The following is a 72,089-nucleotide window of genomic DNA, read 5'->3' as shown; positions in this document are numbered from 1 at the left end:
CCCGGTCATATGCCTAGAGCATCCACTATCCATGTACCACATATTTTCCTTTTTCTTGGATGCTAGGCAAACCTACAAAATAAACTCAAGTGACCTTAGGTATCCAAATTTTTTTGGATCCTTTCACGTTAAACCATCTCTTATGTCCCAAATCATTGTAATCAAAAACAACTTTGTAAACTTTGTCACCAATCATTCTTTCACCAAAGAAGCATTGAACTGGAAAATGACCACTTCGGTTGCACATTCTACAAAATCTTGGAGTTGCAGTTTTGTTAAAGTGAGTTGGGTTTTGATATGTTATATCATTTGAAGATGAGGCAATATTTTCAAAATGTGATTTTCCAGATTTATAAAATTCCAACCCAGCTTTATCATAAAGAGGTTTTTGACTAGCCAAGATTTGATTCAAATTTTCAGAACCTTGAGTGAATTTGGCTAAGTCATCTTTAAGTCTTTTAACCTCTTTGAGCAACTCTTCATTTTGCTTAAAACAGTTCACATAGGCAAGAACAGAATGATCACTTTCACAGCTTTTAACTTGGGCTTTTAACTGCTTGTTTTCTTCCACAAGATCACAAGCATTTTCGGCCTCTCTTAATTTTTCTTTGAGGAAATCATTTTCAGCTTTAAGAATGAAATTTTGCTGTTCAAGATTTTGATTTTCAGTTAGGAAACATCTTATTTTTTCAGAAAGATGATCTATCATGAGATGAAGGTTTTCAGTGTTAGAGTCTTGAAATGATACCTGATCTATCTCATTTGCCATGAGACAGTGCTGTGATTTAGTCTCAGACTCTTCATCATTATCATCTGAGTCATTTTCCAAATCTTCCCATGTGGCCATCAGTCCCTTCTTCTTCACCTTTTTTGGCTTTTCTTCCTTTTTCAACTTGGGACAATCAGATTTGAAATGACCCATTTCCTTGCAATTGTAACAAGTTACTTTGCTAAGGTCTTTCTTTATCCTCCTTGAGCTGCTACCTTTGCCTTTGAGCTTTGCCAATTTCCTGAACTTTTTTGCAAACAACACAAATTCATTTTCAGAAGAGTTATCACTGGATTCACCATCCAGAGGGTTAGTCACAGAAGAAAAAGCAATTCCTTTTTTCTTTGAATTTTTTTTCAAATAGGAGTTTTCAAAAGCAAGAAGATTTCCTCTCAAATCATCAAGTGTCATGGAATCTAAATTACTACTCTCAGAAATAATTAAAGCTTTTGTTTCCCACTCTTTTGTGAGACATCTCAACACTCTTCTCACTAGCACATATTCTGAATGTGTGATTCCAAGAGCATCTAAGCCAACAGTGATGATATTGAACCGTTCGAACAGTTCATCAATGGACTCTCCTTCCTTCATTGCAAACATCTCATATTCCCTATTTAACATGTCTGTCCGAGACTTCTTCACAATGGTAGTTCCTTCATGAGTGATTTGCAACTTGTCCCAGATTTCCTTTGCCGTTGTGCATCGTGATACTCGTCGGTATTCCTCAAAGCTGATAGCACAGTTGAGCAGATTGGTTGCCTTGGCATTTAACTCCACCGTCTTCCTATCTTCCTCGGTCCAGCTTGCTTCTGGTTTAAGAGAAACTACTCCTTGAGCATCTGTGGTAGTTGGAAATTTAGGACCTTCCAAGATGATCTTCCAAAGTCTATAATCCACGGCTTGTACAAATATCTTCATCCTCTCCTTCCAATAGGTATAATTTTTCCCATTGAAGAGGGGAGGTCTGTTGCTTGATTGACCTTCAGCCAAATTGTATGATAACACATTTGTGCCACTGTTTTCCGCCATGAGGATCTTTACTCCAAGCTGCAAAGCTTGATCTCTTTGAAACCAAGCTCTGATACCAATTGATGGTTTCAGTGGCTAAGAGAAGGGGGGGTTGAATCTTAGCCCCTTTTTCGAAAGCTAACACTTGCTGATTCTTGGAAGAGACTTTTATGTTTTTGCTCGTCACTTGACACGAGCAACTCTGTTTTGTCTCGTCCCTTGCCACGAGACTTTTTGTTTTGTCTCGTCACTCGGCACGAGAAAATTCTATCTTTTGCTCGTGTGTGATAGAAAACAGAAATGGAGTAGAAAGAGAAGAAGATTGCACCCAGATATATCCTGGTTCGGCTGCTAAGTGCAGTGCAGCCTACATCCAGTCTCCATCACAAATATGATGGAATTTCACTATGACTAATCTGATTACAATTTGTAAAGTGCTAACCCAACTTACAAGGGGATTCCCACAGAATCATGATACACAACAAAGATGTACAAAGGAACTCTAAGACATCAATGGCTTTTCTTTTAATTTTGCACTCTCTGCCTTTTTCCGCTCTATGGCTTTTTCATTACAAACCTCACTTGTTTGCCTTTTACCATGAGACTCAAGACATGACAAAATTAAACAGAAAAATATAAAACAGAGAACATTGAAGGAGAAGAGAAATCTGTTAGCTCAGGTAGCTCTGAGAACTCTGTGCCTTGCACTCTCAAACTTTCTCCTTGCTTCAAACTGTGATTGTTTCCCCTTTTTAAAGAAACAGGAAAGCCTCCACACTTGAAGCCAAAACCGAACCAACTTTCTTCCTCCTTCAACAAACCGGTTCGGCCACACAAAGAGAGAAGAGATAACCATGCATTAACCAACATGCAATTACCTCTAGTCCTTTCTTGATCATCAACCTACATCAATCCGGGCTCTCCATCCTTGGCTTCCTCTCCAAGATGGATTTCTGGCCCTTGATGCCTCATGATGATGATGACTTCATCTGCTTCAAACTCTGCCTCCAACCATCACTTCGCCACTCTAGCTACTCCCTGTGGTGGTTGGTCAGATTCGAAGACAAGCCATGCTTCAAGAATCTCCCTTCTGGCCGAATCTTCTTCTTCCATTTTTGAGCATGAAAGGCTCAAGATAGCTTCACCAAATCTAACCACATTTGGTAAGTATCTTAGCCACAGCTCATCTTTCTTTTGGTATGTTTTCTTGCCATCATTAGCTTGATGGTCTTGATGCATGCTTCTCTTTCCTTTTCTTCGTTGTAGAGCACGGCCTCCATTGTTTCCTGGACAAGGACCGAATAGAGAAGAAGAAAGAGATGAGAGAGAATTAAAGAATCTGAAAGAAAAGCAACACAAAGTGTTTGATCAAATTAATTAGTTTTGGCTTGCTTTTACTTCCCTATTGAGTGGCGTGTAAGACATCATAGCTATCAATCACTTCAGCTGAATTTTTCTCTCTCATGTTCCCCATGCATTAATTAACAATGTAATAGATTTTGAAATCCATCACATGGTTAAAGACTTGGTTCCGTTGGAAGCACTATGCTTTCCTTTTTCCTTTGTTTCGGACCAAGCATGAAAACATTCATCATTTGTGAGACTTGGGCTTGTAGTGTTGAAATTAAAAGCTGGCCCAATTAGTAAGCATTTGCTTTCCTGATAAGTTGTGTAGCGGATCAAGCATAGGAAGCAAACAAGAAAACATTTGTTTGGGCTTGCAACATTAACATTTATTCTGGCCCAATTATATAAAATTTCAGCCTCATTATAAAACATGTAACAAGGCTAATTGTTGGGCTTAAGTCAGAAACTTATTCCTCGGCCCATCATGAAACCTGCAACAAAATTATTAATCAAAATATGTTAAATGAAAATCAGATTAATAATTTTGTAATTATTTATTTTAATAATGTTTAGTCATCACAAGTATTATTTTAGAGTTTTCCAAACTCATCAACCTATAGTTAGATCCTATTTTGGCTAAAATGAATATTTAAAAGTTATTTACATCTTATGCATAAATATATCATATAAAATAGTAATATCTACATAGGTTGTTTCGAGAATCTTCTATGTTTATGTTGATAAAAATGCATAGGATTAATTAATGTAACTCCTATGCCCCATTACATTGATAATTTGATATTGAAAGAAGTTTCAATAAATTGTAGTAAAGTTTTCATCTTGTTACTTCTTCTTTCTTTTTCCCTAAGTTGCTTAACTTATGATGATATTCACCATTACATATGATTAAGATTGTTGTAATAATATAAAATATTCCATCAAGGATATCCTTTGAAATTAGAATGTGCCGCTAATACCTTCATTTTATATATTTTTCTTCAACCTTATTTAAGAAAATAAGACTATATAAAGCCAAGAGTCATTTTCTTCAATTTTTTATTCAATTCATAATTCTATCATTGCATTTATACATCAACCTATCATGAAACTTTTTTTTTTTAATCTTGGGTGTGGTTTAGATTCACGTAGTAATTAAAATTTGTGACCATTTTTAAATTTCCATTTGTATAATAATTACAAATTAACAGAACACTAAATAATTATTAATGATAATTTAACTATTTATGAGTGCCTTTTTCTCAACAAAGAGTGTGCCCGTATAACTTTATCGAGCACGTAAAACACATATATAAAATGGACATAAAATACATGAAGGTATGAGGTGAATTAATTAGCTCATTCATTAGTTTATCTATGCATATAATATAATAATAATAATAATATACGAAATGAGGGGCACAAAAGTAAAGAATCCGAGGCCATATTACTAGTATTAGTATTAGTTTCCATTGTTCACAGAATTACAAGCCCAGAAAAATACCAACAAGCTCTGATGCCAGTATGAAAGAGCCTAGCAGCGGAAACGACACAAATGTCCAACACAAGAACAATATGGAAGCAAGCACTTACAATACAATATGGCAGCAACTATAACAAGCAAATATAGCAAGTAAAACAATAATAAGAACACACCGAGATTTTAACGTGGAAAACCCTCTCAACGTGAGAGGTAAAAATCATGAGTCGTCCAAACCAATGAAATAGCTCCACTATAATCAAATGAGGTACAAGAGAGTCTCAAACAAAGCACAAAAATGTGCAAATAACCAGCCAAAACATCAATGCACCAAAGCTTACAAGTAATAGGCAAGAAGATGAAATATACCCAAAAAATAGAGCTGATGTCGAAACCAATTTCTCTCTCTGCAGACCTCCAATTGACATCTTCACCGTTCATAATGAAGAACAAGATGTGAAGAATCTACAGTTTAAATTTCACGTCGATCTAACGGTGAAAGAATGAGAAACTGCCGTTCCAAGATTTCTGCTCTGTGTAAAAACGAGAAACCCAATTTCTCTTTTGCGAAACAAATTTCTCCTACTGAAAACCTCTAATCAACATCTCCACCGACCAGAATGAATAACAAGATGATAGAAACATGCAGTTTAAATTTCAAGCCGATCCAACGGTGAACAACGGAGAAACTGCCATTTGAAATTTACTGCTTTGGGCAAAAACGAGAATTCTGTTTTTCCCTCTTCGCTCTCACTTGGTGGCTATTCTCTCTCTCTCAAAAAACCTCAAAAAACTGAACTAAGGTTGTGACACTAGGGTGCAAGAATACACCCCCAAAATGTTGGGCTTGGGTCTCATAAAGGAGAGAAAAAAACCCAACAAATCTCCCCTTCTCGACTAGGTGGAGGCCCTCGCCGTTCCGGCGATCAAACAACATGTTTCAAACTTTTCTCTTGACAATGCTTTTGTCATCATATCAGCACCATTGTCATCAGTGTGAACTTTCTCAAGTTCCAAGAATTTGGAATCTAACACATCCCCGTATCCAGTGATACCTAACATCAATGTGTTTAGATCTTGGATGAAAAGTAGAATTCTTGGCAAGATGAATAGCACTTTGGCTATCACACAACAACACATAACGATCTTGCTTGAAACCAAGTGATGCAAGAAACTTCTTCATCCACAACAACTCTTTACATGCTTCAGTTGCTGTAATAAACTATGCCTCTGTGGTAGAAAGTGCAACACACTTTTGTAGCCTTGACTGCCATGAAATTGCTCCCCCTGCAAACTTGACCAAATAACCTGAAGTTGACTTTCAAGAATCAATATCTCCTGCCATGTCTGCATCAGTAAAGCCAACTAGCAAAGGTTTCTCACCACCAAAACTCAAACTCAAGTTATTTGTACCTTTGAAATATCTCATAATCCATTTAACAGCATTCCAATATTCTTTACCTGGATTAGAGAGAAAACGACTCACAGTACCAACCGCATGAGCAATGTTTGGTCTAGTACACACCATAGCATACATCAAACTTTCAACAGCTGAGGCATAAGGAATTTCATCCATTGCTTGTTTCTCCTCATCAGTGATTGGACACTGCTTGGTGCTCAACTTAAAATGAGGAGCAAAAAAACTAGCAACACATTTGGCATCATTCATGCCAAACCTTTGAAGCACCTTCTTTATGTACTTTTCCTGTGACAAATAAAGCTTCTTGGAATCTCTATAACGAGTAATAGTCATGCCCAAAATCTGTTTGGCAGGACCCAAGTCCTTCATAGCAAAGAACTTGCTCAACTGTTTCTTCAACCCATTAATCCTCAAAGCATTCTTGCCCACAATCAAAATATCATCCACATAAAGCAAAAGAATGATAAAATCATCATCAGAAAATTTTTGCACAAATACACAATGATCTGAAGTTGTCTTACGGTAACCATGCTTCCACATAACAGATTCAAACTTCTTGTACCACTGTCTTGGAGCTTGCTTCAACCCATAAAGACTCTTCTTAAGCTTGCACACAAAATCTTCCTTTCCTTTAACAACAAAGCCCTCCGGTTGCTCCATGTAGATCTCCTTATCTAATCACCATGAAGAAAAGCTGTCTTCACATCCATTTGCTCAATCTCCAAATCAAGAGACGCTGCTAATCCAAGCACAGCACGAATGGATGACATCCTCACAACAGGAGAAAATATCTCCTCATAATCAACACCTTTTCTCTGGCTAAAACCTCTAACAACCAATCTAGCCTTATACCGAGGCTTAGAATTGTGTTCTTCATTCTTGATTCTGAATACCCATTTGTTCTTCAAAACTCGCATACCCTTCGGTAGCTTCACCAACTCATAGGTATTATTCTCAAGTAAGGAATTCATTTCTTCTTGCATAGCTTCAAACCATTGAGCTTTGCTATCATCTTCAATAGCCTCTCCAAAGCATTCAGGTTCTCCCCCATCAGTCAACAAAACAAACTCATGTGGAGAATACCTTGATGAAGGCTTCCTCTCTCTTGTAGACCTTCTGAGTGCATTTGTAGGAATTTCCAAAGCTGGTTCTTCATCTTGATCATCATCACCAACTTCATCAAGTATCGGATCAACTGTTTCATCTTCACCTGCACTTGTATCATGCTCATTATTTTGAGCTTCAACTCTACCATCTTCTACCAAAGGCATAGAGGGAGTAATATCCATCTCAGAAAAATCATCACTAGGCTGAACCATTGGCTTCTCTGCATGATCAACATCCTTCAATGTTTGGTCTTCAACAAAGACAACATCTCTACTTCGAATCACCTTCTTGTTAACAAGATCATAAAACCTGTAACCAAACTCATCCATGCCATAGCCAATAAAAATACACTGCCTAGTCTTTACAACAAGTTTAGATCTCTCATCTTTAGGAATATGAACAAAAGCTTTACATCCAAAGACTCTTAAATGATCATAAGAAACATCATTACTTGACCATACCTTCTCTGGCACTTCAAATTGCAAGGGAACACACGGTGTCTGGTTCAAGACATGAACAACAGTGCTCAAAGCTTCACCCCAAAAGGATTTTGCCAATCCAGATTGTGACAACAAGCACCTAACTCTTTCAACCAGTGTTCTGTTCATCCTTTCAGCCAAGCCATTCAACTGAGGAGTCTTTGGAGGAGTCTTCTGATGTCTTATACCATGCTCTTTACAATAAGCATCAAATGGACCTGAGTATTTACCACCATTGTCAGTACGAATGCATTTCAACTTCTCACCAGTTTCTCTTTCAACAGAAGCTTGAAATTGCTTGAACACATTCAAAACTTGATCTTTGGTCTTCAAAGTGTAAACCCATAATTTTCTAGAATGATCATCAATAAAGGTTACAAAATAGATAGACCCTCCAAGTGTTCTTGTCTTCATCGGCCCACATACATCAGAATGCACCAAGTCAAGTATCTCCGGCTTCCTTGAAGGTGGATGGCTCTTAAAAGAGACCCTGTTTTATTTTCCAGCAAAACAATGATTGCACTTTTGCAAAGCAACCTTACAACCAGATAAAAGATTCCTCTTGGATAACATATTCATGCCTTTCTCACTCATATGACATAATCTCTTATGCCATAAATCAGTTTTATCAACAAACTCAGCCGCATTAACAACATCTTTCACAATCTTTGCTTGAGTTAAATAAAGAGTAGAGTGTCTTGTACCTCTAGCAACAACCATGGAACCCTTGGTGAGCTTCCAGCTATCACGAGAAAATGAGCTATCCAAGTCTTCATCACACAACTTACCAACAGAAAGTAAGTTCAACCGAATATCTGGAACATGCTTCACACGCTTCAAAGTCAACTTGGTACCGTTGGAGGTTTCTAAACAAACCTGTCCAACACCAGTACATTTTGCAACACCTTGATGAGACATTTTCACATCACCAAAATTACCAGGAGTATATGACGTAAACAAATCCCTTCTAGATGTAACATGAATAGAAGCACCGCTATCAATCACCCAACTAGTGCTATTATCAATAAGGTTAACAGATTCAAACTCCTCAACAACAAGAAAATCATCATGAGTTACATTAACCTTGTCTTCCTTGTTACCATCATCTTTATTTGTGCTCTTGTCTTTACTTGCCTTGGCTTTCTCCTTCTTTAGCTGCCAACAAAATCTCTTCACATGTCTCTTTTGACCACAATGATGACACTCAATATTCTTATACTTTCCTCGAGACTTGCTTCTGCTTTGATCTCTACCTTTAGGACCTCGACTTTTGTTTCTCCCCCTAGACTCAGAAACAAGAACATCTGAATGTGTAGTCGATGTACCTTGTGACTTTCTTCTCATCTCTTCATTCAAAACACTGCTCTTGGCAAGATCCATAGAGATTACACCATCAGGAGCAGAATTGGACAATGACATTCTGAGAATTTTCCACGAGTCTGGTAAGGAGTCAAGAAGTAACAATCCTTGAACCTCTTCATCAAACTTGATACCCATGGAAGATAACTGATTCATAATTCCTTGAAAATTGTTCAAGTGATCTGTCATTGATGTCCCATCTGTATACTTCAAAGCCAACAACTGCTTGATCAAAAACATCTTGTTATTCCCAGTTTTCCGAGCATACAATTGTTCAAGTTTAATCCAAAGGGTCCGAGCATGTGTCTCTCCAATAATATGGTTCAACACATTATCGTCAACCCACTGCCAAATATATCCACAGACTTGTCTATGCAACAAAGTCCAATCATCATCAGACTTATCATTAGGCTTCTCTGTACCAAAAACTGGTTGATAAAAATTTTTGACATAAAGCAAATCTTCCATCTTTAACTTCCACAAATCATAATTAGGACCATTAAGAGTGATCATCCTACTAGTATTAGTATTAGCTTCCATTGTTCACAGAATTACAAGCCCAGAAAAATATCAACAAGCTCTGATGCTAGTATGAAAGAGCCTAGCAGCAGAAACGACACAAATGTCCAACACAAGAACAATATGGAAGTACTCACAATACAATATGGCAGCAACTATAATAAGCAAATATAGCAAGTAAAGCAATAATAAGAACACATCGAGATTTTAACGTGGAAAACCCCCTCAACGTGAGAGGTAAAAACCACGGGTCGTCCAGACCAATGAAATAGCTCCACTATAATCAAATGAGGTACAAGAGAGTCTCAAACAAAGCACAAAAATGTGCAAATAACCAGCCAAAACATCAATGCACCAAAGCTTACAAGTAATAGGCAAGAAGATGAAATATACCCAAAAAATAGAGCTGATGTCGAAGCCAATTTCTCTCTCTACAGATCTCCAATTAAAATCTCCACCGTTCAGAATAAAGAACAAGATGTGAAGCATCTACAGTTCAAATTTCACGTCGATCCAACGGTGAAAGAATGAGAAACTACCGTTCCAAGATTTCTGCTCTGTATAAAAATGGGAAACCTAATTTCTCTCTTGCGAAACCAATTTCTCCTACTGAAAACCTCCAATCAACATCTCCACCAACCAGAATGAAGAACAAGATGATAGGAACATGTAGTTTAAATTTCAAGCCGATCCAACGGTGAACATTTGAGAAACTGCCATTTGAAATTTACTGCTTTGGGCAAAAACGAGAATTCTGTTTTTTCCTCTTCTCTCTCACTTGGTGGCTATTCTCTCTCTCTCAAAAAACCTCAAAAAACTGAATTAGGGTTGTGACACTAGGGTGTAAGAATACACCCCCAAAATGTTGGACTTGGGCTTCATAAAGAAGAGAAAAAAAACCCAACACATATCCACCAAACATAGTAATATGTGAACTTTTTTTTCGTGATGGTTATGGTATTTAAATTTGTGTCTAATTTATTAAAAATTAATATTTAATTTAAATTATATAAAAATAGCAGTTTATTGTAAAATTATTTTTCTTACAATAAACTAGCAATATAATTTGAATTTAAAATCTCTTACCTACTATCTAAAATTTATTATCTTTTATGAAGTTTATGGTAGTTGTACACTTGTAGGTAACTAGTTATCTTCATTGGCACAAAAAAATTCTTTTTTATAATGACTTGGTAAGAATAATTTTTTCATGTTTGAGTGGTTAGTAATATTAAATTAGTCTTCTGGACATTTTCATCTATCGGCCCCCCAAAAAGAGACTTAAAAAAGCCTCTATGATATTCGTTATAACTTATAAGTTTATTACTCTTTACTCTATTTTTAGGTCTCACCTGTTGCCCTCTTCTCCAAAGGCCACAAGATAGCGCCCTGCTGCCACCATCATCACCCCGATCCCTCTATGCTATTGTGGAAACGAGTCCATTTCCACAATGCTTTCGGACTGCTCACAAGGTTCCTCCCTCGCCGATCGCAGCACCACTCTTCCGCTGACGCAGACGCCGTCGTCGTCACGCGAGATCTCTCTAATCGTAACCGCCGACTCCCCCTCTATTTCTGCGTGTGGGTCGCGCTCAAGTTCGAGAGCCTCGTGGATCAGCATTCCTGTAACGAGGTAAGTTGCACTTTCGCCACTAAGGAGTGGTGCTCCCTTTACTGGGAGGCGCTCCAGCTTCGAAAGAAATCTGGGATTTTCATAAGTTCTGAATCTGTTAGAGCCCTTATAAGGACCTATTCCTATATGGGTCTTGCTGAAGAATCCATTCAGTGTTTTGATAGAATGTCTGAGTTCGATTGTGAGCCTGATGCTCACACCTATAACACTATCTTGAAGGTTGTGCTCAAGAAAGACTTGTTTGTGTTGGCTTTTCGCTCTATAATATTATGCTTAGGTCTAATTCTTTTTCAGATGACCACACATACACTCTCTTGATTGGTGGATTCTGTAAGATTGGAAACTTCAATGCTGCCCTCGAGATGCTCGATGATATGAGCAAGAGGGGTGCTGCCTGATGTTAAGACGTATACGGCTATTATTTATGGCCTCTGTCAGTGGAAGAAGGTTGATGAGGCGTTTAGGTTGTTTAACACTATGAAAGAAAATGGGTACTTGCCTACTTTGCGCTGTTATAATGTCTTGATTGATGGGTTTTGCAAGAACGGGAGGACAGATGAAGCGCTTTCTTTGCTGTCTTTGTTAAGGATAGATGGTTTTGTTCTTAATCTGCAAAGTTACTGTTCTCTGATAAATAACTTCATTCACGCCAAGAGATATAGTGAGTCATATGTATGGTTCACCAAGATGTTTAAGAGGGAAATTGTGCCGGATGTTACTTTATATGCTATCATGATACGTGGTTTGTCCGAAGAGGGTAGGGTTGGTGAAGCTGCAAAAATGTTAGATGAGATGATTGGGATGGGTTTAGTACCAGACGCCTATTGTTACAATGCATTAATCAAAGGTTTTTGTGACATAGGTCGTTTGGACCAAGCTAGATCTCTTCAGCTTGAGGTTTCCAAGGATGAACAATTTCATAATGCTTACACCTACACCATTCTCATCTGTGGCGTGTGTAGGAATGGAATGGTTGGAGAGGCACGAGAGATATTTAATCAGATGGAAAAACTTGGATGTCTCCCTTCAGTTGTGACCTTCAGTGCTCTGATACATGGCCTTTGCAAGGCTCGCAGAATTGAGGAAGCACACCTTTTACTGCACGAGATGGAGATTGGGAGAAGCCCATCTTTGTTTTTCTGGCTTTCTCAGGGTTTTGACAGGGTTTTTGATAGTGTTAGTCTTTAGAAAATGGTGGAGCAAATGTGCAAGGCTGGTGAAGTTTTGAATGCTTACAAGCTTCTCAAACAACTTGCTGGGAGTGGGGTTGTGCCTAACATTATCACATACAATATTTTAATCAATGATTTTTCTAAAACTGGTAATATCAACGCTGCTATCAAGCATTTCAAGGAGCTGCAACTAAAGGGGATCTCACCTGATTCTATTACTTATGGGACACTTGTTGATGGACTTTATAGGCTAACAGAGAAGATGACGCATTTAAGATCCGTGAACATATGTTGAAGCATGGTTGTCAACCTGGATTATCAAATTCTAATGCCCATATGAGCTGGTTAAACAAAAAGGGGAAGGTCTCGATGGCCTTCAATCTTTACTTTGAATATCTGAAAAGCCTTCCGAGGTGGGATAATGATTCAATCAACGTGTTAGAGAACCATTTTATCAGAGAAAATGTGAAAGAAGTAATTCGAGGCTTACTGGAAATGGACTTCAAATGTAGAGATTTTAATTTAGCTCCATACATAATTCTAATTACTGGGTTCTGTATGGTAAAAAAGGTAGATGAAGTATTAGCTATATTTTCTGTTCTTGGTGAGTTCAATATTAATATCAATCCTACAAGTTGGGTACATTTGATTGATATTCTCTGTGAGGAAGGGAAGCTGGATGATGCAGTAAACATATTCCTCTACACCCTAGAAAAAAGTTTCATGTTGAGGCCAAGAATTTGTAACAAGCTCCTCAAATGTCTCCTTCTTTCGATAGATAAAAGGATTATGTTATTGATCTTCTTGACAGGATGCAGTCCCATGGATACTGTTTGAATTCACATCAGTATGACAAAGCAATGTACGTTATTCGATGGCTAAGGAGAAGGAGGAGCAATAAAATGCAGTATTTTGAATGATTGAATAACTCCGACTATTCAAGATTGATATTATTCTTTATTTCGCTCCTCATTGATACCCTGTTAAGGGAGAATGGTTATGAATTGGGTGGCTTGCTACACTTTCAAGATGAACCAAAGGTACTGTATAGTACTTATGTATATGCTGAAAGTTGTCTTATCTTTCCAGAGTTATGGTGGAATAATTTTAGGGATCATTTGTCTCTTCATCCTAAGAGATTTATTTGTCTTATCATTTGGAATTTTAATTTGACATGGCTTTCATTACGAAGTCGAGCACTCAATCTAGTGGCAGTTCCTAGTTGTACAACGGGAGTAGCAGGGAATGTAGACCACCTTAATTCATTAGACAAATGAACCGGGCCACCTTGGGCAACAATCTTGTCACCGTATGCAACTAATGTTGGATCCATCTGTGAGATCATCCCATGCACCTAACAAATGTAAAGAGGAGAAAAAAAGAAGCAAGGTGAGTCCACAACTGAACATTTATAGACACTGGTCACCAGCACAAAAGCTCCAGCTCAAAACTAATCATAAAAGGAAGTTCATTTATATCACATCACGGAGCTGACAAGCTCTACTCACAATCCGATCACCGTTGTAATCCTCTCCATTGTAAACCTGCGGAGAAAATAAAAAGGATCAATTTTAGATAATAAAGCACTCTCAATCATTTTCAACTATGTCACATCACAAGAATGGACATTGGATAGGAACCAGCCAAGTTAAAGGCCACAGGATGCATACCTTTGCATTGGAAATAATAAGATCAATGTCTTGCAGGAATGCAGAACGTGTAATATACTAGCCATTATCAACACGCTGTAACATGGTTACCATGTCCATTGAGTTCTGGATAATTGAGTGATAGTTAGGAGCATCTTCGTCTGAGACTGGATAATGGAAGAGATTATATCGCTTGTCATATAATATCCTGCCACAGAAACAGAAGAGACAAAATTAGAGCGCCAGAGAGAGAAGCTTTATGTGTTTAATTAAATATGACAATGGCCCAAGTGAAGCCAAGAATTCATGAATTTAGAACATATTAGTTGCACTTGTCTTACTTGCAATGCTTATTCGTCACATACTCACATCAGTTATATCAATTTAAAACAATTTATAGATATTTTGGTTGGTATATTTTAGATAGCATTCAGAGCTTGGTTACTAAAACAAAACCCATTAAGGACTTTAGGATCATTATGCAACAATGTCATTAGAAGTTTAAGACATCAATCAGACCAAGAATAGGCTAAAAACTTAAGAAAAAAATATTTTGAGAATTGCATAGACCTAGTAACAAATCTGGCATACTGAAGCATCCACAAGTACGTTAACCTAAGAATCGTTTAGGAGTCATGTAATTTGTTTACTTAAAGGAATCACACAAGCTAGTGTTAACCAAAACTTCACCAATCATGTTCTTGTCACTGCTTTTCAAGACATAAGCATGAGCCCACAAATTCAAAGACAAAGCACCCAATCCAGCACAGGAACTAATCACACTTTGCATGGTGTAACCGTCAGGATCATGAATCCTCTGCATCTCACAGAATATTCTCAATGCAGTGTCATACTCACCAGCACTTGCATAAGAGTCAATCATGATGTTTTATGAAATCTCACTTCTTTCGGACATTTTCTCGAACACCTTGTGTGCCAAGTCTAGAAACCCACAAGTTGCATAAAAATGAATCAAACTGTTACAAATATGAGTATCCAATTCAAACCCAAGTTTCAATACATGAGCATTCACCTGTTTCCCTTCAGAAAGAGAGAACAAGTAAGCACATGCCTTTAATACAAAAGGGTATGTGTAATTATCAGGAATAACCGCTGCACTTTGTTGTTCTCGTTCCATCATTAATATTGCTTTGTAAAGTTTCATGGACTTGTGTTTTTGGTCTGCGGTTCTAGCATAGGCTCTTATGAGTGTGTTCCACGTGAAGAAAAAAGGAACATAGATAGCGCCAGCGACGATGGAACAGAGCTGCGGCGACGGAAAAAGAAGGCGAGCCCGGCGACGATGGAACCGAGCTGCACGACGGTGCTTTCAAAGCTGAAACAGTAGCTGCATGATGGTGGAACAGAACTGCACGGTGACTTCGAAGCTCGTTTCGGCGACGGCGGCGGGAGATGAACGGAGGTGAGGGAGTGAGATCGATGACGGAGAGAAGAAGGAGGAGCTCGAGGGTGATGGGAGGGATGGGTTCGCGTTTAGCCGTTGTGTGGAGCTAAGGTTGCTGGGTTGGGTAATTGGCTAGGGCATCCCAGCAGATAGGAAGAGGAGAGAAGAAGATGAAGAAGACGAAAACTTTCAGAAGCGTGAACGAGAAGGTTTCTGAACCTAGATGAAGAACAATTTTAATTATTTATTTTTTTAACATGATTAACACAGATGAAGAACAATTTTGATTTTTTGTTTTTTTAATATGTTTTTGTTTTATTGTTTCAATTATTTGAAATTATAAACTTAGGATTAATTAAATTTTAAAATAGTCACACAAAAAATAAGTCATCAAAAAAAAATTAAATTTTAAAAGTTGATTAATTTAAAAGGATAATTTTATCTAATCAAATAAAAAAAATATTTAAGTCTTTTTATAAAATTAAATAAATAAATATTTTTTATTTTTATTTAATTAAAAAGGTGTTTTAGTAAAAGTGGTGATAATATTATATATTTAAAAAAATTTAAATGCTAACATGAAAAATAAATTTCGCATATCTTATTGTTATTTGTCTATATTTTAAACGTATTGGTACGTATAAATTTATCATCGTAATGTAGCAAACACCGAAAAATTATATAATACAAAGTGTTGATATGCGGCAGGTCATTAGGTATTTTATGATGACGTGGTGGGACCTAATCCGCTGCTCAAAATTGACTGCAGTAATAAGATATACCATTGGTTACATTACCACACCAACGTCATATTTGAAACGTGTATTAATTTAATTTAATCGAAAAGAGAGACACAAATTCATAAATTATTTTTAATATAGAAATATAAATAAAATTTTAGTTGAATATTAATATTTAAAATATATAATAATATTGTAAATATGTAAAAGATATGTTTTGTCTATTCGTCAAAATATTAATACGTGTCTAACATGTATTTTGTATGTTATCATAATAATAACACATGTCTAATATATATTTTATATGTTGTCAAAATGTTAATACGTGTCTAACACGTATTTTATGTATTGACTCTTCACATATAAAATTTATCCACATATAATTATATTAAATAATTTTATTTTTGACAAAATCATCGATATTTTTTTCATATAAAAAATAAATTAGCTACAGAAATTTATCTTTATTTTTATCTTTTAAATTTAGTGTAATTAAATATTAAGTTTATTTTTAAATTTTAGTTTAACATATAAAAATAGTTTTTTTTATTTTAGATTGAGATTTAATTTTTTTATTATCTATGAATATCGTATAATTTTTCTTTGAATGAAATGCTATCTTTCATAAAAAAAATTAAATCTTTGTAATTTAAAAATTTATAATTAAGTTTTTATATGAGTTTAAAATTTTTAATTAATTTTATTTTAACTATTTTTTTGTTAAAAACACATTCATTATTTTTTTTTATTTTTTGTTTTTTTGTTTGATATATAATAAATTATCAAATATTTTTTAGAGTTAATATTTTAGGATTATTATATTTTTATTTATGAAACATAATCATTAATAAGGATTTAGTTATAAATTTTTATTTAATATAAAAATCTAATTATAAATTTTTAAAATATAAAGATTTAATTAAAAATTTGATAAAATTATAAATATTAACAGAATAACTAAATGACTTAATCAGTAAATGTAAAAGAGTAAGCTATCAAAATAAAATCCCAAAATTTACATCGCTAATAAAAATAACCTCAAAATATGTTAACGACAAATAAGTCATCGCATAATTTAAAAATGTGACAAATAGAACAAGATATTAAATATATATTGAAAAAAACCTTTAGAGATTATGATGAAATTTCTTACAAATATCACTAGAAAAATAAATTTTTTATTTTTAAAATTTTGTAATTTTACGTCAACTGATTTTTTAAAATTTTTTAGAAATATAAAAAAGAAAAATTTAGAGATTAAATTTTGCTCTAAATTTTGTTACACCTTTTAAAAAATATTTATTCAAATAATAGCACAAAAAATTGAATTAAATGAATAAGTCGTTTATTAAATATGAAAATTTTTTTGTCACTTATAAAAAAAATTATGTTATTTTTTTCATATTTTTAAATTATTTAAAAATTGTTTTGTCAATAACATCTTTTAAAAAAAATTATCAATGTCTAAATTTTTTAGGTACTAAATTGCTATTTAACACTTTCTATAAAATACAAAGAATACTACTTAAAATTAAAAAATATACATCAAATTTAGTCTTAATTTTTTTTAAGATAAAGACGCCTGAATGCATGATCATCAATCTATGAAGGTAAGCTTTTTGTAAATGGGGCTTTTTTCACCAACTAGCTTTTGTGATTTGTACTAATTCTTGCAAACTTTTGACCATCTTTATTGACAATCAACTTATATACAAGTACAGTACAATAATTAATGAAAAAATAATCAACTTATTTTAAATTGTAGTTAATTTATTACTCTATTTAAATAAATATTAAAAATTTAAATTTTATTTTATATATGCAGTAATTTATTAATGAATAACAAAATTTTAAATAATACTAAAAAAAAGAAAGAAGAAATTGCAAACTATTTTCCGCCCAACTAATGAGTGATTACTGATGACAAACTATGTAATTTCATCCTTCTTGTTATTTGAAATTATTTTTAAGGTTGGATGCCATAGAAAAATATAAATAATTAAAAAAAAGAAAAAAAACAAGCGATAAGAAAGTGAAAATAAAATTTTAGAGTAGACAATTTGTTTAATAAAATTAAAAAAAAATCAGCATATACACAAAATAAGTTCGAATGGCAATTTTCTCACCTTTACTATCATGTTAAGGAAACATTATTCTAAATTAAAGTAATGGTAGCAATAGTCATGCATGCATATAGGAAAGGTGATAAAAAGCATATGGAGCACATATAATATAATGACACTTTATCTTTCAAAAAGAAAAAAAAATTCGTAAAAGAGACTTATGCTAATTTAATTTGTGTATGCGTATACGCGCTTTGTGGGTTTTTAATTAGAAAATTTTATATATATATATATATATATATATATATATATTTTATCAATTAATATTTTTTATACCAAAAATAAAATATTTAAAAATACTCAAAAAAAGTATATATAAGATTTTTTTTATATAATTAAGGTGTCGTTTTCAATTTCACGTATAGTTACCTAAAATTCTACTTATTGTGCTTGGTTATGATTTTTGAACTTATGACATTGATATTGATCGGTCCATGACAACAGTGACACACTGACACGTATATAAGAATTTTGGTCTCGTTATGAAATGTCTTAAAGATCCTTTTTAAGTATATTATTATAAATAAACAAAAATATTTAAATAGTAAATATAATTTTTTTAATATTTAATTTTGATATATTAATTTATAAAATATTTTATACAATCATCTAATTACTTTTGCTTTTTGAATACTATTTATATAATTAATATAAAAGTTATTATTTTTATTAAAATAATATTATAAAATTATATATATTTTACATTGATAATATATTAAAATTAAATTCTTATAATAATTAAAGAGTAAAGTATTATTTTTGTCTCCAAAGTTGTTCCTAACGTTTAAATCATCTTATTTAAGTCCCTAATGTTTTAAAATTGGCTCAATGTTGTCCTGCCGTTAGAAATCTGTTAACAGAATTGACAGAGGAACAAAATTGAAACGATTTTGAAACGTTGGGGTCGTAAATAGGACGAAAACATTAGCGACAAAAAAGATACATAGAAATAAATTTTGATTTTATCCTTCAATAATCTCAATATTTTACGGTACATGTAACACCCCAACTTTTGACACGTCATTACCAATGCCAAATGTTTAGGTGTTACTCGTCGTGAGAGCCTACTTAGCTCTAGACTCAAATTTGAAACAAATTTTAATAAAAGCCTTTATCGGTTTAATCGTGAATAAACTATTATTCGTGGATTAGCGTTAGTTGCTCGCAAGGTTAGTTTCTTTAAAGTTATGATGTAGGAAAACACAAAATAATAGATAATAACATATATAAATATATATACAAATATACAAATATACACATGAGTTAAGTTTAACGATACGTGCCATCTATCAAAAGTCGAGTATCACACCATGTTATATGTACAGATACAAAAGAAGAAGTCAGTCCCAACCCTCAAACGAGTTTCCTAAACTGGAACCGAACTACTAAGATGTCCTACCCCTCTAAAAGTACTACAAAAGCGAGGGAAAAGTAATACTAAGATCACTAAAAATAGTAAAAAATTCAGCTAGATCGATCTCCGGAATGGTCTTCAACTAAAGTGAATACGTACGACATGCCGGGGTCGAAACATGGGCGATGTACCGAAACCCGAAACTCAACTGACCCGTCCGCTGAACCCATCTGGGGAAGGCGGAAAAGAAAGGAAAGAAGGGTGAGAACCTAGAGTTCACAACAAAAAAAAAGGAGAACATAGGGTCTTTGACTCTAAATTGTCGTGAAACAGAAAAAGAACAAGCACAGAGACTCAAGGCACAAATATATATATAACAAGTAGATAGCATAGATAAGCAGGAAATAGCAATGATTAATTCACAAGAAATATATATGCGCAAACAAGATGATGCATGCCTGTTCTTAGTGCCAGCCATGAACTCATGCGTCGGTTGTCCACCCGCAACCCGACGTTATCCGGAGTGAACCCTGACGATTGGATTTTTGACGGTTTAGAATTTCACTAATGAAATCTCGTTGTAAAGTATAGCTTCTAAACCAAACAATAATCCTTTCATACAAAAAGTTGTTTGTCACTAGTACAAACCCCTAAAATTTATAAACCGAAGTATTGGACCTCGGGTCGTTCTCCCTAGGATTTACAATAAAGTATTTTGTTATTGGTTGTGAGTTATATTTGGGGTTTTAGATGAGAAACATGAATAGTAAATGGTAAGAAAACTTTATTAACAAAATGGTCTTGGCAAGATTTGGTTGTCAAGGGTCTTCATCATTATCACTAGCCACAAGTATGGTAGTTGCAAGGATTAATCTCACTTAGTCATCCTTAAATCGATTAACAAAGGAAAGTCAAGTGAGTTATATCAATCCTAGTCCATAAGTCCTAGTTTTCCACTAATTGGATTAATGAAGGCTAGAGTTAATGGCTATCAACTAGTAATCAATTGGACACTAGTGACTCAAGAAATCCTAAGTTACCTTCTCAAGCCAAGAATCATAAAATCCTACTCTAACATCCTCTCAAGCATTTCATCAAACACTTGGAGGGTAATGAAAGAAAGCATTTTTATTTGTAAGAATAAAAGGAATCAACAACCAACAATTACAAAGAATTAACAAAACAACAATCAACAACATCACAATCTCATGAATTATCTCAAATTGCATTATTAAAAGAAAATAAAAGAACAAGAATATCTCAATTACAAAACCTAGAAACAAAATAAGAGAAATTACAACAAGAGGATAGGGATAGAAAGAAGAACCAAAGTGTAGCAATCACCACTTGAAGGTAGAAGTAGAAGCAGACTTGAATTAAACCTAGAACTATGAGATCCTAATCTAACCCTAATTCCTAATCCTAGAGAGAAGTGAGAGCTTCTCTCTCTAAAACTAACTATAACTCCTAAAACTAAGCTAATGATCAAAAGTATCTAAAGTATGTTGATTCCTCTTCAATACTTGACTTAAATAGCATCAGAAATGAGTTGGATTGGGCCCACATGGCTCCTAAAACCGCTGGGGACGATTTCATTAAAGTGGGCCACAGACAGAATCGGCGCGCGCGCGCAAAGTGCGCGTGCGCGCCCCTGAACGCGAAGCAACATATGGCAAAATTTATATCATTTTGAAGCCCCGGATGTTAGCTTTCCAACCCAACTGGAACCGCATCATTTGGACCTCTGTAGCTCAAGTTATGGTCAATTAAGTGCGAAGAGGTCGGCTTGACAGCTTTCCGGTTCTTTCATTTCTTCATGAGTTCTCCAACTTTGCATGCCTTTTCTTCATTCCCTTGATCCAATCTTTGCCTCCTAAATCTGAAATCACTTAACAAACATATCAAGGCATCTAATGGAATCAAGGTAAATTACATTTGGCTATTTTAAGACCTAAAAAGCATGTTTTCACTCTTAAGCACAATTAAAGGAGAATATACAAAACCATGCTATTTCATTGAATAAATGTGGGTGAAAGGTGATAAAATCCCCAAAAATCAATACAAGATAAACCCTACAAATGGGGTTTGTCAAACCCCGAATATGGTCCCTTTACTGTGTCAATTAAACACCTTGGCATTACAATTACCCGTGTCAATTAGGCCTCATTATAATAAGAGTTCAATGTGTATCACAATAAAGAACAGTGCTATCAATTAGGCGAACATTCCCGCATTAACAATCTCAAGCTATCCATTAGGCGGGCACTTTAGCATTAGCAGTTCGGCACAAGGCCCATTCAATATAATTCTTAACTTTTATTTTGTTCCTTGTTCCTCATTCTTCTTTTTTTTCTTTATATCTCAATATCATTGTTTTTAACTTTAACCCTTCCTAGGGAAACTCACATCCTTTTTCACTTCCTAAGCATGTTCAATCTATAACCTTCTTGTGTTGTAAATACTTATGCACGACCTATTTTTCTTGATAAGGTAACTCTAGAGATCCTGATCTTCAATTTAAGTTAGGTTTTGGATTAGAATTGAATTTTTTTACAAGATTTAGAATTCTGCTACTGTATTTACAAAATTTCAGAAAAACAAACAATAGTAGTATTTTTTATAAATTTCACAATAATTCCAATTCTAATCCGTTGCTTCTATATTTTGGTGGGATTATAGTCAACATTCCCAATTTTAAAAACCCACTTCATTTGAGTAATTAATTATCAATTGGAAGAGGTGTCCTGTGTTTATGAATCAGTTCAGAATTTCTAGCAAACAACCCATCTTCCAAATAACTTATCTAAGTCTACAAAATATTTATGGACCTGAAACTTGTTCTCACTTAAAATAGACTAATAAATCTTTAAAACTCTTTAGGGAGCAACTCAAAATTCTATTTAAATCAAAAGTTATAGCGTTTGAAAGTCGGTATTGTAGAACCAGAAAACCAAAAAATTCTATAGCAAACACTAAACTTCAAAAATTCATATCTTCCAAACCGCTTGGCCAAATTTTCTAAAATTTTTATGGCATATTCAAAACATACTAAAGTTTTACAGAAATTTTGCACAATGTATTTTCAACAACCTCATATACCAAATCTCATATTCAAGCCTAGAATTCATCTAAAACCATACTTTTACCTTTCTTTTGACTAACTAAAGTTGCTAATATGGTCAGCATAACTCTAAGAGGTTACACTCATTAATTTACCCCATTTTACAAATACACATTCATAACCCAAATTCATTTTTCTGTATTTTTATCAAACATACAATTTGTATAACCTAACCATCATTCTAACACATACTAGAGCCTCATTTATCATCAATCAAGCATATAATAGTTTATCTACTCTCATCACAGGTACAACCACAAAAATAGTAGTCTAGTTGTCCTAATCCTTACTTGGTGATGTTGAAAATTGATATGTCTTGCTCCTAAGCTCACTTTCTCAGCTACAACACCTCCTTAAACTGGGCGGTTTGGTAGTTCAGAGAGGTTAGAAAAAATGCCATTGAGCTACACAAATTGAAAGAAAAGATAAGGTTGGACTGTTGGGTAATGGTGAAAACCAAATTGAACAGAGGAAAAAGAACCGAAGCTAGCTTACCTATTGAAGAGTTTCAAAACTGCAAGGATTGATAGAGAAATGTGAGAGCTACCTTGTTTCAAGCTCCTAGGGAAGTCGAAAGGGTTGGAGAAGGTTGCATGCAAACCGTGCTCTCTGTTGGGGTTGCCTTCGGTCTTCTCTCCTTCTCCCTACTTTGAATCAGATTACTTGTGTTGTGAGCAATTGAATAAGGGAAGGATGGAATAGGTGTAAGCTGATATTAAAGGTGGTAAAACGGATCGAGCCCGTCGGACTGATCCGCTAAACCCACTAAAAAGGTAGGTCGGGCTAGGATTTGGAGTCCGCCAAATTAAAAAAACAGCCAAATTGGCGGGTTTTGGCGGGTCGGATCGGGCCGATCCGACGGGCCGAAATTTTTTATTTTTTATTTTTTTATTAAATAAAAAAGTTATTACTATTATAAAATTAATAATTATAGAATTTTAAACTTTTTCATTTTTTGTTTTTTATTATTCTTTTAGTTATTAACTTTATTTATTTTAGTTTACAATTTCGTATATATTCTCAAATTATGCGACTTATTTTTTTAAATAAAGATGATTCTATTGACAAATATTATTTTGAACAACGTTATTGAAGTTAAAAATTAAAAAAAAAGTGAAAAAATTATATTATAATTTCACTATTTTTTATTTGTATTTGATTTTTTTATTATTATTTTTTGGTTAATTTTATTGATTTTTTTTAAAAAAAAAGAGTCAAGCGGGCTAGCCTGCCGATCTGTCAATCCGCCATAAAGCGGGGTGGGCTAGCATTTTGAACCCATTTTAGTTGGCAGAGCGGGCCAGTCCGCCCTGTTTATGGGGCAGAATAAACAGGGCGGGCCGGTCCGCTTTGCCACCCCTATATATATTTTGTAGCTCTTGTAGGAGGATAGAGTAATACCTGTACCCAGCACTAATGACTGAGCATACACTAACTAATTAACTAAGTGGTGTAACTATGGTTTGAGGGTGATGTCCGTGGGAATTAAAGGAAGGAGAGGGTAGGTTTCTTTTCTTTTTATTCTTAATCATGGTTAACATTAATGGGTTGAAGTGAACTAATGATTTAATTTAAGGTTTTATACAAGGATAGTTAAAGTCTTAATTTGGCATAACATATAGCAAGGAGATTTTGGTTTGACAATAATAATTGTGATCATGTATTAATTGATTGACGATGTATCTAGGGTTGTTTCTTTACTAATTTATCACTTAATGAATTTAATAAATTAACAAGATGTGGCTAATCTTGAAAGAAAAAATTAACTATAGCGGTAATTAATTAATTACCCAAAACTTATTGTTTGGAAAAGCTAAAAAGTTTTAACGCCACGGATTATAGTTTTAACTTATTGCTTATGCTGCATATATGTTTAAACCTATGCGTGTCGGCAAACGTCATGAGGAATGAGAAATATCAGGCCTTATAGGGTAGGATGGTTACATTTTACCCCCCTAAAAAATATTTTGCCCTCAAAATGTCGTTACTTCGAGTGTGAGGATCGGTTTCGGTAGTATTTTCCGCATCCAAAACAAACACCCTTCCTTGCTGTTGCTGTCCAGGAGAACCAAATTCAGGCTTTCGTCGTATGTATTCTTTGGCTATATGTCTGGGCTTTCTGCAATTATAGCAAACTCCAGACTTCAACAAACAGGGCTTGCCTTCATGATTCTTTCCACACACGGCACATATTAATTTTGGTTGGGTCGATTGGGGTGGTTTACCTAGGTCTGGCTGTCGAGTTACCTTGAAGTTTCTTCCTTGAGGGGCGAGGTTATGATGGAAGTCCCTTGATGAAAGGTTCTTTTGGTTAGCTCGGGCTGCCACCAGCTTCCTTATGCATTCTTCCGTCAGTTGGCTCTTGTTAACTAATTCTGCAAAATTCTGGATTTCCATTGGACCCACATGAGCTAACTGTTCTTCCCTAAGTCTTCCTTCAAACTTGATGCACTTTCATTTCTCATATGCAGCTGGTGCTCCTTGACAAACGTTTGAGAACCGGCATAACTCTTCAAACTTGCGAGTGTACTTAGTGACTGTCATGTTTCCCTGTTTCAACTGAAGCAACTCAAATTTCTTAGCGGTGTGAAAATACTGAGGAAAATACTTATAAAATTCAGCTGAAAATTCCTCCCAAGAGATGTCAGTATCTTCTCTTTCTAGTAGTTGGAGTATTCCCTGCCACCAATGCTGCGCGTTATTCCTCAGCATGTAAGCAGCAAATTCTACTCATTGTCCTTCAGGGCTTGTTGGGCTCACATTGCTCGTCCTATTTCTTTAAACCAGTCATCAGCTCGTGTAGCACTAGTGTCCCCATGAATTGAGGCGGATTTATCTTCAAGAAAGTGGCTAAAGTCATGGGCTGGTTATCGTTACGTCCACCTTCGCCTTCGTCGCCATTTTCATTTCCATGTCTAGGCTCATGGCTATTTTCAGCTCCATTCTAACGATCAAGACGTTCAGCTGCTCGGTTAGTAGTAGCTACTGATTCACGTACAGCAGCGGCCATAGCGTTTATGAATTCAAGAATAGGCGCTGCATCAGGGAAAGTTCCCTCACTTGTTCCTCCCAGTCGAGGGCATCCTCGCCTATTCGCAGCCATTTGAGTCCTATCAATACCCAAAAATTAATATTAAGGTGATTAATCTTAATATATCAAAATTAAGTATTAATATTACTACAATGGATGTTCACAGACCTTCATGCAGAATATATTACAAAAATATCCTAACTGCATGGTATAAAAGATTCAGAGTATGAAAGGAAGCATAGACAGTCCGTCCCAAGACTCAAAGGACAAACTGCTCTGATACCAACTTGTAACATCCTAACTTTTTACACGTCATGACCAATGCCAAATGTTCAGGTGTTACTCGTTGTGAGGGCCTACTTAGATCTAGACTCAAATTTGAAACAAATTTTAATAAAAGCCTTTATCGGTTTAATCGTGAATAAACTATTATTCGTGGATTAGCGTTAGTTGCTCGCAAGGTTAGTTTTTTTAAAGTTATGATGTAGGAAAACACAAAATAGTAGATAATAACATATATAAACATATATACAAATATACACGTGAGCTAAGTTTAACGATACGTGCCGTCTATCAAAAGCCGAGTATCACCAAATTATATATCCAGATACAAAAAAAAAAGTCAGTCACAACCCTCACACGGGTTTCCTAAATTGGAACCAAACTACTAAGATGTCCTACCCCTCTAAAAGTACTACAAAAGTGAGGGAAAAGTAATACTAAGATCACCAAAAAGAGTAAAAAAGTCAGCTAGGTCGATCTCCGGAATGGTCCTCAGCTAGAGTGAATACGTACAACATGCCGGGGTCGAAACATGGGCGATGTACCAAAACCTGAAACTCAACTGACCCGTCTGCCGAACCCATCTGAGGAAGGGGAAAAAGAAAGGAAAGAAGGGTGAGAACCTAGAGTTCTCAGCAAGCAAAAAGGGGAACCTAGGGTCTTTGACTCTAAGTTGTCGTGAAACAGAAAAAGAACAAGCACAGAGACTCAAGGCACAAATATACATATAACAAGTAGATAGCATAAATAAGCAGGAAATAGCAGTGATTAATTCACAAGAAATACATATGCGCAAACAAAATGATGCATGCCAGTTCTTAGTGTCAGCCATGAGCTCATGCGTCGATTGTCCACCCGCAACCCGACGTTACTCGGAATGAACCCCGAATATGGTCCCTTTACTGTGTCAATTAAATACCTTGGCATCATAGTTACCCGTGTCAATTAGGCCTCATTATAATAACAGTTCAATGTGTATCACAGTAAAGAACAATGCTATCAATTAGGCGAACATTCCCGCATTAGCAATCTCAAGCTATCCATTAGGCGGACACTTTCGCATTAGCAGTTCGGCACAAGGCCCATTCAATATAATTCTCAACTTTTATTCCATTCCTTGTTCCTCATTCTTCTTTCTTCTCTTTATCTCTCAATAATATTGTTTTTAACTTTAACCCTTCCTAGGGCAACTTACCTCCCTTTTCATTTCCTTAAGCATGTTCAATCTAAAATCTTCTTGTATTGTAAATACTTATGCATGACCTATTTTTCTTGGTAAGGTAACTTTAGAGATCTTGATCTTCAATTTAAATTAGGTTTTGCTGAATTTGGATTAGAATTGAATTTTTTACAAGATTTAGAATTCTGCTACTACATTTACAAAATTTCAAAAAAACAAACAGCAGCAGTATTTTTTATAAGTTTCACAATAATTCCAATTCTAATCCGTTGCTTCTAAATTTTGGTGGAATTACAGTTAACATTCCCAAGTTAAAAAATTCACAAATTTCAGGTTCATATCACTTTATTTGAATAATTAATTATCAATTGGAAGAGGTGCCCTATGTTTATGAATTAGTTCAGAATTTCCAGCAAATAACCCATCTTTCAAATGACTTATCTAAGTCTACAAAATAGATATGAACTTGAAACTTGTTCTCACTTAAAATAGACTGATAAATATTTAAAATCATTTTTGGAGTAATTCAAAATTTTGTTTAAATAAAAAGTTATAGCATCTGGAAGTTGGTACTGTAAAACCAGAAAACTAGAAAATTCTCCAGCAACTACTAAACTTCAAAAATTCATATCTTCCAAATCGCTTGGCCAAATTTTCTGAAATTTTTATGGAATATTTAAAACACACTATAGTCTTACAAAAAAATATATTCATCTAAAATTTATGTCTAGACTGCTCCCAGAAAATCGTTCATTCTGCTGCCAATTATAAAGATTTTGCAGAAATTCTGGAAAATGTATTTCCAACAACCTCATATACCAAATCTCATGTTCAAGCCTAGAATTCATCTAAAACCATACTTTTACCTTTCTTTTGACTAACTAAAGTTACTAGCATGGTCAGCATAGCTCTAAGAAGTTACACTCATTAATTTACCCCTTTTTACAAACACACATTCATAACCTAAATTCACTTTTCTGCATTTTTGTCAAACATACAATTCATATAACCTAACCATCATTCAAACACATACTAGAGCCTCATTTATCATCAATCAAGCATATAATATTTTATCTACTCTCATCACAGGTACAGCTATAAAAATAGTAGTCTAATTGTCCTAAGCCTTACTTGGTGATGTCGAAAATTGATATGTCTTGCTCATAAGCTCACTTTCTTAGCTACAAAACCTCCTTAAACTAGACGGTTTGCTGGTTCAGAAAGGTTTGATAATGCCATTGAGCTACACAAATTGAAAGAAAAGACAAGGTTGGATTGTTAGGTAATGGTGAAAATCGAATTGAATAGAGGGGAAGGAATCGAAGCTAGCTCACCTAGTGAAGAGTTTCAAAACAGCAAGGGTTGATAGAGAAAAGTGAGAGCTACCTTGTTTCAAGCTCCTAGGAAAGTCGAAAGGGTTGGAGATGGTTGCATGCAAACTGTGCTCTCTGTTGGGGTTACCTTCGATCTTCCCTCCTTCTCCCTTTTTTGAATCAGGTTACTTGTGTTGTGAGAAATTGAATAAGGGAAAAATGGGATAGGTGTAAGCTGATATATATGTTTTGTAGCTCTTGTAGAAGGATAGAGTAATACCTGTATCCAGCACTAATGACTAAGCATACATTAACTAATTAACTAAGTGGTGTAACTATGGTTTGAGGGTGATGTCCATGGAAATTGAAAGAAGGAGAGGGTAGGTTTCTTTTATTTTTATTCTTAGCCAGAGTTAACATTGATGGGTTGAAGTGAACTAATGATTTAATTTAGGGTTAATTTACGATTTTATACAAGGATAGTTAAAACCTTAATTTGGCTTAACATATAGCAAGGAGATTTTGGTTTGACAATAAAAATTGTGATCATGTATTAATTGATTAACGATGTATTTAGGGTTGTTTCTTTACTAATTTATCACTTAATGAATTTAATAAATTTACAAGATGTGACTAGTCTTAAAATAAAAAATTAACTATAGCAGTGATTAATTAATTAACCAAAACTTATTGTTTGAAAAATTTAAAAAATTTTAGCGCCACGGATTATAGTTTTAATTTACTACCTATGCCGCATATATGTTTAAACCTAGGTGTGTCGGCAAACGTCATGAGGAATAAGAAATCTCAGGCCTTATGGGATAGAGTGGTTACTATACATAGTTATTCAATTACTTTTTAATCATATCTAAGTAAATTACACTTAATCACATTAATTTCATTTTAAATAAATTTATTTTTTATAATTTTACTTTTAAAAATTTTTACTCTTAAACATTAAAGAATTTCGATACATTAGAGACAAAAGGTATAATTTATACTTTATTGTATATGTATAATTTTTTTCTTTTTCGCAAGTTTATGTACTAGTCATTCTACAAACATTTCAAATTGGGTAAAAATCTAAGAGTATAAATGTAAAATTATAAAAAAAATAAATTTATTTAGAATAAAAGTAATGTGATTAAGTTTAATTTATTTAGATGTGGTTAAGAAATAATTGAATAATTATGTACCGTAAAAAATTGATATTATTGAAGGATAAAATTAAAATTTATTTTTATGTATCGCTTTTGTCTCCAATGTTTTCATCTTATTTAAGTTCCTAACGTTTTAAAATCGTCTCAATTTCATCTCACCGTCAATACTATTAACAGATCCCTAATAACAAGACAACATTGAGACAATTTTAAAACGTTAAGAATTTAAATAGAACGATTTAAATGTTAGGGACAATTTTGTGACTTACCCTAAACATTGAAGATAAAAATAATATTTTATTCTAAATTAAAACTTTTTAAACCAGTACTTGTAGGATATTTTTTACATCTAAATACTAAGCTTTCCTTAGTTAAAAGAATTTCTAAAATTAACGCAGCTCTTTTAATATTTGAAAATATTTTTAATTTTAAAAATATAAAAAATTATGATTTTAATTTTAGTAACACATAAAAATTATATAACCATCGTCCACGTAATAATAGTCGTGTGATATGTAATCGTCATTAAGTAGCTACTAATTTTTTTTTAATTTAATTTTCTCTCTCTCTACAAATCTATCAGGTTTTATGTTGGACCATATGATTCATGGCTCAGCCGAAAGTGGGGATATCCTCAAACAATACAATGGGCTAGAAGCCCATGTTTTGATTCATACATTGTACGGTCTTCTTACCTAGCAATTTGCTTAAGCGTTGACCGAAAAGGAAAAAAAAAAAAAGCAATTTGCTTAAGCAAAAATCTTCAGGTTTATAATATCTACTATTGAAATTTTTTGATAACTTTATAATTAACATATTTAACAATTAGATACTACTTAAGGGAAAAATCCGGTGTATATGAATTTTTTTTTTTTTAAAGAAGAGATTTTAATTCAACAAACTTGGCCTAAAATATTGAAAGAGGCTAGATTACAAATTTGTGATGGAGTCTCTTTCAATCACACTAAATATAGTTTGGTAAGAGTTAATTTGACTAATGTATGTGAAAAGTTTGATAATAAATAGCTTAGTTATAATACATACATCTATGAAGGAGTTAAGAGAAATAATAACGAACTAAACACGCTAGTGGGAAAAATAATAAAAAGAAGTTACATGCATATTTTTAATAAAGGAAAAGAATAAGTATATATTTATATATAGGTTGTGTATCTTCTACCCACAGCTGTAGTGGCCAGGGGTGGTTACTGGCTACCAGCTGAACCAACTAATAAATAAGGTAGTATTTGAAAGAGAAATAGAGACCGTAAAACTGAGATAAAGAGAGAGATTGAAATAAATTTTAGTATTGTGTTTGGTGTAAAATAGAAAATAGAGACTGAAATATGAATAAAACTCTAATTTAATTTATACAAAAGGTAAAATTAGAATTAATTAATTAAAATAAAGATAATTTAGGTATAAAATGTTATTAAAATTTTAGTCTCTATTTTCAAAAAATTCAGTCCTATGTATCTCCATTTTGAAGGTACTGAAATATTAAAATTTTAAGAATAAAAACTGAAATTTTAATATCAATTTCTAAACTAACAAACATAGTATTAAATTTTAGTCTCACAATCTCCATCCCAATATTTTAAAATAAACACTACCTAAAGAATACGGGTAGCTTTGGTTGGGGTCATTAAATTTTCATTTGAGATATTAAAAGTATGATTATTTATCTAATGACCACAAAACCACAAAACCTTAACTTAAGTATACCTCATCATTCATCCATTATGTACTAACATTTGTTTGTTTTTTCATGTTTTCTAACAAAAAAAAAAAAATTGATTTCGCACCTAATGACCTTCGAAGTATTTACCTTAACTCTAGTTTATTTATGGTGATTAACAACACCTAATTAAAATGTAAAAAAAAAAAACTCCATAGTATTTAAGTGTCAACAAATAATTGGAGGACTCCTTATATATAATTGCTACGTCGTTTTAAACGATTGCACTCTTTATCCAAAATTATAAAGATTGTGATCATATAATTATAATAAGGAAAATTTAGAGTTAGCTTGGGTAAATAATAATGGGTTGCAAAGTGTGAATACACACAAATCAAAACATACATACATACATACATACATACATACATATATATATATATATATATATATATATATATATATAATCCTGCTACGTTACCAATAACATTTCTGCCAATATTTGCCAACTCTTATTTATAACTGTGTTTAATAGAAGTGTCTTTGTGAATGTGTCTAACAAAAATATCTTTTTTATGGCTGTGTTTAATAAAAATGTCTTTATAGATATATTTTTTAGATGTGTCTCTTTATATGTGTTTAAAATATAATAATTAATCATTGTTGACAATAAATTGGCAGATAATATGTTGGTATCCTATACTTTTTCATATACATATATATATATATATATATATATATATATATATATATATATATATATATATATATATATATAAGGACAAAGTAAGGGGTACAGTAGGGTTGTATATACAAAATGAGACACATTTTTATTGCATCCCAAGCTGTTTGGTGAAAATTCAATACAACTAGATTTCAACCCTAATTAATATTCAAAACCTCCTATAGTCTTTCAGCACAACTTGGTATTTATTCTTAGTTCTTATGTTAGCCTTCTATTGAATACCCTTTTTATTTTATTTTTAAAGAGATTTCTTATTAATTATATATGGGAATGAATAAATATTATTATATCTCCATCTTCATATAATATCACTTTTACATACATGTCATCATACTATTTTTTTAAAAAAATTTAAATTAAACAAAAAAAATTAAATAATTATATATATACTGAGAAATGTTCAATCTTCAACCGAAGACAAACCATTATTCAATTATATCATCATTGGTTATTTTACGAAAGAAATCAAAAGAAAAGAAATGTCGTTTGATTTGGTCAAAAAGATCGCTTGATCGCAAAAATTCTCTTAAAAATTTTTCTTCTGAAATCGTGATGAGTGACGTGTGGCCGTAGTTTCGGTCAACCGTTGACTAATACAAAAATAGATTTTAATCATTTTATATTATGTTCTGCTGCTGCTTTCTTCTAATAACAACCATATTATTAGTTTAATTATTGAAACTACATACTTATTATAATCTTGTGCTAACGATGATTGATTATTGACGTTTGTTATCTCATCTATTAATGGTGGTTCATATTCGCTCCCTCTTATTTTATTAGTTTACATTAGTGTGTCTCCCACGCGAAAGTGCGGGTTGTTTTCGTAAATTTATTTTATGGTTTAATTTTGTAATCTATGAATAAAAAAAAATTATAGTTATTTTACATATTATATGAAATGAGAGATTATTTTTTTTATTATTATAGAAAAATATTATTTGTATATTAAAATTAGTTATTAAAATTAGCTACTAATATATTTATATATAAATACATGTATATTTTAATTTATTTTTAATATGTATTTATATTCTAACATGTATTTTATACTTATGATTGATTTTGATGATTGATTTTGGTATACATGTAACATAATTGATATATTTAATCATATTCAAAGAGTAAATATTTAAAAATTAGACTCATTTTTAGAGCATATTTTAACTAATAAAAAAATTAAATAAATAAATAAATTTGTTGTTATATAAAAATAAAATCAACTATTGAGATGATTCCTTCTATATATTAATAGATTACATTCATCTAATATTTAAATTATCTCTTTTATTTATATAATTATCCCAACTTAATATTTAGTACATATTTAAATTACTTGTTTCTATTTCATTAGACATGATTTTTTTGTGATGAATGACAATATAGAGTATAGAAAATATTCAAATAGTAATTTTTTTTACAAAAAAATGTTACTTGAAGAAAATACTTTAATATCGTGACACCTAACGAGCTCTTCTTCATCTATGATGTATTCGTGTATAACCCAATTACAGTACAATAAAAACGGAGATTAGCAACAGTTAAAATGTCGATTTGCGGCAGTTTGTGGTGGTTTTAAACCGCCGCTAAACATAACACCAGCGTTAATACAAGAGGGTGAAGATGACATTTTGCGGCGATTTTCAGCGGCAGTAAATCAATTATTTTGCGTCGGTTGGTTTAGCAGCGGTTATTAACCGCCACTATATCACCAAGAGAGATTTAACCAGCTTATTCGCGATGTATTTTAACCGCCGCTATTTGCTCAACGTGTTTATAAGATATTTATTTGCGTGCACTTTTTTTTATAAATTCTAAAATTTTATTTTGATTATTTAATAAACTTGGGAGTATTTGTTAATCGTATGGAGTATTTTTTTATTTTAAAAATCTTTTTGTTGCTCTTTAAAGTTTTATATTGCAGGCAAAAAATTCAAGAATATTTAACTGCAAAAAAACTAACATATTTATTGTAATATCAATAAAATATTTCAATAGTCATCCAAAAAAGTAAAGTATTTGGCTAATAATTAATGCTGCATAGTAACATAAACAAAACATATACTGAAAATTAAATTATCACATATATCCTAATTTCTATTTTCCACCATGTCCATCCAAAGAATTCATTCGTGCAGTGATGTCTGGTGGCAGCTCCCGACCTTATTTTTGGACTACATCACTCAGCACACTCTCTAATGCTTGTCTCTTCATTTTCTGTGCTGCTATTTCATCCTCCATTGCCTTCCTTTTCAATTTTTCTGCTGCTACTTCATCCTCTACCGCCTTCTTTCTCAATTTCTCGGCTGTCACTTCTGCCTGTAGTTCAAACAGTATCCTTTGGGCCTCTTCTATTTGAGCTTTATCCATTGGCGGCTACGAACTCGAACGAAAGAGTTGACTTTGTGTCAGCCCGAAACCTATGCCACGCACTCTACCTGAGCGCTCTTTACCGAAAGCTTGGGTAAGGGAATCATTTTCAGACAATATTCTCGTAGTTTCATCTAGCTGCTCAATCTCAGATATTTTTTCCTGCAGACGTAAATAAAAATACACAATCATACTAGGAATATAGCATACTCAAGACATTTTAATAATTAAAAATAACATGTACCATAATAATTGATTAAGTGTACTTACACCAATTCTCTGCGCTTCTTCGTGTATGTAGGTGTCATCACGTCATTTGTACTTTAGGATCCATACTTCTCCCCTACCATCTCTCCTCTCTTATTTTTGTGACTGTGACAATACAGTTTAAACCATAAGTTTCACCTATTTAATTTTCTCCAATAATTTTGTTTTCTTCTTCCCTATAAATAAACCCAAACTACATACCAACCAATTTATTTTACCTCAATCGGTTAACAGTCTAATAATTGTTCCATTTATTTTACAAGGATTGAGTAATTAATTATACCTAAATAGTAAATTTATTTTAATAGCTCCCGCATTTATTTTTTAGAAATAAGCATCAGTTGTCAATTCCTTATAAATCAAAACTAAAGAATGATTTGCTTAAAAATATAGAGAATTATTCGAGACAATGATATACATCTATACTTGATTAAAAATTTATATTACCTCATCTTTCCTTGCCCTAGCCAAGCTTTTAAAACCGTCAGTGTGCGTGTAAAACTGCTTCTTTTGATTCAACGCGTTTTGCTTGCACTTCGCCTATTTATGTTATCAACAGTAACATTGGTTAAACACAAAATGAATACATACGAGTGTACCATAAATAGTTAAATGTTCTTATATTTCTCTTTTACTTTGGTGTATTACTTATATATACATTCTTTTTCTCTTTCTTTAAAAAGTAATGTATATAACTCTAAAAAAGCTTGAATGCAATAAAGTAATCTCTAAGACTAAAAATTAGTTGGTATTATATGCGTTTATATGGATCCTAGGTGGATTAAAGACAATGGCTACTTAAAAATGGGGTACCTTTGTGGCATGATCATTACGATAATCAATGAACCACCTCCAATACTCTCTAAAAATTTCCTCCGGGCGGTTGTTAAGATTCTACTCAAATGTCAAAGTTGGTTTGTAATACGAGTCATACAGCCTTCCCCTTGTATACTTCCAAGACCTCCCCATTTGTTGCAAAAATATTTTCTTGATTCTACCACCGCTATCTTACTGAAAGTGGAACATCTCCTGCGATGACAATGTCCAACTGTAAGTAATTGTAAGTTGAAAGGTTTTATATGATTAAACAATGGCGAAAGTCATTATCTTTATGCAATCATCATAAGCCCTGTCTTTGCCCTGCAGTTTTTTCCAACTCTTCTCACAGATAGGAAATTTGTTGTAATTAGAACTTATCGCTCCTAAAATGTCACTCAACAGGTCAACTCCATCTCCGATTGCTTGCAGTTCCTCGTTGAACCTCAGTATGATCTTGCTACCATTAAGAAACCGTTCCATAGCCTCCCTCACACTCATTTTAGCGTGCTTGACTATTCCATCAGAATCTATATAAAAAAAATCTTATTTGTGTGTCCAATGTGTCCAACATGTGAGAAACATAACAATATCATTGGCTAATCAATTAAAAAGTCCTATGGTTCAATACTTGTTACCAATGAGATCACCATCCTAAAATTCTGTAGTCTTTCGTTCTTTGCACTTTTCAGCATCATAAACAGCAAATATCCTGTCAAATGAATCTACCTCGTTTGCCTCTGGGTCTATGTCTTCATTGCACGGTTCTGTCACTTGTACACCGTTAGCGGTCCGTGGCTCAGGTCTTGGTTCGCTCCGGGGCGAACGAAAGGGTTGGGGAGGAGCCGTTGCGGAGACCCCATCGTTACTGAGGGCGGGGGATGAGCCAGTCATCGTCAGCAGATGGTGAAGACGCAGTAGGTGCAACTGGAGGCTGCTGACATGGTGGCTCCACTCTTGTGCCTTTCGTGTAGTGAGCTTTCTTTAGCATTTTAAAATCCTTGTATAAACACACATAGTTTGCCAAAAAATATTAATTAATCTCAGACTAATATAATAATTTACAAGTGATATAATTAACGCAGTTGGATAAAACAGTAAAGGTTGGTTTACATTATTTGTTGAATTCGTATTATTTACTAGTATATAATTTTTGTAATATTGATTTTTCTCTTGTACAGGTGTGGTTACTACAAAAGGTGGAAAGTTAAAAGTAACATAAACGCATAAAGACAAACAAATATAAAATTGGATAATAGAAGTAACATATATTCACAAAAATGGGGCTGGTGGCATATTTTTCACCGGTGATGGATCAGGTCAAGTAAGAGTATGGAATTGGATAATAGACCCAACCATTTCCAGTCCAATAATAATAATCCCTTTTGGGTTGTAATATTATATGTCCAGTTTTGTTACATTTTGTTAAATCATACCCATAATAAGTTAAAAAGAAAAATTACAAAATAAAAAACCTAATACACACTAAAATTTTTTGTGTTAATTTTATAATATCTTTTAATATCTGTTAAATACATCTGAAAATAATGTGGGATGAAACGCAGTTTAATATGCATATTTGATTTATTTAATTGAATCTTGAAAGTCATTGGCTTGCCTAAAATCTAATCTATAAATTTTTGCTATATTCATTATATTTCAGTTGCTCATTTTTACAATTCAACCATACATATGAATTACGTGTATTTTGATTATCGTTTGCAAACGAAGGTTTGTATAAAATTGATTTTATAAAATTGATTTTGATAAAAGGTGAGTTAGTATTAACATGTTTTATGTTTGGTAATTTTTATTCAAAATGAATTATAATAAACTAAATATTGTTTGGATTACATTATTCAAAATCACTTTTAAATGAAAAATTATAAAAAAGATATAAATTTAAATAATTATTTTATATTATCTTATAATTTTATTTTAAATATTTAAATAAATTTTAACATTCTTTTTTTAGTACTCTCAGTATTCTTTAGTACTCTAATAGGATTATGGAATCATAATTCAAAGTATAAAAATATTCTATACAAAAAAGAAATAACAATAACTGTAAAAGAACTCATATAAACAAAAAAGATAAAAATTTCATAAAAAATAATAATATGTATAAGAGAGTATTAGAAAAAAATATTATAAAAAAATAAACATATAAATAATGAAGGACATAATTGGTACATAGAACATAAATTTCAATTCAACATGAGAAGGTGAACGAAAAAACTAGAATTTGTAGTTTTTAATAAATGTGGGTTGAAGATAGAAATTACTTCTGTGTTTAAAAGATAACAATATTTTTAAATATGAAAATGAAGCGTTCAAGGAACTCAAACGCATTATTCTCTCCTCCAATACAAATCCAAACACACCCTTAATAGAATTTGTTCTAACTATATGAATTGAACACCAGAAAAATACATTTGGCTTTGGAGGAACCATTTACTCATAACATCAAAAGTTGAATACTTAGCATTAATTCATCTAGAGCGCTAAATTTAAATGTCACTCATTAATAACCTAAATTTACAAGTACCAGTAGTAATTGACGCATCATGTTAGCTATGTATAGAAAATAACATTAAATATATGTACGATATTAATTACATAAATGGAATCTTTTTAAATCAAAAATTAATTCAATGAATCAGAGGCCATATTTTTTTTATTTTTTTCCTATATATTGAAAATATGAACTTGCAACCCCCAAACCCATCAAATCTTAGTTGTGATTGTTCATACCCCTATATAATTTTTTTAACAGGATAAAGTGAATAAATTAAAAACGCAGGAAGGAATGCATGTGATTATATATGGTCAGTAATTCAAAAACGCAAGAAACTGAAGCAATACGAAGAGGATAAGGATGAGCATGAAGATGGAATTTGTTACCTCAACGAACACGACAAAAGTGTGGAAAAGAACTTGACTGACAACGGTGTGGAAGAGAACTTTTATTTTAGCAATTATGTATTATTTTTTAATAAATAGAACTTTTTCATCATGTAAAATACAGTCAAAAGAATATATATATTATTCGTGTTATTTCTTCAAGCAAAATTTTAATAATTTGGCTAAATTATTATTTAGTGTCTTTATTTTATTAATAAACAAACAATATATGCAATTAAAAGCTAATATGTTTGTCTATTAAATTGTTTTAATTACTTTGAATTCTAAAAATTCATTATTGATGCAAACATTTTTCAAACAATCAAAATGTCAAAATTTTTAATTATTATAAAAAAATATTCTAAAATTTAAAATATTATACATCATCAAATTTACTTTCACGTATAAAACACCCAATTAATTTTTCTTTAAAAAATTCATTTGCCTATAAATTAGTAACAAAATACATTTTAGGACATTTTTACGCAAACAAAACAATTGGAAAGAAAGCTTATGCAATTACTTTACAAATTATCATAGGCATTTGCAATTTTTCAATTTGTATATAAACTGTACACCCTGTCGCAGATTCTATTAACACGTAAACCGCTACACCCTGTCGCGGTTTACGTTCAAAGGCTGAAACAATATAAACCGCTACATCCTATAGTAGTTTATAAAGAGATAAGCTGCAAGCGTAATCTGCAAGACTTTGCAGCGGTTTATGAAGGGCGTGGCAACTTCGAAAATGCCTATATATACCCAACTATTTGTGTAATATGTCATTTTCATTGAAAACTTTAGAATGGAGAGTGAGGAGAGCTTTTTAGTATTTGTGCATTGCTTTGGAAAATTAAAAAAGAGTAACAGTCACAGTGTAAAGTTTACCAATAGAGAACCACCGAGTGTTTTTATCAGGTCATCTAATACACTGTTAAATCTGAAAACCAATATATTGCAGAAGTTGGGCGTGTGCGGCATAAAGTCGGAGAAGAAGCTGTTCTACAATATTCCTATTACGTTTGTGTCTAGGGGTGTTCGCGGTGCGGTTTGGTTCGAACGCTTAATTCATGTGCGGTGCGGTTTGGATTGGATGAATTTTTTTTGGAAATCCGATCCGATCCGATCCGATTACAAGCGGTTTGGATCGGTTTGGAACTTCGGTTTTTTAAATACAAAATAATAACTTAATTTATAAAGTTAATAACCTGTCTAACAATCCATCATAATAATAAAACACAATCCAACATAATAATAAAATAAAAATTCCATAAAACATTATAAACCAACATGTCCAATTGTCCAACAATCCAACATATTCAACAAGTTTTAATAAAATAATAATTCTTCAGCGTCAAAATAACTAAACAAGTCTCAACAACACAAAATCAAATAACACAGGAAAGTCTTAATAAAAACATAACATAAAAAACTCCAAACTAAAAACTGAAGCATTGATCACTAATCAGATTCATCACCAGAGTCTTCTTCATCTATTAATTGAGAAATTGGCTCAAGTTCTACAATAAAATGTAATAAAATAAAGAAAAATTAATCAATTTATGTGATAACAAAGAACAATTAATCAATTAATCTTCTTCATCTATTACTTTGAACATCCTGTGATAACAAAGAATAATTAATCAGTTTATGTTTTTTTTAATTTTTCTCAATTAATTAACATATTGAGTTGTTATCAACATACACATTACACAATAAAAAAATTACCTCAGGATATGAAGCTGACATTTTTAACCTTGAAATTGAAAGCTAAAATCAACCAAGCAAATATAAAATCTGCCGAAGATAAAAAAAATAGAATTAAATTTCAATCAACAAGAACAAAATACTTAATTTAATACTAAGTTTAACAAATTTTAATAACAAGAAGAACAGTACAACAAGAACAAAATAAAATTAAAACATAGTTTAACAAGTAAAAATTAAAACAAGTAAAAATTAAAGCAAGTAAAAATATACCTTGAACAGTTTAACACAGATTAATAAGTAAAAATTAAAATTAAACAAAATCTTAAAACAACAGAACAAAACAAAATAAATAAAAGCAAGTAAAAATATACCTTGAAGAAGAGGCGGCAGTGGCGCCACCGAGGGGAGAAGGCGGCAGCGACATCACCGAGGAGAGGAGGCGGCAGCGGCGTCACTGAGAACAGGAGGCGACGAAGGGCATCATTCAGAAGAGGAGCGACGGACGGCGTCGGCGTGTGTCAGTGAGAGCGACTGAGAGTGAGTGATGCTGTGATGGTGAGAGTGAGTGATGCAGTGATGGTGAGAGTGAAGAACGAAGACTAAGAGAGCCAGAGAGGGCAGAGGGGTTTCTTTCTTTATATTAGGGTTTCAAACATTTGGGAAAGCGGTGCTAGTGTGCTACGGTAAGGCCGTAAGGGTCTTCTACTTATTATTATTATTATTATTATTATTATTATTATTATTATTATTATTATTTGTAATATATGCAGTTCGGTTCGGTTCGGTTCGGTTGTACATAATAGAACCACAAACCGAACCGAACCACAATAAAACTGATCCAAAATACAAAATATATCCAAAATAGAGTGGTTTAATTCAATTTTCGGTTTGGATCGGTCCGGTTTCGCGATTTTTTTGGACCGGTTTGGATCTGAACACCCCTATTTGTGTCAACCGACGTGAAATATGAAACATTTGTTATGGGATCCAATGAAGATATGCAGGTGTTATTTCATTGTCGCCGGAGTTTTCCGGAAGTGAGGATACACGAGTTGTTTGCGAAGTTGGAAGATGGCATCGATAGTTCTGGGGCATCGACGCCGAACCCTCAATCGACTACGATGGATGGTGCTTCTACCTTGATGCTTGTCGTTGCACCTGATTGTTTGTTAGCTAATCGTCCAGCTGGTGCAGTTGGGGTAGTTTTTTCAGCCCGTCCAAGTCCAGATGCTTGACGTGAGGGAAAATCGGATTGGGTTGAAAATGCGATGCGAGAGGATGATTCGGATGATGAGCCTACTGACATTGGTGGGGACAGTGACGTTGAGATTCGGACAAACCCAGCAACAGGTCAGGTGCCGTTAGGTTCCGGCATACATCAGCATCCTCGGCACTTCTCTACCCTGAACTTAGAAGCCATCGGTCAACTACCGGACACAGTTCCAACCTTTGGGGGTCAAAGATTGCACGAGGAAAATGTTGTACTTGAATTTCAAGTTGGCCAATCTTTCCAAAATAAGAAGGAAGATGTTCTGAGTGTAAAGGATTACAGCATTCGCCGTGGTTTCGAATACAGGTTGATGTAGTCGGATCATCTTAAGTATCATGGGAGGTGCAAGGAGTTTGGTAAAGGTTGCTCGTGGATGATTTGCATCAGCCTTCGGCAGCAAAAGAGTACCTGGAAGGTTCGACGGTACAACGGACCACACACATGCCTGGCTACATCGATATTCAGTGACCACCAACAGCTTGATTATCATGTGTGCGAAGATCTTTCCTCTGGTTCAAGTCGATGTGGTGGTATCAATAAATATGCTACAGGAAGCTACCGAAGCAATGTACGAGTTCAAGCCAAGTTACAGGAAGGCCTAATTGGTCTACCATGGAGGATGTTGTTGCCTTGTTGAAGACTTCTCCGGTTCGAGTCAGTGATCAAGTTGACAATTCCACCGTGTACTTTCATCATCTTTTTTGGACCTTTCCTCCTCGTGTTGAAGCCTTCCGAGATTGCAAGCCTTTGGTCAGCATAGACGGTACTCATCTGTATGGCAAATATGGTGGGATGTTGCTCCTAACCATCGTGCAAGACGGAAACTCCAACATCTTGCCAATTGCTTTTAGTCACGTTGAAGGGAAAAATGCGGAGTCGTGGTCTTTCTTCCTGACCAACTTGCGCCAACATGTGACTCCGCAAGAGGGGATACTAGTCATCTTGGATAGGCACAACTGCATCAAGGCTGCACTTGAGGCACCTGATAATGGGTGGTTAACCCCTCATGCGTATCGAGCATTTTGCATTCGACATGTTGCAGCTAACTTCTCACTTAGTTTCGAGGGCACGGATGCAAAGCGTTTACTTGTGAATGCTGCTTATGCGAAGACCAAGGCAGAGTTTGACTATTGGTTTGATATCATGCGGACTGAAAATCCGGCGATGTGTGACTGGGCGAACAGAATAGAGTATGATAAATGGACTCAGCACCAGGATGGTGGCAGACAATTCGGTCACATGACGACCAATATATTTGAGTGTGTTAATTCTGTATTGAAGGGTACAAGAAATCTTCCGATAACCACCCTGGTTAAGTCGACATACGGTCGGCTTGCGGAGTTGTTTGTGATTCGAGGTCAGATGGCAGAGGTTTAGTTGGCCCTAGTGCCCAGTTTTGCCAGTCTTAATTAATATCATAATGTTTGGATTTATTCAAATCACATTGCAATTTGTCACTACTCCAATAATTTTAATGGACAAAATTCTATTTGCAACGTTTTCGAAAAATAATTTTAGAACGAAATTCTGATTTCAATTCCTATTTTTAATAATTAAGTCTTTAACTCTTGAAACTAAATTAAAAGTAACCTGTCTATTTGATATTTTTTAGAAATCATTAAAAGACATAGAGGAGACAACCAAAAATTTTCAAAAGTTTAAATATTTTCTCCCGTGTCCATAGTGTTCAGTTAAGGTCCTCTTCAACAATTTTTTGACCTTTTTCAATATGTTCTTTCATCCTCAAAAAAACAATACTCTAATTTTTTACAGTATAGCATTACTATTTCTAAAATTCTAAGATTTTTAAATTCAATGTCTCTTTTTCTTTTTGGACGAATCATAATATTTCAACTAATCTAAATCATTCGCTTTTCAAAATTTTTTTTGCCTCCACCAAAATTGAGAAAGTAGAAAATAAATTAGTAGATAAAAATATTTAAATATTATAATAATGAGATATATCTTAAGGTAGTGTTTGTTTGCAAAGAGACTAGAAATGAAATTGAGGTACAAATTTATTAAAGTATCAACTAGACTTCATTGTTGTTTGTTGATATAACACGCATAGCACAATAATTTTCTGAAAAATAAAAAATGGAAAAAAAAAAAAACTCAAAAGTCAAAGTTGGTGTTTGAAATTCTGAATTATTTCTATAATAGCAAAGCTACAATATCACAAGTCAACATCTAAATTCATCATCATCATCAATGCATTGGTAACACCAATACTCTCTTTTCCCTTTTCTCTGAAACCTTCAACATAATAACATGTCCTCTGCAACATTATTAACCGAGTCCTTGCATAGTATGCACCAATCATCATCAGATGAAGGTGCTAAATCCACCATGGGAAGTTCCCAAATGTTCAACAACTACTATGGAATCATCACTAGTAGTAGTAGTGAGATAGTAGAGATAGAAGAAGAAGAAGAAGAAGAAGAACAAGACATGAAGACATCAAAATTGTACCTTAATAATGATGCTCCTAGGACTATGTCAAGAATTAGTGAAGGGAAGAGTAGTGAGGAAGAAGAAAGTGTTTATGTAGCAGTTGGTAAGAGTGAGACAAGCATGGAAGCTCTAACATGGACTCTCAAGAACTTGGCTACTACCTCATCTACCATGTTTTATCTCATCCATGTTTTTCCTGAGATCAAACACATTCCAAATCCATGTAAGTCAAACACTCTCTCTTTTCTTTTTTCTATTTTAAAACCTTAGTCCTCTTATCATATCAATCTTTTCAATTTCAGTAACAAACATAAAATATATATGCTTTAAATAAATCAATTTTTTTTTCCTTTTTAGTTTGTCTGTGTGAATAGTAGATGGTGCAAGATTTTCAGGCCCTGGTCCTACATAAGTGAGGTTGAGACCTTAACCACCAAGTTGGTTTAAGATCAGAAATATATGATCCTTGTTTTAATAGTAAAGTATCAAATATTCATGGACATATATAGAAAATTGTTGAATCTTTGATTGAAACAAAGTACTAATAAACACAGTTTGTTTTTCCAACATCACCTGTGAACCAATTTTAATTTGTGAGCTTAAAATGATGCCTAAGTCAATAAAAGACTGCTGAAGATTGAATTCTCAGTTTGATGAGCTTTAATTTAGATCAGTAAACCTTGGCTAGCTTGTACAATCATTAATGAAGCAAGAATGTGAGTTCCAAGGACAAAAAGTCAACCATCATGAAGAATACTTTTAGATTATTTCAAGATGTTGCATTGTTTTCAACATATTGAATTTGCATTGCATTATTTTTTATATATTAATATTCAAATACTATATAAAATAAGCTGGTTTGGTTTGTCAGTAAAAATGACAAGTCTAACAACAAAAATGATGTGATAATTTCTCAGCTTGCATGGATATTAGTTACAAAATGTCAAAATCATCTAATATATATTTTGTAGTTTAGTTTTAAAAAAAAAACTTAAAAACAAAATTAACCTATTTAACTCATCATTCCATCCACTTGTTTTTCTAATAGCTCTACTGAAAAGTGTATATATCCCAAAACATACATAAATAATTTTCAGGTATTTTATTAGAATGTAAATGCTAAAAGGCTTAATAGATAGATAGTTAAATTTGTAATAATTAAGCAATGTGTAAATAGTGTGTATTTGGGACTAGCTGTTGTTTCTGCAATGACAGTGGGAATGGGAATGATCCCAAAGAGCCAAGTGAGTGGTGAGCAAGTAGAGACCTACATGGCCCAAGAAAGAGCCAAGAGAAGAAACCTCCTTCACAAGTTCCTTCAAACTTGTTCTGCTTGCAAGGTTAAGGTGGACACCATTCTCATTGAGAGTGATTTTGTTGCAAAGGCTATATTGGACTTGATCCCCATTCTTCATATTACAAAACTAGTTCTTGGACTCAACAAATCCCAATTAAGGTACAATTTTTTATAAATTATAATTTTACATTACTCCTTAGTCATTAAGATTTTAAATTGTAAAGGTTAGTGATCAAAGTGATTGTTCAAAAAATATTTGAAGATAAATTTGGAATTCTACTCTTTTATATAACCTAATAACACGTAATTACTTAAGAATATCAGTGTTCTAGTAATTTTAATAGTCGGTATCAACTATAAAAAATACATATAATATACGATTAATTGAAATCAACTGTTAAAATGACTATAACACTGATATTTCAGAAAATATTTGAAAAATTTTCAATCAATTATCAAAGATCACATAGGGGAGTGAAAATGGAAGTTGCACTTATAAGATTTTGGATGAACAGAAAACTAAGATCAAGAAAAGGGAATGGCATAGCAGATCAAGTACTTCAGAGTGCACCAGAAATGTGCAAGGTGAGAATTGTGTGTGAAGGGAAGGAAATTAGTGAAAACATAACTGGATCAGGGTTAGGTTCAGGGTCACCCTCTCCTTCTCCTCATGCCACTTCCATGCCCCATAAAGAGCCTCTCAAAAAAGATTCTGTTTCATGCACTTGTTTTAACTTTTAAGCCAAACTTCTTCAATTTCATTCCATTCTGTGTTAGTATGTCATGATTATTATTATTGTATAATTTCTATATAGGATATTACAAATTATGGAATGAAAAAATGATTTATAATTTGATTATAAAGATTGGTCATGTAATGTGTATCTTATATGAATGCAGGTTTGAGTTTTGTTTTTTGTAAGTATTTATTAAATTTTGAAATATATTCTCTAATTTTAGTTGGTTGGTCAAAGTATATGATATTATCAATATATTGAAATTATCGTAGTATTTTTAACTTATCTCTTAATTATTGTAATAATTCTAGAGTGACAGAAGATTTTTATTAAAAAAGACAATAATATTGATAATAAAGTAGTTATAATTAATAAAGAAATACAATAGATACTCAATTATTATCATATTACCGCTAAAAATTTCGTGTGGACTTTAGCTTTTGTTCTTGCTTGAAAGGAATAACTATATGATTATTAAAATTAGTTAATTTCTTATGATAGGTGCAGCCATACAAAAGAAACGTGCATGCATCCATGATGATCAGCTGATCTCAAAGAAAAAAAATATATAATTAAGTTTTATATTAGCTTTAGTTTAATTTAAATGAATTATTAATATAATATATAATAGATCAGGTCTATTTGAAGAACCAACCTCTCAATTTCCCATACAAATTTTGTTCAACGTAGATACATGCAAGTAGTTAAAGTTTGTCTGAGGTAAATATTAACAATTAATTCTGATAGGCTGGGTTTGTTTTCGAAAATAGGACAGGACAAGACATTGACAATAGAATAGGATAAGACACTGATTAATAGAGACACAAAATTTGTGTTCTTGTATTCTATTTTGTGATAAACTAGAATAAATTATAAAAATTCAATTTATTTTCATTTTTTTTTCATTCAAAAAATTTGAGATGAAAAATATAATAATAAAAAATATAATTATAAAAAATTAACAAGAATAATGAAAAAAATAAAAAATAAATTGTGTCCTTTGTTAGTGTCTCCGTGTCCTTCATGTCAGAATAGACACAAAATACATTAATTCAGTGTCTTTGAACACATTGTCTTTGTCCATGTCCCCTCTGCCAACCATGATTTTATGTCTCTCTGTCCTATCTCTGTAAACAAATGCAGCCATAATGATGCTCTTCATGCCGTTTTTCTTTTTTTTAATCTGTTACAAATTTGAATTTTATTTAAAGATTGGTTGTTGGACAATGAATTACTGCATGCATTGTATGCATAAGGTAGAACTCGAATTCTCAAAATTTGTTTAAGTAAATGAATGAATTTATGATCACTCAATCAATTCAAGTTGGTTCAAACTTGTGTTATTTAGCATTTATTAATTTTAACGACAATTAATGAACGCCAAATAAAATAAATTTAAGCTATTTTTGTTTAATATTTTTATTTTATCGAAGATAGAGAGACTCAAACACACAATCTCTTAAAGTAAATATGAAGAGAGTATGTCATTTGAGTTATAACTCATTGACAATTAATATTTTTAATTACTAAACATTTTCGTTACGAATAATATAGATTTAGCTTAATTAGAACTTTAAAGAGAATACACCGTATAGTTTAAACCAGACAATGCTTCATGTAAATGATCACAGGTGATGAACAAAAGTTGTAACATATGGAAAATAAAATTGTCTTTTCAGAAACTTAACCTTTCGGAAATCCTAAGGTTTAATTCCTTTACACCTCAGCAACCTAAAAATTTAACCTTTTATGGTTTTTTTTTTTACGTAAAATCAAATTCATGTGATTATTATTGTCACAGTTGTTGCCCAAATAACAATAGTAATAAACTCTTAATTTTAATTTTTTTTTTTACTTATTGACATGTGAAGTATAATTTCGTTTCTCATGTATATCTTTTTTTAGTCTTATATTAATAAACACATGATTTGACCAAATAATTTAATTTTGCCTTGTTCATACTATTTTAAACAAAGACTAACAAAATTATAAATAAAGAAATTATATTTGCACAATTTTTCATGTTATCTCAACTAAGTTCAAATATTAATTGCTTTTCTAATTCTCACCAGAACCCCAGAAAAGCTCAATTAATAAGATTCAAATAAGATTGGCGACCATAGAAAACATTAGTCCCTAACAAAAATAGGTTATTGTTAGAAATAAGGAATGTCATGAATACAAGAGTTTTATTGGTTTATGATGCAAAATTTTCTACCAACTTTAATTGTTTAACTGACTTTTTGATTGATAAAGAATGCTAAATTCAACTAACGAACAAAACGGTTGTTTCAATTCTTAATTAATAAAAGAAAGTAACTAGCTATGACTTTGTCTTCTTGATGTTTCTCTGTTTTTTCTTAATGTTTAATGGTAGTTGGAAAAATTCCAAGGACTCTTGAGAATGAGGAGAATGCTGACAGTTACTTGACAGAAGAGAAAGGCAAAAGGAAACTGCTTCTTCAAAGTTCATTGACTTGTGCAATCTTAAACAACTATTTCATTCTATTCATAAGAGAAGGAGAGGAAGTAATTGATCAGATTATTGGAATTGAATTCACTTTATGACCCTCTAATGATACCAACTGCAGAGTTTCACAAAAAGAAGATGAATCCATTGAATCTGTTCCTCTTACACGTCTTATGCACAATTCTATGAGGGCATTTAGACCAAGATTTCAATAACAAAATATTAAATAAAGATTGCATGAAAGTGTAGGAAGTTTTTTTTCTTTGTTAGACTTAGACCAGGGATTTGATATATGATATGAACCTTTCTTAGTTCCTTAAATTTTTAACATCAATTCTTGTTGTATTGGATGTAGATACTCCTTTAGATTAAGAAACATGAGTGTCATGTAATGAGAAATAGATTCTAGGCAATGATGAGTTCCAAGGCAGAAAAAAAAGTTGTCATTTTTCAAAAACATGACACTCATGTTTTCAAAGGAAATAAAAGCATTCAAATCAAGCATTGATTTTCAGGTCTGCATGGGCACAGAATTTTGGGGGATGCCCATGTGGCTGAGTTTCCACAGTTTCATGCTTACCATCATCACCACCATTAATCACAGCTCAAGTTCCTTCTTTTATGCCTTTGAGATGACAGAGAGAAGCCATGCATTTTGATTATGCCATACAAATTTGAAACTTTGCAAATAGCCAACAAAAACAAACATACAATTCCTCATCATCTGTTCCTGAAACATTGAAAAACAGTTCCTCCAACCCCCCACCTAACAGAAACCATTCTTGCAATCAATATTGTCTATATCTAGAAGAAATCAAACTCCAGATAATTATCCGAACCCTTCTGATTCGCTATTGACATGTGATTGACGGCCTTTTCGCCGGCAGACGAGGCTGGGGAAGGTATCTTCTCGAACTCTACAGGCTTGGGGATCTCGGGTGGGGTAGCGCAGCGGATCAATGCCCAGTTCACACCTTCGAAAAAGGGATGCTGCTTGATCTCGGTAGCACCTCGTTTATATGCCAATCTGTGCTGAGGTTCTTTTACGAGCAACCCTCTTATGAGATCCCTCGCCGCGAAACTCACAACAGGTGCTTCAGGAAACCGCAGAGGCTGACCTACAACATTAAACAATGTAGCTCGGTTCCCGGATCCCTTAAAAGGAGTTTTACCAAACAAGAGCTCATATAGAAAGATTCCAAAAGTCCACCAATCAACTGCACTTCCGTGACCTTCGCCTTTAATGATCTCAGGTGCCAAGTATTCATGGGTTCCGACAAATGACATAGACCGAGCATCAGTAGGCTCTGCAATGAGCTCCGGCAAGGGACTCACTTGGTTGCCAATTTCATTTTTGGGTTTCCGGTCCTTCTTTGATTTACTAGAAAAGAGCCGAGGTGAAAAGCATGTAGTAGGAGCGACACAGGATGGCTGGATACAGGAAGTCGGCTCAATACATGCTGGCTGGACACAATAAACAGGATTCTTTCTTAGAGGCTCGGTATCCATGGACGCACTTTTAACAAGAGTTGGGCTAACAGCACAGCGGAGCGAAAGGTCGAAGTCAGAGAGCATAATATGACCATCATCCCTAACCAAGACATTTTCCGGTTTAAGGTCACGGTAGACGATCCCAAGCATGTGAAGGTACTCCAAAGCCAGTAGGACCTCCGCCACATAAAACCTGCAAGTTCAGAGAAAATTAACCTTTTCATTACCACTATGTATTAAGTTAACATCTTCACCAGCTTAAACAAATTACCAAAACAAAAAGGCACAATCACAAGTCATCAGCACTGCACTGACTAAATTATTGCTTCACTATTAATGACAATTAAGATTCGTAATTAGTTTATCTTCCACAAGCCAGCTTCCAAAAATTGGTTTACTCTTGGTGACTGTTACAATTAATTTGAAGACACTCGAAATAATGCAAGGTGCTCATCAACCTTGTAAACTAATTGATACTGATGTTATCTGGAATAAGCAACCATCCATATAATTAACATGCACAAATAAGGTCAAATATGCATGCATGCATGCATGCAGAGCCACAGGTAAACGAAACCCTAACCCTAATCCCAAACACACTCTTCATGCAAGCATGACAGTTCCAAAGTTATTGTACTAAGCACATTACTAGGAGACAACTTACAATGAATGTATAATTTGGACCTGAATCGGCAAACAATGATAATGTATTCATTTGTTTCAATATTCTATTGTGAGCCATAAATCTTTTTAAGTCTCAACTCTCAACCAACCGCATGTTTCATGAAGATAGAGAAATCAATGTTTAACAAAAATTTGCAGAACCCGTTAGTTTCTAATGGGAGAGAATTAAAGCAGTACCAACAGAATCAACTAAAGCTTATATAAAAACTGACATGCAATTGAAATAACAAATGAAGTATGAACAATAACCAATATGAATAAACCAAAATTGAGTTTTCATGTTAAACATACTTTACTGCCTGCTCAGGAAAATGCTTCCCTGGTTGCTTCTGCCTCAGTGTATGGAGGTCTCCGCCGGGGCAGAATTCCATTACCAAGCATGAGAACTTCTCTGTCTCAAAATGGGTATACAAAGTTGGAAGAAAGGGATGGTCCAGCGATTGCAGGATTTCTCGTTCTGTCTGAGCACGAAGTAGCTTTTTCCGACTCGCTAAGGACCCTTTGTCCATTACCTTCATTGCAAAATAACATTTAGTTCCACTCAACTCAGAGAGATATACACTCCCAATATCCCCACAACCCAACCTCTTCAGCAGTCTAAAGTGACCTAAACCCAACGCCCCATCTCTAGATCGAACAGCTTGGATAGCTTCCCATCTCAAGTCATTGGCCTTATGGGGCTTGTTTACGGTGCTGCTAAAGCTACTACATGTACTCTCATCGCTCACATCACTGCTTGTACTTCCTCTGCAGATACTGCTCTTACCACTCTCAACAAAGTCGACTCGATCACTGATCTTAGCACTCCCACTTGTCTTTGCGAGACTGCTAGCCCCATCACTAACTTTCGCAGATACAGAACTGCTCTTCACACTTCCATATTCTGATATCTTTTTCTCTTGATCAGCAGAGTTCTCCAGTGAGCCTAAGCTCTCATTAATGCCGTGATCCGCTTCTCTAGATGCTTTTGCAAGAACAGTCGAGGAAGTGCCAATAGTGGCAGCAGCAAGTTTATGACTCAAGGAATCAGCAGACACCTTCTGGACCGAAGCTCCCAAGTTCTTGCTTCCCGGAATCTCCCCAGTATCCTTCTTCGTTGTGTTCTGTGTAGACTTCAAAGAACCTTCCGGAGCAGTCGGCTCCAGTTTGCCCGTCTTCGTTGTGTTGTGATGATGTTTTGGGAGAGCTCTAGCACTAGTTTTCGAGTCCATCAGAGATCCTATGGAGTTTCAATTGAGATCAAATTGACAAAACACTTGGCTGAAAATCCATTTATGTCTTCCCACAAAGAAGCAACCTATCAGAAGCATCAATATCATAAAAAAGATTCAGCTATGTCACCAAGTATGCTGTGAAAAAAAGTAACCAGTTTAACAAACAACATGTACACAGATAAACACAGTCTACAAATCATGATTGAAATCTGAACAAAAGTAGCTCACATAATCAAACAAGGAACAAATAGATCCATTAATCAGTGAAACATTCAACTGAAGCACAGATAGGTATGAATCCCAACATATAAACATAGCTAAAACTGTTAAAAGCATAACAGCATAACCTCCTTCTGAGTGAACCCACATGGTATATTATCCATGAAACCAACAGTGACAGAAGTACCAAAGAACAGAGTTAGCAAATTAAGAAAGCATGAATCCCTAGAAAGAAGAAAACTTGAGCTGTGAAGCTGCATGCATATACATACCATAATCATTTTAGTAAAGCTAAACAGTGATTAGCAACCATCAAGATAAGAATCAATTCCAAAAATCAAATTTAAATAACAACAAAGGGTAGGCAAAGAAAAAAGCAAGGTATTAGTCAAATTAGCCACCCAATTGAGTGGGGGCAAAAACAGATTTTTGATGGAAAAAGGGGGGAAATTACCGTAAGGAGGGGCAAGATGAAAGTAAGTTAGATGATGGAGTGAATTGGGAATAAAGAATGGATTTTGATCCGAATCTGAGGCAGATCGGGGGAAAAGAGAGAGACCCAGATGCGAAAAAGTGGAACTTGGGAAGGAGTAAGAGGTTAGGAAAAGGTAGGGGCAGAGAGAAGAAGAAGAAGGAGAATGCAATGGAAGAGAGGGTAAAAAGGGAAAGTAAGAAGAAGAAGAAGAATGAAGAGAGTAACAAAATTCAAAGTGGGATCAGAGACACTCACTCAGCTACGTTGCTTTAGCAGAGAGAGAGAGAGAGAAAGGTGCTTGCTTGCTCGCTCCCATGGCTGTGTTGGACTATTAGGCATATTCAAGAGAGAGAGAATCAGGGTCAAAGGTAGTAAAGTCTAGCTTTTTCTTTTCATTTTTTTTTTTCCTACAACATAAATTTAAATTCAGACAAATCACTTTTTTATTATTATTTATATATGGTCATTTGGTTAAGCTTTTTTTATATTTTTTATATTAAATTGACAACAATATCTTTTTTAGATTATAAACAATTAGAGTGTTAATCTCAAATATAACGCCGTTTAATTTGGAATAAAGAACTTGAATTTTTTATTTTTTAAAAAGTATAAAAATTAGACTATTTAATTTTTAAAATTAGACGATGCGATTTTTATTTTTAAAAAGTAAAAAAATTTGAAGTATAAAAATTGAATTCTTTCATTTATATACCTTTCATAATTTTTAAAAACACTAAAAAAATGATAAGATTTTAGTAAATCACTTTTTTCACTTTCATTGGCAAAAAAAATAGCCTAAAATATTCTTACATTATAAACAATAGAAACCTTTTTTCCTTCTAGCAATACTTTATCAACAAATAGAGAAGAGAGAGAGAAAATATGACTTATGTTGTTATTTTAGTAAAAAAAATTACAACAAAATAAAAATATCATTTTTTTCTCTTGAGAAATATTAAATTACAATTTTTTTATTTATAGAATATATACTTCTCTGAACAATAAAAATAAGTTATTATTTAATTTATTTAACAAAAAATACTTTTATATGTTATTGATAATTGTTTTGTTAGTTTAAATTATAATAATATAACATATATTTATTGATTATTAATAGAAATATTTTTATTTATTTATAATCTTGATAATTTAATATAAAATATTTTCATTTGTTACAAAAATATTTAATTTAATATTTTTATATATTTTATAATTAATAATAAAATATTCTTTATTAAATATTTTAAATTTTTTAATTTAAAATTTATTTTATAAATAGATGAACTAAAGATTTCACTACTTCTATAAAGATTATTTTAATAAATTACTTATTCATATATTTTAATAGGTATTCAGCAAGTCACTAAACAGTAAACACTAATTCTAAAAACATATTATCATTGTACTATTTAATATCAAATTCGCCTCATCTTTTATTTATTAAAATATGTTCATAAGCCGATGATCCACCTGAAAAATCAACTAAAATAACATTTTATTGATTCATTTGTTCATCATTTTCAATATACAATAACTTCAATGGTTTTTTGTCTCCAAGACCAACAGGGGTCCAAGTCACTAAACAGTTTCTGAGGTCTTGCACTTGTTTAGTTGTTTATCATGCCTTTGCCCAAATAATTCTTTTAACAATAATGCTAGAAACCAACTCTATATAAGTCAAGAATCAGCCAACTAGTAAACCAAGGCACCGGTGACTTTAACCGGATGTTGCTGCTGATAGGCACACGGATATTTCTTTTTCTTGTAAATTGGATGGTTTTGGATATGATTTCTATGTTTCATGTTAATAAAACATAATTAATTATATGGAAAATGATCAAAGCATCTGTTCCATGTATCCTTCATGTTTTGAACGTGATCAACAATAAAACTAATTATAATTAATTATATTGTTCCATTCTTGGCTGAGTATTAGTTGGTTACATATCTTTTCCTTCTTTTAATTTTTTTTCTTTCCTTCATTTTTTTTCTTGGTTTAATATATGTTGATGCTACCTCTTTCAATTTTATTTTATTCCGAGTTCAGCTCTTCCAAGGGGAAAATTAAATTTTGATAAAAGGATAAATAGATTAGTGACGTTTTGATACATTGATATTTAAATTTTCGAAAATTTAAAAATATATTTAAATTTTTTATTTTTTTAAATTTAGATATATCAATTTTTCATATTCACTTCAAATCTAACAGAAAAATTAAATATAATCTTCATTGTATTAATTTGATTGGTACAGATATTAGGACTGACAATTTATACTCTACTCATAGGTATTCAACCCAGATCAACCCGTTCTCTTATAAAAATTTGAAATAACCACTAAATTAGTTAATAATCATATTATTTGTAATTTTATGTTAAATTTTTTAAAATTTTATTGTTTTCAATTTTAATTTAAATTTAATTTTTTATTTTTTATTTTATTAATATGTATGAAATTTAGAATTGTTGAATTTTATATTTGCTTGAAATTTTTTTTTATTTTTCTGCAGGTAAGGTCGGGTAGGATAGGGTAGGGTTTAGATCTTTAATATGCGGGTAGGATTATGATTAAAAAGTTATCAATCTATGAATAAGATATGATAGAATTAAGGTAGAGTCCAAACCCTACCATATTCTATTCATTGTCAACCCTAATACGGATGGACATGTGAAAAAATTTTTAAAATTTTTAAAATTTGATAAATTAGATTTAGGAATTGATGTGTCCAAATTAAAAAAAAAAAGTCAAAAATTTAAATATATTTTTAAATTTTTTAAAAACTTAAATATCTATAAACAAAAAATAGAGATTAATTTATCTTTTTCTCTTAAATTTAAAAAAGGGCAGCTTACAATTCAAGGAGATAAAAAATTATATATTGTTATTTCTGTGGATGACACTTGTTATATTAAATGTATTTCCCCCCACCCCAAAAAAAAAGGAAAAAGAAAAAAAAAAGTGGAGATTTGTCTAAGCTAAGCAATAATACTACATATAAGTATTAAAGATTCTAACAAGGTGAACACATGAAGAAATTTTCCAAGCAACAAGTATTACTTTATTTATTTATGTATGACTTGACAACTTTGCCATTTGAATAATAAAAATTGGCTAAAGTGTTGAGGCTTTATTTATCGACAAGTTTTGAGCCACAACGTAATAAATTGACAAGAATCATGAAATTAAAAGAAATGAAAAAAAAAAGAGTACAAATATTCTAATTGTAGGGCATCTAATAGATTGTAAGTATTGTAACCATGCATGTTATCCTATATTCTCGCTTCAAATCTAAATATGACGATAATAACTTTTTCCAAAAAAAATAAAAAAATAAAAAGTAAAATTATTATGGTTTAATTTGTATACATGGTCATATCTGATAAAATCTGTTACTTCCCATATCTATTATTATCTTAATAAAATTATTTACGTTAATAATGTTAATACGACAATAATAATTAGATGTTATTAATACAAAAATATTTTACCCTAAAATACATAACAATCAAATTATTTATTTATTTTTACGTTTATTATTATTATTATTATTATTATTATTATTATTATTATTATTATTATTACATGAAAAAATTCACATCACTTAATTAAAGCCGACATGAAGAATTTTGGTTGCCTAAAATAGGTGCCCTCTTTCCATTTGCATTGAATAAAATGATGTAAGGGTGGATGGAGAATGAATGTTTTGGAGTGATCCAATGAGAAATGAGAAATGGAAGTGTATATATTACTACTCACTGAATCATCCATAATTACATTTTAAGTTTCTTGTTGGTGGACCTCTTCTATCCCCCATTAAAGCTTTTGATTATTATGTTTATGTACCAAAAAGAAAACAGCCAACTTATGCCTTTTATTTTTTTTATTTATTTATCAATCAATCAATTCCCCTTTGTGAAATAGGAAAAAATCTAATATAATAAAAAAATTATACTAGAAATACTAATATTTTAATACTTTTGTTCATTAATTTTAATTCATATATATATATATATAATTATGTTGCGTATATACTAAAATCAGTTATTAATATAAAATATATGTTAAAATATAAATACACATTAAAAATATATTGATAACTGATTTTAATGTATAAATAATATTTTTAATATTATATATATTTTTTATAATCAAAATCAACGGTTAAAATTATTAGAATAGCCGAGTTAGAATCCTAAAATTCTTCCAATAATATATAGTGTATAGTATATGGTAGGAAAGTATATGGTCTATTTGAGGTTGTTGTAGTCATGTTTTGTAGTATTATTATCCCTACCAAGCAATTACGTTTGTTATTCTCAATGTCTTCACAATGCTAGCCATGAAGGGCCCAACCCTTTGTTATTGCTAATTGCTATGATGGGACTAGGGATACCATTTGGATCACTCAAACCCTATTATTTAATTTGTGAGAAAGAGAGACCTTATAGCTTGCATTAATAAATTATTAGCATTTCAATTATTTTCTTATTATTGGGAATTCCATTAATTCGACTAAATTTGACTAAAATCCTAAAATTAGGGTTTTCAATTGATAAAGTTTTTTACAAAATATTAATATCATAAAATATATACTAATATCGTATTGTTAATTAATAAATAAGAATTTTATCTAAATTATAACTCATTAATAATGAGTTACAATTCAAATAATATAGTTTCTCTATACTTATCTAAGAGGTCACAGATTTGAATTTTTCGATGTTCGATTTAAAAAAAAAAAAAAAAAAGAGAATTTCATCCCTATGGTTTGAATTGGTTCAAATCCTAACATTATGTCCACATAGATAAGAGTGTTTTTAAGGGAAGTGGTCTATACTCTAAGAGCGTAGGGCTTTATTTTTGTGTGAAGATAAGAGAATTAGGACAACTGTGTATTGGTCCCAAATGAGTATGAACTCTCATGAATAATGATAATTAAGGTGGTTGAAATTCATTTTCTCAACTTGGTCTTAATCTTTATATATGTAATCCAAATATCTCTCTTTCTATAAAGTATCAAAATATATCTCCCTCTCCACAAATTCCTTTTCTTCTTCTTCTTGTCATTCTTCTTTCTCTCCCCTTTTATTTTTCTTTTTTTTTTTTTTTGGTGTGACAACTAGGGTAAGATATGTAAGGAAGAGGGCTAAGCAAACAAGTTGAGTTCATTGCACTAACTAAAAATAGATAATAATTTAAAGGATCATTTTAGTATGACTATGTTATAGTAACTATAATGATTATGCTATTTTAAAAAGTATTGTTAAAATTAAAGTAATATTTTTTTATTGTTAAACAACGTTTTTTAAAGAGTGTTACTAACTCCACCTCATGGTGTTAATAAGTTCCATCATTTATTTAAAGGGGGGAAAGGGAAATAATGAATTTAGCACCAAATAGGAAAAACATGAGTAACAAACTAAGAATCTAATAAGTGTCCCAAAAACGACAATAAATTAAATCAACCTTTGACTATGGCTCTATTTTACCAACGTTTGTTTGATTGTAAGTGTGGTGTGCATGCATAAACATTATTTCTTTTGATTTGGTTGGAGTCATTCAGCCACATGCATGGGGGCAATTGAAGAAGGGAAAAAGGTTTATGTGTCCTTCAATTTAAGGGGTTGTAACCTTAGAATCATTGGGTTTTGGATTTTGACTCCCCAATATATATAGAAACCAAGGTTTGGTCCCAATAAAAAAGCAAAGTAGGGCACTTCACGCTTCTATGGTCCTTTCCCTCTCTAAAAACAGACACTTTGTTTTCTAAGTTGCTTTTTTATTTTTGAAAAAAAAATAAATAGATCTTTGATTTTTTGATCTGTAGATATTTAAGTCTTTGAAGATTTAATTCTTGCTTTTTTTTTAAAATTTAGGCATATTGATCCCTCATGTTCACTTGGGTCTGTCAGATTCAACGAAAAAATCAAATGTGACTCTTATTGTACTGATCTAGTTGATACGGATGCACATATGAGAGAGTTTTTAAAATTGGACAAATTAGATTCAGGAATCGATATGTCTAGATTTTGAAGAAGTCGGAGAGACTTAAATATATTTTTAAATCTTTAGAGATTTAAATATTTACAGACTAAAAAGTCAAAAATCGATTTATCTTTTTTTTTTATTTTTTTCATCCTTTATTAATAGACCCCTTTAATTTTCTCTTTTTAATATTTTTTTTGGGGGGTCAAACATAACTACTTTATTTGGACCAATTCTATCATTTATTATAGACAGGCTCTTTTCGTTATCATAAAATGTTGAATGATGATAAGATTTTTCCTTTGATACCTTTGCCTTTTTTTTTTTTTTCTAGGTTTTGATAATACATGTGATGTCTTGAGAGTGAGTGGAACCGAACTTATTATAAGGAACCTTTTCTAAAACACAAAAATAGGGTCGGCTTTTGTATCATGGGGTTTTAAGTTGCTCAATCCATTTACAATTATTAATTATTCCTTTCAAAAGTAACATTGAATTTATTTGGATGATTTCCTTTTTGTTTGGACAGCTATTTTTGTTTTTCAATTATTTGATATATATGGTCAAAGTTATAATTAATAACCATTATTGTTAAAGCCATATATAGTAATTTTAATTTACTAGCTACTACTAAGAGAAAAACTTAGGTAATTAATAAATTAATAATAACTAGTCTAGCAAGAATTCCATTGTAGTTATCATCGTTAGTGAAACTTTTCTAGTCTTTTTCCTTCTTTATTTGATAAGTGTAAAGAGTATCATCCCTTTTTAGAATATTGTAATAAGAACTATTTGTGAAACTTGTAATTAGAATCTTTTTTAAGGGTACCATCTATTTTTTTTTTTTGTTAAAGATCACAATCTCTTGAATTATAGTGTATTTCTATCATTATATCAACAATTATGTTAATAATAAAAGAAAAAGAAAAATAGGTCATTGACCTTTTTATCTGTAGATATTTAAGTTTTCAAATATTCAAAAATACATTTAAATTTCCGACCTTTTCAAAACATAGACATATTGATCTCTCATGTTCAGTTGAGTCTGTCAGACTCAATAAAAAAATTAAACGTGAATTTCGTTGTATTAACCTGGTTGATACGGATGCACACGTAAGAGAGTTTTTAAAATTAAACAAATTAGACTTAGAGATTGATATGTCCAAATTTTAAGAAGTCAGAGAGTTAAATGTATTTTTAAATTCTCAAAGACTTAAATGTCCGCGAACCAAAAAATTAAGGATCGATTTGTCTTTTTCTCTAATAAAAATTAATTAAAAAATCATTTCAATTTAGAGTATAGATGATGCTAATGGCATATGAGTTTGAGAATTTGAATCAAAATACTAGTATTAATTAATGAGAATGGAAGATCAAAGCAAATTTTAAAAGTTTTAGTACAATGTATACCAAATATTTTTTAATTTTTAATTAAAATAAGAATTTAGCTAATTTATATCCTAAAAATATATTTTTAAAAAAATAATAATAGAAATTTTTTAATATATTTAATATATTAAAAATATAAAAATATTTATATTTTAATAATTTTTATAAAATATTTTTTATAGTGTTCTTAACCTATATCTTTAAGACAAGACACAAGTTAGTAAAATTCATAAAATAATACTCCTATGTGATACCAATGTGTGATGAAAAAACCCTTTTTGACCTTTTTAGGACACATTATTATTGTGGCCTTCTAAAAACCCATGCAAAGTTGAGCATACATAAAGCTTTTGCAATTTGCATAGAATGCCACTTACCCTTCATTCAAAGATTCATATGGGAATGCTAAACAAAAATGCATAAACAATTAGAAAAGTTAAAATTAAGTAATAAGAGAAAAATAAATAAAGTAGATCTACATACAGCTCCATACATAGAGGTTTGAGCTACTTACCCTTCCATACCCACATGCATATGCTAACTCTATTTGTTGTTTTTTGAATTAAAAAATATATTTAGATAATTTTTATGAAGTGGTCCTCTACCCCCAATAATATTAATCTCATTATTATTTATACTTACTATATGATATGATTAAATTAAATATTATTACTGGTACACACTGAAATGATATGAGAGCAACAACCAATGGCAGAACAAGTACAACTGGATTTTGACATGTGGCATGCATGTGAGCCTTGGGCCACTCAAACATAATTTACAAAGTTTTTTTATTTTACTTGGGTCTCTACAAAATTTGAATCTTTTTTGTTTTCTAACTGGTACAAGCCAAGGGAATATATTCTCTCAAGAGGGTAAGTCTGATTCTTCAGAGTTTGATAACCTCACCAAGCAGAGAAGAGAAGGAAAAAAAGTGCTTTATAGAAAGAGAGAAAAAAAAAGTAAAAAAAAAACACTTTGGATATGTGGGATTTGGCTGCTAGCTTCACTTTTTGGCTTCACTTTTTAGTTTCTTTAGATGTCAAAATCTCTTTATACCATGCCCCAAATGAAAAGCAGAATATAGTTTTTTTTTTTTGAAAAATAATATATATTTAAATTTTTAGTCATATAAAAATTAAAAAAATAATTAAAAGAATAAACTACAACTCAAAATTAGTACTCTGTCTCAGCTTAGAAAAACCTATTACCTAATAAGAAAACTCAAGGTTTTGGGCATGGCAACAAGGTCCATATAGTCATATACCTTTCTTTTCTTTCTTTCTTTCTTTGGTGTCCTTTTCTAAGACTTATCATCATTCTCATCCCATTTGACCTGTAATCTGTCTGGTAAAGAAAGAAAGAGAAAGAAGAAAAAAAATGTGGACCAAATATGATATTGAAAACTTTGTTTCATGTTTTTTAATTACATACTGAGTTTAGCTTGAAAAAATTAATAATGAGGCTTTTTCTTTTCTTTAGTGAGAGGGAAAAAAAATAATATAATAGAAGGGGTCATGTTCATGTAGGGTGTTGCAATATTATTTGGCTGTCAAAGCCTGACAAGTTATAATTATTTTATTATTATTACTTTCTAGCTAGGTATATGGGTAGCTAGGTAAAATATAGTTTGGCACCATGTGAAGTGAGTAATTATAGACAAACATTATATTACATTATTACATTAAATCTTTAAATGTTATTAACTTATTATTGGCCTTATTGTTGTGCTAAGGGGTGAAGCTTCAGAGAAGTCAGTTTATTATGACACAGCATATTTTGAGAATATTCCACAAAATAGGACAAATTAAAGGAAAAGTCTAGGAGCTAGCAGTTTTATTGAATTTTGGCCAGTATATAACCAGTAGAAGAAGGTGAGCCATTTGATGAAACCTTATACCAATCTCACACCATCAAATAATCATTGATGGTTAGTTGATGGCTAACAATCACAAAAATTACTAGCCCCTAGCATTGCTCTAAATTAAAAGCACCTTTTTTTTGTTAAGCATCTGTTTTTGGTATGCATTTTTCAGAACCTTTTTTTTTGGTACAATAGTGGGGCATTCAGAACCTTTTTTAATAGGCTAGAAGTTGCCCAATCTAAATATGGGCCAAGTTTATTACTGGATCCAAGTTTTAGCCCAATAAAGAACTCAGAGAATATTTAAAAAAAAAAAAACATAAGGGTATTCATTTCATCATGCATGAATCATGATAATTGGAAATCACCGAGATTAATGTTTGGGTAAGCATGATTAAAATTTATAATTCATAATAATAACTATAATTATGATTTTGTTAGGTCATTGCAAGTGGTAGACAGAATAATTTCTTCTGTACGTTCTCATGACTTTGTGGCAAATTTTGGTGTCTTCTATTCAAGAAGTAAATTTGGTGCTATAACAATACAAGGGAAAAAAAAAGTTATGATAATACTATTGCACAAAGTGTTACAATATTGCCTTAGATAGCTTGGTTTTGTGAGGGTTATTTATTTATTTATTTATTTTTTCATTGACTAATTAAGAGAGGAGAGATATGTTAAAGCACTAAAGAGATGATAAAACAAATAGTAATATTTTTTTGGTGAATAAAACAAATAGTAATATTAATCAATTATAGTAATTAGTAAGTGTACATTTTAATTAGTTATTAAAAATAATTATTAATATAAAATATATGTTAAAATATAAATATATGTTGTATACATTTATACATAAATATATTGATAACTGATTTTAATATTCAAATAACTTTTTTAAATATTAATAGGTCATTATTATTGGAGATAAATAGATCAGTCATAAATGAGTAACTATCATGCAAAATTAATAGAAACTAATCACCGATTAATAATTTGTATAAAAATATAGAATAGTCTCGTAATCACAGAATATAATCAAATTGCATAAAAAATATAACTGAACTTTATAAATAGTATACTCAAACTTAATTTAATGCTACATTCAAAATGTGATGAATAGGAGATTAATCTACCTAATTTAATCTCTGATATGTATCGAATTAGTTTATATATTTTATAATTAAAATAGTAATTGTCAAATAATAAGTCATGAATAATAAGTGTCAAATAATAAGTCATGAATAAATTATTATATATTAAGTATCAAATAATTAGTTTATATATTTTATAATTAAGTGTCAAATAATAAGTTATAAATGAATTATAAGTCAAATGGTATAGTCTTTTTATGAAGTTATAGATTTGAGATTTTTTATATAACAAGAATCATATTTGATCAAAAGGTGAACTTATTTGAGACAATTATTTTTTAAATTTACTTTAAAAAAATGGTATACTTCTTTATATATACCTTTTATATCAAATACATGAGTCATTTATCATTTATACTGAGAATAGCATTTTTTCGCCAACGAGTAATAATTCAAATGGCATAGTCTCCTCATACTCAATTAAGAGGTTGCGGATTTGAGTCTCCTATCTTTGGTAAAAAAAAATAGCATTTTTTCTAATTTTGTCTTTTGAAAATGAATTATTTTGGAATAAAAAAATAAAAAAAATATACATGTGAGTGAATGAGATTAAAGAAAAGAAATATTTTTAGCACGTGAGTAAATAAAGAGAAGAGAAGAAACTAGAAAGCAGCCAATAGTAGGAAGAAGAAAGGCGAAAGCAGAAGGAGGAGGAAGAAGAAGAAGCAGCAGCAGCATGAACAGTTGCCAGGTTCTATCACGTGAGAATCTGACTCACCTGCTGGATTCCGTAGACACCTTCCTCTTCGACTGCGACGGCGTCATTTGGAAGGGAGATAACCTCATCGACGGCGTTTCTGAAACCCTCGACTTTCTTCGTTCCAAGGGCAAGAAGCTCGTCTTCGTCACCAACAACTCCCTCAAGTCACGTGCTCAGTACGCCCTCAAGTTTCACTTTTTAGGGATTTCTGTTTCCCCGGTACTCTCTACTCTTCACCCTTCTCTTCTTCACTCTCCTCTTCTTTCATTTCATTTCCTCATCTTTCTCTCTTTTGTAGGATGAGATTTTCTCCTCCTCTTTTGCAGCTGCCATGTACTTGAAGCTCTACAATTTCCCTCCTCAAAACAAGGTTTGCTTCCTTCATATTCTAGTATCTATTTTTTCTTTCTGCTTCATCTTCTTCTCAATGTTCAGGTTTATGTAATTGGTGGGGACGGTATACTGGAGGAGTTGCGCCTTGCTGGCTTCAATGCTTTCGGTGGTCCGGTAAGTTATGTTCATCTTCATACTCATATCTTTTGCTTGTAAAAGTTTTGATTTTTCGATCGAAGAATGTTAGAGCTCATCAGAATTTTATTGTTTTTGGCCATCAATGTTTAAGGCTTGGTTTAGTAAAGCTTTTGGAAGAGGTGTTTTTTGCTTTTTGAAAGCACAAATTCCTCCTTTTGTAGTTCATAAATTAAAAAGACTGTGTCTTTATGCAGTTTTTAAAAGATTGGGGTACTTTTAAAAGCAACTAAGGAGGAACTTTTCAAAGTTGGCTTGTAGTTTTCAAAATTTAAAAGTTTAATATAACCTTATATATTAACTAATTTTCAAATTTAGCGCTTAAATTGATGTCTTTTATAGTACTTTTAAATTTTAAAAGCTATTTTACCAAATATAATTATTGCTACTTGTGTTTATTAAAAGTCATTTTTAATTTGATTTACCAAACATGAATGCTACACTTTTTAAAAAGTAAAGCTTTACCAAACTAAGCCTAAAAGTATGGAATAAAGAATGTTGTTGGATTACTAGACTAAAGGTTGACTTGACGGCTAAGTGATAGCTAAAAACAATAAATTCTAATGTCCCAGATTTATCAGTAAAATTGTATCAAAAGATGTTCTTGTGCATGTATGTATTGTTTTAAAGGAAACCCTTACACTAACAGTTTGATTCATGTGATCATATTCAACTCTATTTTGGCTACACTTTCTTAGTGCCAGATTGACAATGCATGTTTCAAAAACAAGACACTAACAGAGGGCTGAGAATCACAAGATTGCCTCCCAAGTTATTGTTGCTAAATCATTCAATAATTGCAGGCAGATGCCAATAAAACAGTGGACCTGAAGCAGAACATCTTTTTTGAACACGATAAGAGTGTAATGTAACATCTTCCCCATTGTTCTTTGAGTATCTTCATTGAGACTATGCTTCTGTTTAACTGAGGATTGAGGAGTGCACTCTTGCAGGTTGGGGCTGTAGTGGTTGGCATTGATCCTAACATTAACTATTACAAGCTTCAGTAAGAAAACATTTTCGCTTGTTCTTCTTTTCAGCATTACCTTCTAATTTATATTGTTCCAGACTATTTGAATTTCAAATTCAGAACGTTTGATTACTTAGAAGTTTTAAAGAACTAAACATATGGACTCCTGAAGGAGTATATACAATATCAATACCATTTTTTTTCCCGATTAATATTATCATCACAAGATAGATTGATCATATATTGATTGATATTCACCAAAATCCTCTTCGATTTCGATGGTAGAATTAGTTCTATCCACTTTAATTTCTAACCGTGATGTTCAAATTCCATCTAATAGGTATGGAACCCTTTGCATACGTGAGAATCCGGGATGCCTTTTCATTGCTACCAACCGTGATGCAGTTGGACATATGACTGCTTGGCAAGAATGGCCTGGTTCTATCTCTGATTCCATTATCTCACACAGTGGAATTAGTTTGCTATCTTATTGTATGACCCCATAATGGTTAAAAGTTGGATTTCAGGTGCTGGGTGTATGGTTGCTGCTATGTGTGGATCAACCCAGAAGGAGCCTATAGTAGTTGGAAAACCATCAACCTTTATGATGGATTTTTTACTCCAGAAGTAAGAGTTAAAATATGCTTGAATTAATTGATTTTGATGGCAGGGACTTTCTTGTTTTACTTTTCCCTCCTCAGCATATAACCCACTCTTTCAAGCAGATTCAACGTAAGTTGCTCCAAGATGTGCATGGTGGGCGATAGACTAGATACCGATATATTGTTTGGACAGAATGCTGGTTGCAAAACTCTTCTTGTTCTATCTGGTAAGGGAACTTACCTTTTTTTCTGCATCATAGACTCATAAGTTATCAAACACTTGTATTAAATCATAAACTCTCATGAGTTTACATGTTTAGGTTTCATACTCTTATGAGCTTACAAGAGTTTTATGATTCAAATTTACCTAAGTGAACTCTTTGAGTTTGATAACCTTTGCATACACTTAACTCAACCACATAAGTCATTCATGAAATGTTACAACTACTGTTGTTGTGGTAACAGGTTGCACAACTCAATCAGCTCTGCAAGATCCTTCAAATAATATTCACCCTGATTTTTACACAAGCAAGATTTCTGATATGCTTGACTTATTGGAAGCATAAGATTTTTCTCTTTCCAATTCAGATGACACTATAATTGTTGTTCTCCCATGTAGATTAATAATAAGCATGGGATATTTTTTTGGGAAGATTTTAATGGCATGAACATTTAATAGTTATTATTGAGCGGTACTCAGATTATGCTGTAGCATAAGTAGTCACTGTTATAACATAAGATAGGAGGCTCATAGTGAGAGCAATATGCTGCTCAAAATAGCATTGATTTTTATGGCTGTAGACCATCAAGACAAAACTTCGAGTGAATAACCATAATAGAAAGCAAAGGGAATCTCCTTTCTTCCCTAACTATGTATTTTCCTTAAAAATTTTGAGGGATGAAGAAAGAGAGATGAATAATGGCCCTATGATCTTCCACCAATTTCAAACCTCCCCAATGTAATTGATATTAATGGGGATAAATGTACTATTTAGTATTTAGAGTAATTTTCCAAATGAGTTTCAAAAGATTTTAAAAGTAGATATTTTAGTTCTAAAAAAAATTAATACAAAGATCAATCTTCAAGGTTTTATTTTGATAGACAAATCAGTTTACAGTATATTTTATGGTGGAATAATTATTCAAATCAGATTTCAAAAATTTTAGAAGTAGACATTTTAGTCCCCAAATAAAATTAATACATAAATTAATTTTTAACATTTTTCCTTGTCAAGCATAATAGTCTCCTTATTTATTTTACTGTTATTATATGTGTTAGGCATAATAGTCTCCCTGATTTATTTTACTGTTAATATACGACAATTTTTATTATTATTAGCTTAGTTTTGTATATGTGGATAATGACACTAGCATATTGACACACTCTTTTTGTTGGAATCAAGCAATGTAAATAATGATGTTTTGAAATTCAAATTAAAATATTTTCTTTTAATACTAACATGTTTTTTTAAAATAGGATATTCTCGAATTATTGTTGACAATTTGACATTATGTATATGGAATTAAGTTGTAAATTTGACACTTTTTTTGTTAACATGATTTTTGCACACATTATAAATAAGAGAAAAATAATCTATGTGCTACATGCATATGCATGTGTATGTTAAGTTAGTCTAATTATGAAGTAAAAATTTAGTTAGCTTTTTGAGTTAATTGATAATTTAGTGATTAAGTTGAGATAAGTGAAAATAGAAGAATAATTTTGATTATACTTAATTTATAGCTATCATACCAAGTTAAATTAAATACAAAATTATCAAATAGTTTTAACATTTATTGTTGTTGTTGGATTTGAAATTGTGTATGTAGTGAGGATGGTTCAATAATTATTTCTTTTCTTGAAAAAATACCTTATTAGAAATCAAATAGGTTAAATTTAACTTTAAAAATTAATTTGATTATAATATTTACTAATATTTTTTTCTAATAAATACTTGAAAAATTTAGTGAGTCATACTGAAAAATAAATGAAAAATTATTATGTTTGACGTAAAAAAAAAACATTGGGAATTGATCTATATAAAATTAAAAGTTGATTTATCTATCGAAGTAAGACCTTATAAATATGTTTGTGTATTAATTTTTATTAGAGTCTAAAATATCTATTTTTAAAATTCTTTAGAACTGAGTTAGATAATTATTCTAATATTTACTATGGCAGAATTATCAATCTAGATTCCATTATCATGTATAAAATCCAAGTTTGTAAAGCTATTATAATTCAGCTCCCACCAATGAGAATGGCGTTGATAATGATTTTATGGTGGTTGTGATCTAGGATTGAAATTTTATTGAGGCTAAAATTTTAATAATATTTTTTATAAAAAAATATTCTCATTCAATTTTTTAAATTTCAATCCCACCATCCCCCACTTCTCCCTCCGGCAGTTGTTGCCCCCATCTTCTTCAGCTGCCACCATCCCCCCCCCCCTCTTTAGTAACAACACAACAGCAAGCAAAAGCAAAATAGATTAAAAAAATTAGTTATTGCTATGTTGGTTCAGTAATCAACTTTTTTATTTTGCTTCTTGTTACTCCGATTGATATAGTTATCACTACGATGATTCAGTCATTGATGGTGTATGGGTACTGCAACCGTCACCTAAGGGGGAGTTGGGGGAATGGAGTGGGACAACAACTTGGATCTGAGCGTTCGACCTCACTGATGCAGCCACCGATGATTTTCCTCTAACGTTTTCCGTCGAGAACCTTCTTCTCCAGACAAAGCCAAGTGATGTCGTAGGAATTTGGATCGACGGAGAATAACTCGACAGGAAAAATGACACAGGGGTCATTGGCGAAAATGTCAAAGTAGACAAGGACCACTTCATTGTCGGAGGGGCGAAGGCGGTCAATGGCAAAATTGTTAAAGTGGACAAGGACGATTTTAGTGTTAGAGGGGAGGGGGGTCAATCACCTTCAACACTCATTTCTTATTCACTAATCTATTATTTTCTTCATCTAGTTACTCTATAAAATGTCTAGAATTCTATTGTATTCATTATGATAGTGAATTACTATATAATCATAATGGATCTATTGTATTTAGTTTTATTCAACCAATATTTGTATACATGTCAATTGAAGTGGATAGTCTAACAAATTTAAAGAATTTTATAGTGCATATCATTCACCAAGTATAAAGAAAAAATATGAAAAAAAACCTATTATAGAGATCCGACAAAAGTGAACGACACTTTATTTTACAAGAGGTATAATTGTATTATTTTTAGCATTTACTAAATTTTTATAGTTGTTTTAATACTTGGTAGATGTAATTTTTTATTATTATTTTATTATTTAACCATAATATTTTATATTTTGTGCGAATTAGGTATCGGTAAAGTGATAATGAGAACTTATATCTTATAAAGATATAATACAGCATTGACCAAATGTCCATTTGTTAGAGTTATTTGTGTTTGAGTAAAGCTAGGGAACCAAAAGCATATCAGCCAAAATCCAGCCAAATACCTTTGGATGAATTCAAAATTTTTACGAGTTAATATATATGGATGTTTCTTCTACTAAGTATTAGAATGTTTCTTTTTCATATTAAATGGATGTTCTTTTATATATTTTTCGAATTTGTGATTGTTAGAAGTGGATAGATTAATGTGAGAAAAAAGAGAAAAGTTTTTATAGGTTTTAATTAGGTTTACTTAATCAATTTAAAATTTTTTAAATTTTGAATTTAAAAAATTTAAAATTAATTAATTATTAATATAAATTAATATAGTTTTGTTTAGTTTTTGGTTGATAAACTTTTGGTTCCTTATACTTTTCCTTTGTGTTTTTAATTGATTTGTGTGGATGGACCTCTATGGATGCTGGTGTGAAACCCAATCAGGTGGGGCAATAAAAAAAAATTTTAGAAAGACGATAGTTGACCTTAACATGTCACCAGAGAATAATCAAGAGGGGTCAAATATCGATGATTTTGATAATGGTATGACGCAAGCAGATTTTTAAAGCTACGAAGGTTCTGAGATTAGAGATCTAATGATGGATTTGTACCAAGTTAACCTAATGACGGTGAAGATGCAGATGTTGAACCGATAAAAATTCCGGATGGGGAGGAGGAGTAGATGAACTAATTCATTGATAGAGGTCTGGCGTTGACACAAACTACGATTTTTCAACTATATGATTGGTCAGATCATTTTTTCACGCTGAATCTTGAGGTAATAACTCGAGATTACTCGTTTAGTCAAGGAGGCTCTGCGAATGATCCCACCGAAAAATTTGAAATTGGGCAACAATATGAAAACAAAGAAGAAGTTATTATGTAGGTCTAGATGTATAGCATTAAGAGGGCTGTGGAGTATAAGATAATAAAAAGTAACCAATTGAAATATGATATGAAGTGCATTCAATTTAAAAAGGATTGTAAATAGAATGTGCATATATCTTATCGCCAAAAATAAGAAATACTTTTTTATTTTTTATTACGAGACCGGATATTTTTTTATTTTTTTTCAAATTATTTTTTTGAGTATAATTTTTTACTATATAATTTTACATTGGAACGAAAAAAAATAGGTGAAAAAAATATTAAACAATAAAAAAATATATTTGACAAAATAATTAAAAAAAAACTGAGAAAATCCCTTCCCACTTACTATTGCTAGGCTCTCAAATTCTATATATATGAATTGAAAAAAAAAAAAGAAAAGCACGTTTAAGAATGTTTTCTTTTATTATTTATTAAATGCTTTATTTTTACGAAAAAAATTTGTCAAACATATTTAAAAGAGGCTAATTATTTTATATGAGGTTGACATGTGAGTTACACTAAGTTATAGAGTATTGAAAGAATATACACTGTTGTGATGACGTTTAATTTTTAGTTTTAGTGAAAAGAAATCGGACCGTCCGATTTTATTGGAGAGAGAGGGACACAAATCAGACGGTCTGATTTGTGTAGAGTATAATTTTGTGGGTATTGAAATATGATCCAGAATTTTCTGCACAAATTTTTTTTTTGAAATTAAAAATGGAGATGATTGTGGGGTTAGAGAGCAAACAGAGAGAGATTTGTATGTGAGGGTGAAAATGATGCTGCTAGGAGGGAGTAACATTCCAAAGGTTATTGGAAGCATCGAAGCCAATCGGAGTCCAACTGTATGCGTGTCATATGGAGCTAATACACAAATTAGATCCAGAATTTCCTGTACCGTCTGCTATGTGGAGTCAGTATACAAATTGAATCTAGAATTTTTTGTACCGTCTGTACTCGATCCGTTCGATTACAGTACCTCCAATCAGATAATCCCATTTATCTTGCGTAGTCTTCATATCTTGATAAAATACGATATACCTCCATAACTTTGCTATACACTAACCCTCTCTCCATATTAAAATTAAAAAGTTCACCAAAAGAATTAAAAATTGATTTTTAATAAGTTTTTTATCAAATTCATTTTCATGTGTCAAAAGTGTAATTCTCCACCTTCCCTTCCAGTATTTGGTATTTTACACTTGAGTAGTTTGGCACGACCAAGATGCAATGGATGCAAAACAAAGTAGAATAGCTCTACATAAAAGCAATATTTAAAAAAGCGTGCCACGTGAACCATACGGAACATAAATTAATCCTTGCTTTGATTTGATGATAGATAGGTTAAGCAATAGTCACTTGTAAACAATACACCATGACCACACGATTCATCATCTGTCAACAAAATAGTGACTTGGGATTAATCTGAACCACTCATTTATTTGGAAATAAAAATATGAGATCCAACACCCAAAATGTTAGCAAGTATCTAATAAAAAACAATCTGATTCTCATTCCTCGTGGAATGCAAGCTGCGAACAAACGAAACGAGGGCATCGTGGGAGAATCTTCGTCCTCCTCACATCATCCAATCAGATACTACTAACACGAGGAAAACCTTCCAATAGCAGATTAACACGTGTCACCTCACTTCACTTCATGCTCCAACTTCTAGATTTTAGTTTCCACCTAATTTCATATAATAAATAAATTAAGGTAAAATATCAGATGTATTCAATTTTATTTAAAATTAATAGTTAAAAATCTTAAATAATTTAATTAATTTAATTAAATTTTTATTTAATAATTCTTAATTATTAACTTTACGTGAAGTTAATTGCATATAAATTTTCACTCTAAATTAATTTATACCTAGTTTCATAAGTATACTACTTAAAAATTGCATTCAAACCCTAATATCTCAAAATTATTTATAAGTTAAAGTATCCAAATATTAGTCACATAAATAATTATTTTTAAAAAACGATTATGAATAATAATTAACATAAGTTTAATTTTTCAGCATTGCAAACACACTTTCAAGTTTCTATCAATTATGAATTAGTTTTTCAAAAGCCTTTTTGTCTAAACAATATTTTTTATCATTACCTTACTAACCTTGTAATTTGTAGTGAATATTATCACCGA

At 32.0% G+C, this 72,089-nt stretch overlaps 3 protein-coding genes across 4 annotated transcripts; 2 read left to right on the top strand and 1 right to left on the bottom strand.

The window, feature by feature from the left end:
* The first annotated feature begins 43,582 nt into the window (after window positions 1-43,582).
* Window positions 43,583-46,081, top strand: LOC112796071 (U-box domain-containing protein 54). Its single transcript, XM_025838344.3, is given in 4 exon segments — window positions 43,583-44,085; window positions 45,078-45,318; window positions 45,675-45,807; window positions 45,810-46,081. Coding segments are annotated over 4 exon segments (822 nt in total). The 5' UTR covers window positions 43,583-43,679; the 3' UTR covers window positions 45,852-46,081.
* Window positions 46,082-48,999: 2,918 nt separating this feature from the next.
* Window positions 49,000-52,914, bottom strand: LOC112796070 (serine/threonine-protein kinase D6PKL2). Of its 2 annotated transcripts, none has more exons than XM_025838342.3 (3): window positions 52,705-52,914; window positions 50,833-51,838; window positions 49,000-50,050 (listed from the first exon to the last, which is right to left on the bottom strand). In XM_025838342.3, exons 2-3 carry the CDS (start codon window positions 51,750-51,752, stop codon window positions 49,171-49,173), a joined length of 1,800 nt encoding a protein of 599 aa, XP_025694127.1. In that variant the 5' UTR covers window positions 51,753-51,838; window positions 52,705-52,914; the 3' UTR covers window positions 49,000-49,170. The 2 variants fall into 2 exon arrangements, with proteins under 2 accessions (XP_025694127.1, XP_025694126.1); XM_025838341.3 differs by having other exon boundaries at window positions 52,429-52,879.
* Window positions 52,915-63,397: 10,483 nt separating this feature from the next.
* On the top strand, window positions 63,398-66,510 carry LOC112796069 (phosphoglycolate phosphatase 2). Its single transcript, XM_025838339.3, has 9 exons — window positions 63,398-63,760; window positions 63,840-63,911; window positions 63,977-64,048; window positions 64,873-64,932; window positions 65,023-65,075; window positions 65,380-65,477; window positions 65,567-65,666; window positions 65,765-65,868; window positions 66,107-66,510. Exons 1-9 carry the CDS (start codon window positions 63,518-63,520, stop codon window positions 66,205-66,207), a joined length of 903 nt encoding a protein of 300 aa, XP_025694124.1. The 5' UTR covers window positions 63,398-63,517; the 3' UTR covers window positions 66,208-66,510.
* Window positions 66,511-72,089: the final 5,579 nt, after the last annotated feature.

This window comes from Arachis hypogaea, chromosome 4, assembly GCF_003086295.3.
Source record: "Arachis hypogaea cultivar Tifrunner chromosome 4, arahy.Tifrunner.gnm2.J5K5, whole genome shotgun sequence".
In the NCBI taxonomy this organism is placed as follows: domain Eukaryota; kingdom Viridiplantae; phylum Streptophyta; class Magnoliopsida; order Fabales; family Fabaceae; genus Arachis; species Arachis hypogaea.
Note: the sequence above shows the minus strand (reverse complement) of the source record. Positions and strands in the feature narration are given on the sequence as shown.

Coding starts and splice junctions, on each gene's coding strand:
- LOC112796069 (XM_025838339.3), top strand. CDS start 63,518: ATGAACAGTTGCCAGGTTCTATCACGTGAGAATCTGACTCACCTGCTG. Junction 64,049..64,872: donor TCAATGCTTTCGGTGGTCCG/GTAAGTTATGTT, acceptor CAATAATTGCAG/GCAGATGCCAATAAAACAGT. Junction 65,478..65,566: donor TGCTTGGCAAGAATGGCCTG/GTTCTATCTCTG, acceptor GTTGGATTTCAG/GTGCTGGGTGTATGGTTGCT.
- LOC112796070 (XM_025838342.3), bottom strand. CDS start 51,752: ATGGACTCGAAAACTAGTGCTAGAGCTCTCCCAAAACATCATCACAAC. Junction 50,051..50,832: donor TTTCCTGAGCAGGCAGTAAA/GTATGTTTAACA, acceptor CTGAACTTGCAG/GTTTTATGTGGCGGAGGTCC.